The sequence below is a fragment of the Coloeus monedula genome (assembly GCF_965178545.1).
Source record: "Coloeus monedula genome assembly, chromosome: 4".
NCBI classification, from domain to species: domain Eukaryota; kingdom Metazoa; phylum Chordata; class Aves; order Passeriformes; family Corvidae; genus Coloeus; species Coloeus monedula.
The window spans coordinates 31,990,247-32,061,041 of record NC_138784.1 but is presented as its reverse complement, the minus strand read 5'-3'; positions in this window follow the sequence as shown (position 1 = coordinate 32,061,041).

Here is a 70,795-nt window from a genome sequence, read left to right as displayed (position 1 = left end):
GGGAGCGTGGCACTGGCCAAACCTTGCAGCCTTCATGTTTTCCTGACTTGAACTCCCCTCAGCCCAATGCAGTTTCTCTGACTGTGCCTAGGTGTAGGGTTAGGCTTAGGGGAAGGTTCGGGTGGAGGTATTTTCAGCCCCTGGGAGCTTGCAGAAGGATGGTTTCACCTCTCGCGTGCCAACACAAAGAAGCCCGGATGTCAACGCTGAAACCCCTCTGGAAGGCAGCCCTCAGTGCCCAGCATTCAGTGAAAACTGGTTAGAGCTCCTCACCCAAAGGGGCTGTATCTTCCTGTCACCATTATGCAGGCACGCAGGCCAAGGGAAAGAAGTAAAGGGAGGAGGGGACTCTCTGTATGTGTTCCACGCAGGTTTAGTCCCGTGAAAAGACAGGACGAAGAGGCCAATTGCTGGGAGGGTCCAGGGATCTTATACTGGGTATGGAGTAGGTGGGGAAAGGGATCTCAGCCAATGGTATAGACACAAGCAGGTGGGATTGACGGGAAGGGAACCACTGGGAACAACACATAGGAGGGACTCAGGGAAGGATCCAATGGGGCGTCGAGGAACAAGGAACTTTCTAGAGCTAATACATATTAAAGAAGGAAAATGAATCTACATCATTTCATACAAAAAACAAGGAGACAAAATATTAACTAATCAGGGGAAAACATGCAAAAGGCAAAACAAGGGAATCATAGGTTCACACCATGACTGCAAAGTCACATGCTTAACTTGGGTTGCTAACCACCACAGCTGCTTGCCTGAGTTCTCCTCAGGACAAAGAGTAGCTGCAGCCACCTGAGCCGCTACATTAGGGCTCAGAAATCCACAAAGCAATGAGCTCCAGGGACACTGACAATGCGAGAGGCATGCCAAGGGGAGCGCAGAACTGGAACAACCTTGCAGCTTCCCTCTTTTCCTGACTGGAGCTGGCCTCAGCCCACTGCTCTTTCTTAGGCTGCGCCTGGAGCTAGGGTTAGGGTTAGGGTTATGCCTAGGGTTGGGGTTTAGGAAACCACAAAGCCCAGAGCTCCAGGGACACTGACAAAGCGAGAGGCATGCCAAGGGGAGCGCGGCACTGCCCCAAATTGCAGCCTTCATGTTTTCCTGACTGGAAGTCCCCTCAGCCCCATGCAATTTCTTAGGCTGCGCCTAGGAGTAGGGTTAGGGTAAGGGTAACGCCTAGGGTTAGGGTTCAGAAAACCACAAAGCCCAGAGCTCCAGGGACACTGACAATGCGAGAGGCATGCCAAGGGGAGCGCAGAACTGGAACAACCTTGCAGCTTCCCACTTTTCTTGACTGGAGCTGGCCTCAGCCCACTGCTCTTTCTTAGGCTGTGCCTGGAGCTAGGGTTAGGGTTAGGGTTACGCCTAGGGTTAGGATTCAGAAAACCACAAAGCCCAGAGCTCCAGGGACACTGACAATGCGAGAGGCATGCCAAGGGGAGTGCAGAACTGGAACAACCTTACAGCTTCCCTCTTTTCCTGACTGGAGCTGGCCTCAGCCACTGCTGTTTCTTAGGCTGCGCCTGGAGCTAGGGTTAGGGTTAGGGTTACGCCCAGGGTTAGGATTCAGAAAACCACAAAGCCCAGAGCTCCAGGGACACTGACAATACGAAAGGCATGCCAAGGGGAGCGCGGCACTGCCCCAAATTGCAGCCTTCATGTTTTCCTGACTGGAACTCCCCTCAGCCCCATGCAATTTCTTAGGCTGCGCCTAGGAGTAGGGTTAGGGTAAGGGTAACGCCTAGGGTTAGGGTTCAGAAAACCACAAAGCCCAGAGCTCCAGGGACACTGACAATGCGGGAGGCATGCCAAGGGGAGCACAGAACTGGAACAACCTTGCAGCTTCCCACTTTTCTTGACTGGAGCTGGCCTCAGCCCACTGCTCTTTCTTAGGCTGCGCCTGGAGCTAGGGTTAGGGTTAGGGTTACGCCTAGGGTTAGGATTCAGAAAACCACAAAGCCCAGAGCTCCAGGGACACTGACAATGCGAGAGGCATGCCAAGGGGAGCGCAGAACTGGAACAACCTTACAGCTTCCCTCTTTTCCTGACTGGAGCTGGCCTCAGCCCACTGCTCTTTCTTAGGCTGCGCCTGGAGCTAGGGTTAGGGTTAGGGATATGCCTAGGGTTGGGGTTTAGGAAACCACAAAGCCCAGAGCTCCAGGGACACTGACAAAGCAAGAGGCATGCCAAGGGGAGCGTGGCACTGGCCAAACCTTGCAGCCTTCATGTTTTCCTGACTTGAACTCCCCTCAGCCCAATGCAGTTTCTCTGACTGTGCCTAGGTGTAGGGTTAGGCTTAGGGGAAGGTTCGGGTGGAGGTATTTTCAGCCCCTGGGAGCTTGCAGAAGGATGGTTTCACCTCTCGCGTGCCAACACAAAGAAGCCCGGATGTCAACGCTGAAACCCCTCTGGAAGGCAGCCCTCAGTGCCCAGCATTCAGTGAAAACTGGTTAGAGCTCCTTACCCAAAGGGGCTGTATCTTCCTGTCACCATTATGCAGGCACGCAGGCCAAGGGAAAGAAGTAAAGGGAGGAGGGGACTCTCTGTATGTGTTCCACGCAGGTTTAGTCCCGTGAAAAGACAGGACGAAGAGGCCAATTGCTGGGAGGGTCCAGGGATCTTATACTGGGTATGGAGTAGGTGGGGAAAGGGATCTCAGCCAATGGTATAGACACAAGCAGGTGGGATTGACGGGAAGGGAACCACTGGGAACAACACATAGGAGGGACTCAGGGAAGGATCCAATGGGGCGTCGAGGAACAAGGAACTTTCTAGAGCTAATACATATTAAAGAAGGAAAATGAATCTACATCATTTCATACAAAAAACAAGGAGACAAAATATTAACTAATCAGGGGAAAACATGCAAAAGGCAAAACAAGGGAATCATAGGTTCACACCATGACTGCAAAGTCACATGCTTAACTTGGGTTGCTAACCACCACAGCTGCTTGCCTGAGTTCTCCTCAGGACAAAGAGTAGCTGCAGCCACCTGAGCCGCTACATTAGGGCTCAGAAAACCACAAAGCAATGAGCTCCAGGGACACTGACAATGCGAGAGGCATGCCAAGGGGAGCGCCGAACTGGAACAACCTTGCAGCTTCCCTCTTTTCCTGACTGGAGCTGGCCTCAGCCACTGCTGTTTCTTAGGCTGCGCCTGGAGCTAGGGTTAGGGTTAGGGTTACGCCCAGGGTTAGGATTCAGAAAACCACAAAGCCCAGAGCTCCAGGGACACTGACAATACGAAAGGCATGCCAAGGGGAGCGCGGCACTGCCCCAAATTGCAGCCTTCATGTTTTCCTGACTGGAACTCCCCTCAGCCCCATGCAATTTCTTAGGCTGCGCCTAGGAGTAGGGTTAGGGTAAGGGTAACGCCTAGGGTTAGGGTTCAGAAAACCACAAAGCCCAGAGCTCCAGGGACACTGACAATGCGGGAGGCATGCCAAGGGGAGCGCAGAACTGGAACAACCTTGCAGCTTCCCACTTTTCTTGACTGGAGCTGGCCTCAGCCCACTGCTCTTTCTTAGGCTGCGCCTGGAGCTAGGGTTAGGGTTAGGGTTACGCCTAGGGTTAGGATTCAGAAAACCACAAAGCCCAGAGCTCCAGGGACACTGACAATGCGAGAGGCATGCCAAGGGGAGTGCAGAACTGGAACAACCTTACAGCTTCCCTCTTTTCCTGACTGGAGCTGGCCTCAGCCACTGCTGTTTCTTAGGCTGCGCCTGGAGCTAGGGTTAGGGTTAGGGTTACGCCCAGGGTTAGGATTCAGAAAACCACAAAGCCCAGAGCTCCAGGGACACTGACAATACGAAAGGCATGCCAAGGGGAGCGTGGCACTGCCCCAAATTGCAGCCTTCATGTTTTCCTGACTGGAACTCCCCTCAGCCCCATGCAATTTCTTAGGCTGCGCCTAGGAGTAGGGTTAGGGTAAGGGTAACGCCTAGGGTTAGGGTTCAGAAAACCACAAAGCCCAGAGCTCCAGGGACACTGACAATGCGAGAGGCATGCCAAGGGGAGCGCAGAACTGGAACAACCTTACAGCTTCCCTCTTTTCCTGACTGGAGCTGGCCTCAGCCCACTGCTCTTTCTTAGGCTGCGCCTGGAGCTAGGGTTAGGGTTAGGGATATGCCTAGGGTTGGGGTTTAGGAAACCACAAAGCCCAGAGCTCCAGGGACACTGACAAAGCAAGAGGCATGCCAAGGGGAGCGTGGCACTGGCCAAACCTTGCAGCCTTCATGTTTTCCTGACTTGAACTCCCCTCAGCCCAATGCAGTTTCTCTGACTGTGCCTAGGTGTAGGGTTAGGCTTAGGGGAAGGTTCGGGTGGAGGTATTTTCAGCCCCTGGGAGCTTGCAGAAGGATGGTTTCACCTCTCGCGTGCCAACACAAAGAAGCCCGGATGTCAACGCTGAAACCCCTCTGGAAGGCAGCCCTCAGTGCCCAGCATTCAGTGAAAACTGGTTAGAGCTCCTTACCCAAAGGGGCTGTATCTTCCTGTCACCATTATGCAGGCACGCAGGCCAAGGGAAAGAAGTAAAGGGAGGAGGGGACTCTCTGTATGTGTTCCACGCAGGTTTAGTCCCGTGAAAAGACAGGACGAAGAGGCCAATTGCTGGGAGGGTCCAGGGATCTTATACTGGGTATGGAGTAGGTGGGGAAAGGGATCTCAGCCAATGGTATAGACACAAGCAGGTGGGATTGACGGGAAGGGAACCACTGGGAACAACACATAGGAGGGACTCAGGGAAGGATCCAATGGGGCGTCGAGGAACAAGGAACTTTCTAGAGCTAATACATATTAAAGAAGGAAAATGAATCTACATCATTTCATACAAAAAACAAGGAGACAAAATATTAACTAATCAGGGGAAAACATGCAAAAGGCAAAACAAGGGAATCATAGGTTCACACCATGACTGCAAAGTCACATGCTTAACTTGGGTTGCTAACCACCACAGCTGCTTGCCTGAGTTCTCCTCAGGACAAAGAGTAGCTGCAGCCACCTGAGCCGCTACATTAGGGCTCAGAAAACCACAAAGCAATGAGCTCCAGGGACACTGACAATGCGAGAGGCATGCCAAGGGGAGCGCAGAACTGGAACAACCTTGCAGCTTCCCACTTTTCTTGACTGGAGCTGGCCTCAGCCCACTGCTCTTTCTTAGGCTGTGCCTGGAGCTAGGGTTAGGGTTAGGGTTACGCCTAGTGTTAGGATTCAGAAAACCACAAAGCCCAGAGCTCCAGGGACACTGACAATGCGAGAGGCATGCCAAGGGGAGTGCAGAACTGGAACAACCTTACAGCTTCCCTCTTTTCCTGACTGGAGCTGGCCTCAGCCACTGCTGTTTCTTAGGCTGCACCTGGAGCTAGGGTTAGGGTTAGGGTTATGCCCAGGGTTAGGATTCAGAAAACCACAAAGCCCAGAGCTCCAGGGACACTGACAATACGAAAGGCATGCCAAGGGGAGCGTGGCACTGCCCCAAATTGCAGCCTTCATGTTTTCCTGACTGGAACTCCCCTCAGCCCCATGCAATTTCTTAGGCTGCGCCTAGGAGTAGGGTTAGGGTAAGGGTAACGCCTAGGGTTAGGGTTCAGAAAACCACAAAGCCCAGAGCTCCAGGGACACTGACAATGCGGGAGGCATGCCAAGGGGAGCGCAGAACTGGAACAACCTTGCAGCTTCCCACTTTTCTTGACTGGAGCTGGCCTCAGCCCACTGCTCTTTCTTAGGCTGCGCCTGGAGCTAGGGTTAGGGTTAGGGTTACGCCCAGGGTTAGGATTCAGAAAACCACAAAGCCCAGAGCTCCAGGGACACTGACAATACGAAAGGCATGCCAAGGGGAGCGCGGCACTGCCCCAAATTGCAGCCTTCATGTTTTCCTGACTGGAACTCCCCTCAGCCCCATGCAATGTCTTAGGCTGCGCCTAGGAGTAGGGTTAGGGTAAGGGTAACGCCAAGGGTTAGGGTTCAGAAAACCACAAAGCCCAGAGCTCCAGGGACACTGACAATGCGGGAGGCATGCCAAGGGGAGCGCAGAACTGGAACAACCTTGCAGCTTCCCACTTTTCTTGACTGGAGCTGGCCTCAGCCCACTGCTCTTTCTTAGGCTGCGCCTGGAGCTAGGGTTAGGGTTAGGGTTACGCCTAGGGTTAGGATTCAGAAAACCACAAAGCCCAGAGCTCCAGGGACACTGACAATGCGAGAGGCATGCCAAGGGGAGCGCAGAACTGGAACAACCTTACAGCTTCCCTCTTTTCCTGACTGGAGCTGGCCTCAGCCCACTGCTCTTTCTTAGGCTGCGCCTGGAGCTAGGGTTAGGGTTAGGGATATGCCTAGGGTTGGGGTTTAGGAAACCACAAAGCCCAGAGCTGCAGGGACACTGACAAAGCGAGAGGCATGCCAAGGGGAGCGCGGCACTGCCCCAAATTGCAGCCTTCATGTTTTCCTGACTGGAACTCCCCTCAGCCCCATGCAATTTCTTAGGCTGCGCCTAGGAGTAGGGTTAGGGTAAGGGTAACGCCTAGGGTTAGGGTTCAGAAAACCACAAAGCCCAGAGCTCCAGGGACACTGACAATGCGGGAGGCATGCCAAGGGGAGCGCAGAACTGGAACAACCTTGCAGCTTCCCACTTTTCTTGACTGGAGCTGGCCTCAGCCCACTGCTCTTCCTTAGGCTGTGCCTGGAGCTAGGGTTAGGGTTAGGGTTACGCCTAGGGTTAGGATTCAGAAAACCACAAAGCCCAGAGCTCCAGGGACACTGACAATGCGAGAGGCATGCCAAGGGGAGTGCAGAACTGGAACAACCTTACAGCTTCCCTCTTTTCCTGACTGGAGCTGGCCTCAGCCACTGCTGTTTCTTAGGCTGCGCCTGGAGCTAGGGTTAGGGTTAGGGTTACGCCCAGGGTTAGGATTCAGAAAACCACAAAGCCCAGAGCTCCAGGGACACTGACAATACGAAAGGCATGCCAAGGGGAGCGCGGCACTGCCCCAAATTGCAGCCTTCATGTTTTCCTGACTGGAACTCCCCTCAGCCCCATGCAATTTCTTAGGCTGCGCCTAGGAGTAGGGTTAGGGTAAGGGTAACGCCTAGGGTTAGGGTTCAGAAAACCACAAAGCCCAGAGCTCCAGGGACACTGACAATGCGAGAGGCATGCCAAGGGGAGCGCAGAACTGGAACAACCTTACAGCTTCCCTCTTTTCCTGACTGGAGCCGGCCTCAGCCCACTGCTCTTTCTTAGGCTGCGCCTGGAGCTAGGGTTAGGGTTAGGGATATGCCTAGGGTTGGGGTTTAGGAAACCACAAAGCCCAGAGCTCCAGGGACACTGACAAAGCAAGAGGCATGCCAAGGGGAGCGTGGCACTGGCCAAACCTTGCAGCCTTCATGTTTTCCTGACTTGAACTCCCCTCAGCCCAATGCAGTTTCTCTGACTGTGCCTAGGTGTAGGGTTAGGCTTAGGGGAAGGTTCGGGTGGAGGTATTTTCAGCCCCTGGGAGCTTGCAGAAGGATGGTTTCACCTCTCGCGTGCCAACACAAAGAAGCCCGGATGTCAACGCTGAAACCCCTCTGGAAGGCAGCCCTCAGTGCCCAGCATTCAGTGAAAACTGGTTAGAGCTCCTCACCCAAAGGGGCTGTATCTTCCTGTCACCATTATGCAGGCACGCAGGCCAAGGGAAAGAAGTAAAGGGAGGAGGGGACTCTCTGTATGTGTTCCACGCAGGTTTAGTCCCGTGAAAAGACAGGACGAAGAGGCCAATTGCTGGGAGGGTCCAGGGATCTTATACTGGGTATGGAGTAGGTGGGGAAAGGGATCTCAGCCAATGGTATAGACACAAGCAGGTGGGATTGACGGGAAGGGAACCACTGGGAACAACACATAGGAGGGACTCAGGGAAGGATCCAATGGGGCGTCGAGGAACAAGGAACTTTCTAGAGCTAATACATATTAAAGAAGGAAAATGAATCTACATCATTTCATACAAAAAACAAGGAGACAAAATATTAACTAATCAGGGGAAAACATGCAAAAGGCAAAACAAGGGAATCATAGGTTCACACCATGACTGCAAAGTCACATGCTTAACTTGGGTTGCTAACCACCACAGCTGCTTGCCTGAGTTCTCCTCAGGACAAAGAGTAGCTGCAGCCACCTGAGCCGCTACATTAGGGCTCAGAAAACCACAAAGCCCAGAGCTCCAGGGACACTGACAATGCGAGAGGCATGCCAAGGGGAGCGCAGAACTGGAACAACCTTGCAGCTTCCCTCTTTTCCTGACTGGAGCTGGCCTCAGCCCACTGCTCTTTCTTAGGCTGCGCCTGGAGCTAGGGTTGGGGTTAGGGATATGCCTAGGGTTGGGGTTTAGGAAACCACAAAGCCCAGAGCTCCAGGGACACTGACAAAGCGAGAGGCATGCCAAGGGGAGCGCGGCACTGCCCCAAATTGCAGCCTTCATGTTTTCCTGACTTGAACTCCCCTCAGCCCCATGCAATTTCTTAGGCTGCGCCTAGGAGTAGGGTTAGGGTAAGGGTAACGCCTAGGGTTAGGGTTCAGAAAACCACAAAGCCCAGAGCTCCAGGGACACTGACAATGCGGGAGGCATGCCAAGGGGAGCGCAGAACTGGAACAACCTTACAGCTTCCCTCTTTTCCTGACTGGAGCTGGCCTCAGCCACTGCTGTTTCTTAGGCTGCGCCTGGAGCTAGGGTTAGGGTTAGGGTTACGCCCAGGGTTAGGATTCAGAAAACCACAAAGCCCAGAGCTCCAGGGACACTGACAATACGAAAGGCATGCCAAGGGGAGCGCGGCACTGCCCCAAATTGCAGCCTTCATGTTTTCCTGACTGGAACTCCCCTCAGCCCCATGCAATTTCTTAGGCTGCGCCTAGGAGTAGGGTTAGGGTAAGGGTAACGCCTAGGGTTAGGGTTCAGAAAACCACAAAGCCCAGAGCTCCAGGGACACTGACAATGCGAGAGGCATGCCAAGGGGAGTGCAGAACTGGAACAACCTTACAGCTTCCCTCTTTTCCTGACTGGAGCTGGCCTCAGCCACTGCTGTTTCTTAGGCTGCGCCTGGAGCTAGGGTTAGGGTTAGGGTTACGCCCAGGGTTAGGATTCAGAAAACCACAAAGCCCAGAGCTCCAGGGACACTGACAATACGAAAGGCATGCCAAGGGGAGCGCGGCACTGCCCCAAATTGCAGCCTTCATGTTTTCCTGACTGGAACTCCCCTCAGCCCCATGCAATTTCTTAGGCTGCGCCTAGGAGTAGGGTTAGGGTAAGGGTAACGCCTAGGGTTAGGGTTCAGAAAACCACAAAGCCCAGAGCTCCAGGGACACTGACAATGCGGGAGGCATGCCAAGGGGAGCGCAGAACTGGAACAACCTTGCAGCTTCCCACTTTTCTTGACTGGAGCTGGCCTCAGCCCACTGCTCTTTCTTAGGCTGCGCCTGGAGCTAGGGTTAGGGTTAGGGTTACGCCTAGGGTTAGGATTCAGAAAACCACAAAGCCCAGAGCTCCAGGGACACTGACAATGCGAGAGGCATGCCAAGGGGAGCGCAGAACTGGAACAACCTTACAGCTTCCCTCTTTTCCTGACTGGAGCTGGCCTCAGCCCACTGCTCTTTCTTAGGCTGCGCCTGGAGCTAGGGTTAGGGTTAGGGATATGCCTAGGGTTGGGGTTTAGGAAACCACAAAGCCCAGAGCTCCAGGGACACTGACAAAGCAAGAGGCATGCCAAGGGGAGCGTGGCACTGGCCAAACCTTGCAGCCTTCATGTTTTCCTGACTTGAACTCCCCTCAGCCCAATGCAGTTTCTCTGACTGTGCCTAGGTGTAGGGTTAGGCTTAGGGGAAGGTTCGGGTGGAGGTATTTTCAGCCCCTGGGAGCTTGCAGAAGGATGGTTTCACCTCTCGCGTGCCAACACAAAGAAGCCCGGATGTCAACGCTGAAACCCCTCTGGAAGGCAGCCCTCAGTGCCCAGCATTCAGTGAAAACTGGTTAGAGCTCCTCACCCAAAGGGGCTGTATCTTCCTGTCACCATTATGCAGGCACGCAGGCCAAGGGAAAGAAGTAAAGGGAGGAGGGGACTCTCTGTATGTGTTCCACGCAGGTTTAGTCCCGTGAAAAGACAGGACGAAGAGGCCAATTGCTGGGAGGGTCCAGGGATCTTATACTGGGTATGGAGTAGGTGGGGAAAGGGATCTCAGCCAATGGTATAGACACAAGCAGGTGGGATTGACGGGAAGGGAACCACTGGGAACAACACATAGGAGGGACTCAGGGAAGGATCCAATGGGGCATCGAGGAACAAGGAACTTTCTAGAGCTAATACATATTAAAGAAGGAAAATGAATCTACATCATTTCATACAAAAAACAAGGAGACAAAATATTAACTAATCAGGGGAAAACATGCAAAAGGCAAAACAAGGGAATCATAGGTTCACACCATGACTGCAAAGTCACATGCTTAACTTGGGTTGCTAACCACCACAGCTGCTTGCCTGAGTTCTCCTCAGGACAAAGAGTAGCTGCAGCCACCTGAGCCGCTACATTAGGGCTCAGAAAACCACAAAGCCCAGAGCTCCAGGGACACTGACAATGCGAGAGGCATGCCAAGGGGAGCGCCGAACTGGAACAACCTTGCAGCTTCCCTCTTTTCCTGACTGGAGCTGGCCTCAGCCACTGCTGTTTCTTAGGCTGCGCCTGGAGCTAGGGTTAGGGTTAGGGTTACGCCCAGGGTTAGGATTCAGAAAACCACAAAGCCCAGAGCTCCAGGGACACTGACAATACGAAAGGCATGCCAAGGGGAGCGCGGCACTGCCCCAAATTGCAGCCTTCATGTTTTCCTGACTGGAACTCCCCTCAGCCCCATGCAATTTCTTAGGCTGCGCCTAGGAGTAGGGTTAGGGTAAGGGGAACGCCTAGGGTTAGGGTTCAGAAAACCACAAAGCCCAGAGCTCCAGGGACACTGACAATGCGGGAGGCATGCCAAGGGGAGCGCAGAACTGGAACAACCTTGCAGCTTCCCACTTTTCTTGACTGGAGCTGGCCTCAGCCCACTGCTCTTTCTTAGGCTGTGCCTGGAGCTAGGGTTAGGGTTAGGGTTACGCCTAGGGTTAGGATTCAGAAAACCACAAAGCCCAGAGCTCCAGGGACACTGACAATGCGAGAGGCATGCCAAGGGGAGTGCAGAACTGGAACAACCTTACAGCTTCCCTCTTTTCCTGACTGGAGCTGGCCTCAGCCACTGCTGTTTCTTAGGCTGCACCTGGAGCTAGGGTTAGGGTTAGGGTTACGCCCAGGGTTAGGATTCAGAAAACCACAAAGCCCAGAGCTCCAGGGACACTGACAAAGCGAGAGGCATGCCAAGGGGAGCGCGGCACTGCCCCAAATTGCAGCCTTCATGTTTTCCTGACTGGAACTCCCCTCAGCCCCATGCAATTTCTTAGGCTGCGCCTAGGAGTAGGGTTAGGGTAAGGGTAACGCCTAGGGTTAGGGTTCAGAAAACCACAAAGCCCAGAGCTCCAGGGACACTGACAATGCGGGAGGCATGCCAAGGGGAGCGCAGAACTGGAACAACCTTGCAGCTTCCCACTTTTCTTGACTGGAGCTGGCCTCAGCCCACTGCTCTTTCTTAGGCTGTGCCTGGAGCTAGGGTTAGGGTTAGGGTTACGCCTAGGGTTAGGATTCAGAAAACCACAAAGCCCAGAGCTCCAGGGACACTGACAATGCGAGAGGCATGCCAAGGGGAGTGCAGAACTGGAACAACCTTACAGCTTCCCTCTTTTCCTGACTGGAGCTGGCCTCAGCCACTGCTGTTTCTTAGGCTGCGCCTGGAGCTAGGGTTAGGGTTAGGGTTACGCCCAGGGTTAGGATTCAGAAAACCACAAAGCCCAGAGCTCCAGGGACACTGACAATACGAAAGGCATGCCAAGGGGAGCGCGGCACTGCCCCAAATTGCAGCCTTCATGTTTTCCTGACTGGAACTCCCCTCAGCCCCATGCAATTTCTTAGGCTGCGCCTAGGAGTAGGGTTAGGGTAAGGGTAACGCCTAGGGTTAGGGTTCAGAAAACCACAAAGCCCAGAGCTCCAGGGACACTGACAATGCGGGAGGCATGCCAAGGGGAGCGCAGAACTGGAACAACCTTGCAGCTTCCCACTTTTCTTGACTGGAGCTGGCCTCAGCCCACTGCTCTTTCTTAGGCTGCGCCTGGAGCTAGGGTTAGGGTTAGGGTTACGCCTAGGGTTAGGATTCAGAAAACCACAAAGCCCAGAGCTCCAGGGACACTGACAATGCGAGAGGCATGCCAAGGGGAGCGCAGAACTGGAACAACCTTACAGCTTCCCTCTTTTCCTGACTGGAGCTGGCCTCAGCCCACTGCTCTTTCTTAGGCTGCGCCTGGAGCTAGGGTTAGGGTTAGGGATATGCCTAGGGTTGGGGTTTAGGAAACCACAAAGCCCAGAGCTCCAGGGACACTGACAAAGCAAGAGGCATGCCAAGGGGAGCGTGGCACTGGCCAAACCTTGCAGCCTTCATGTTTTCCTGACTTGAACTCCCCTCAGCCCAATGCAGTTTCTCTGACTGTGCCTAGGTGTAGGGTTAGGCTTAGGGGAAGGTTCGGGTGGAGGTATTTTCAGCCCCTGGGAGCTTGCAGAAGGATGGTTTCACCTCTCGCGTGCCAACACAAAGAAGCCCGGATGTCAACGCTGAAACCCCTCTGGAAGGCAGCCCTCAGTGCCCAGCATTCAGTGAAAACTGGTTAGAGCTCCTCACCCAAAGGGGCTGTATCTTCCTGTCACCATTATGCAGGCACGCAGGCCAAGGGAAAGAAGTAAAGGGAGGAGGGGACTCTCTGTATGTGTTCCACGCAGGTTTAGTCCCGTGAAAAGACAGGACGAAGAGGCCAATTGCTGGGAGGGTCCAGGGATCTTATACTGGGTATGGAGTAGGTGGGGAAAGGGATCTCAGCCAATGGTATAGACACAAGCAGGTGGGATTGACGGGAAGGGAACCACTGGGAACAACACATAGGAGGGACTCAGGGAAGGATCCAATGGGGCGTCGAGGAACAAGGAACTTTCTAGAGCTAATACATATTAAAGAAGGAAAATGAATCTACATCATTTCATACAAAAAACAAGGAGACAAAATATTAACTAATCAGGGGAAAACATGCAAAAGGCAAAACAAGGGAATCATAGGTTCACACCATGACTGCAAAGTCACATGCTTAACTTGGGTTGCTAACCACCACAGCTGCTTGCCTGAGTTCTCCTCAGGACAAAGAGTAGCTGCAGCCACCTGAGCCGCTACATTAGGGCTCAGAAATCCACAAAGCAATGAGCTCCAGGGACACTGACAATGCGAGAGGCATGCCAAGGGGAGCGCAGAACTGGAACAACCTTGCAGCTTCCCTCTTTTCCTGACTGGAGCTGGCCTCAGCCCACTGCTCTTTCTTAGGCTGCGCCTGGAGCTAGGGTTAGGGTTAGGGTTATGCCTAGGGTTGGGGTTTAGGAAACCACAAAGCCCAGAGCTGCAGGGACACTGACAAAGCGAGAGGCATGCCAAGGGGAGCGCGGCACTGCCCCAAATTGCAGCCTTCATGTTTTCCTGACTGGAACTCCCCTCAGCCCCATGCAATTTCTTAGGCTGCGCCTAGGAGTAGGGTTAGGGTAAGGGTAACGCCTAGGGTTAGGGTTCAGAAAACCACAAAGCCCAGAGCTCCAGGGACACTGACAATGCGAGAGGCATGCCAAGGGGAGCGCAGAACTGGAACAACCTTGCAGCTTCCCACTTTTCTTGACTGGAGCTGGCCTCAGCCCACTGCTCTTTCTTAGGCTGTGCCTGGAGCTAGGGTTAGGGTTAGGGTTACGCCTAGGGTTAGGATTCAGAAAACCACAAAGCCCAGAGCTCCAGGGACACTGACAATGCGAGAGGCATGCCAAGGGGAGTGCAGAACTGGAACAACCTTACAGCTTCCCTCTTTTCCTGACTGGAGCTGGCCTCAGCCACTGCTGTTTCTTAGGCTGCGCCTGGAGCTAGGGTTAGGGTTAGGGTTACGCCCAGGGTTAGGATTCAGAAAACCACAAAGCCCAGAGCTCCAGGGACACTGACAATACGAAAGGCATGCCAAGGGGAGCGCGGCACTGCCCCAAATTGCAGCCTTCATGTTTTCCTGACTGGAACTCCCCTCAGCCCCATGCAATTTCTTAGGCTGCGCCTAGGAGTAGGGTTAGGGTTAGGGTAACGCCTAGGGTTAGGGTTCAGAAAACCACAAAGCCCAGAGCTCCAGGGACACTGACAATGCGAGAGGCATGCCAAGGGGAGCGCAGAACTGGAACAACCTTGCAGCTTCCCACTTTTCTTGACTGGAGCTGGCCTCAGCCCACTGCTCTTTCTTAGGCTGTGCCTGGAGCTAGGGTTAGGGTTAGGGTTACGCCTAGGGTTAGGATTCAGAAAACCACAAAGCCCAGAGCTCCAGGGACACTGACAATGCGAGAGGCATGCCAAGGGGAGTGCAGAACTGGAACAACCTTACAGCTTCCCTCTTTTCCTGACTGGAGCTGGCCTCAGCCACTGCTCTTTCTTAGGCTGCGCCTGGAGCTAGGGTTAGGGTTAGGGATATGCCTAGGGTTGGGGTTTAGGAAACCACAAAGCCCAGAGCTCCAGGGACACTGACAAAGCAAGAGGCATGCCAAGGGGAGCGTGGCACTGGCCAAACCTTGCAGCCTTCATGTTTTCCTGACTTGAACTCCCCTCAGCCCAATGCAGTTTCTCTGACTGTGCCTAGGTGTAGGGTTAGGCTTAGGGGAAGGTTCGGGTGGAGGTATTTTCAGCCCCTGGGAGCTTGCAGAAGGATGGTTTCACCTCTCGCGTGCCAACACAAAGAAGCCCGGATGTCAACGCTGAAACCCCTCTGGAAGGCAGCCCTCAGTGCCCAGCATTCAGTGAAAACTGGTTAGAGCTCCTCACCCAAAGGGGCTGTATCTTCCTGTCACCATTATGCAGGCACGCAGGCCAAGGGAAAGAAGTAAAGGGAGGAGGGGACTCTCTGTATGTGTTCCACGCAGGTTTAGTCCCGTGAAAAGACAGGACGAAGAGGCCAATTGCTGGGAGGGTCCAGGGATCTTATACTGGGTATGGAGTAGGTGGGGAAAGGGATCTCAGCCAATGGTATAGACACAAGCAGGTGGGATTGACGGGAAGGGAACCACTGGGAACAACACATAGGAGGGACTCAGGGAAGGATCCAATGGGGCATCGAGGAACAAGGAACTTTCTAGAGCTAATACATATTAAAGAAGGAAAATGAATCTACATCATTTCATACAAAAAACAAGGAGACAAAATATTAACTAATCAGGGGAAAACATGCAAAAGGCAAAACAAGGGAATCATAGGTTCACACCATGACTGCAAAGTCACATGCTTAACTTGGGTTGCTAACCACCACAGCTGCTTGCCTGAGTTCTCCTCAGGACAAAGAGTAGCTGCAGCCACCTGAGCCGCTACATTAGGGCTCAGAAAACCACAAAGCCCAGAGCTCCAGGGACACTGACAATGCGAGAGGCATGCCAAGGGGAGCGCCGAACTGGAACAACCTTGCAGCTTCCCTCTTTTCCTGACTGGAGCTGGCCTCAGCCACTGCTGTTTCTTAGGCTGCGCCTGGAGCTAGGGTTAGGGTTAGGGTTACGCCCAGGGTTAGGATTCAGAAAACCACAAAGCCCAGAGCTCCAGGGACACTGACAATACGAAAGGCATGCCAAGGGGAGCGCGGCACTGCCCCAAATTGCAGCCTTCATGTTTTCCTGACTGGAACTCCCCTCAGCCCCATGCAATTTCTTAGGCTGCGCCTAGGAGTAGGGTTAGGGTAAGGGGAACACCTAGGGTTAGGGTTCAGAAAACCACAAAGCCCAGAGCTCCAGGGACACTGACAATGCGAGAGGCATGCCAAGGGGAGCGCAGAACTGGAACAACCTTGCAGCTTCCCACTTTTCTTGACTGGAGCTGGCCTCAGCCCACTGCTCTTTCTTAGGCTGTGCCTGGAGCTAGGGTTAGGGTTAGGGTTACGCCTAGGGTTAGGATTCAGAAAACCACAAAGCCCAGAGCTCCAGGGACACTGACAATGCGAGAGGCATGCCAAGGGGAGTGCAGAACTGGAACAACCTTACAGCTTCCCTCTTTTCCTGACTGGAGCTGGCCTCAGCCACTGCTGTTTCTTAGGCTGCACCTGGAGCTAGGGTTAGGGTTAGGGTTACGCCCAGGGTTAGGATTCAGAAAACCACAAAGCCCAGAGCTCCAGGGACACTGACAAAGCAAGAGGCATGCCAAGGGGAGCGCGGCACTGCCCCAAATTGCAGCCTTCATGTTTTCCTGACTGGAACTCCCCTCAGCCCCATGCAATTTCTTAGGCTGCGCCTAGGAGTAGGGTTAGGGTAAGGGTAACGCCTAGGGTTAGGGTTCAGAAAACCACAAAGCCCAGAGCTCCAGGGACACTGACAATGCGGGAGGCATGCCAAGGGGAGCGCAGAACTGGAACAACCTTGCAGCTTCCCACTTTTCTTGACTGGAGCTGGCCTCAGCCCACTGCTCTTTCTTAGGCTGTGCCTGGAGCTAGGGTTAGGGTTAGGGTTACGCCTAGGGTTAGGATTCAGAAAACCACAAAGCCCAGAGCTCCAGGGACACTGACAATGCGAGAGGCATGCCAAGGGGAGTGCAGAACTGGAACAACCTTACAGCTTCCCTCTTTTCCTGACTGGAGCTGGCCTCAGCCACTGCTGTTTCTTAGGCTGCGCCTGGAGCTAGGGTTAGGGTTAGGGTTACGCCCAGGGTTAGGATTCAGAAAACCACAAAGCCCAGAGCTCCAGGGACACTGACAATGCGAGAGGCATGCCAAGGGGAGCGCAGAACTGGAACAACCTTACAGCTTCCCTCTTTTCCTGACTGGAGCTGGCCTCAGCCCACTGCTCTTTCTTAGGCTGCGCCTGGAGCTAGGGTTAGGGTTAGGGATATGCCTAGGGTTGGGGTTTAGGAAACCACAAAGCCCAGAGCTCCAGGGACACTGACAAAGCAAGAGGCATGCCAAGGGGAGCGTGGCACTGGCCAAACCTTGCAGCCTTCATGTTTTCCTGACTTGAACTCCCCTCAGCCCAATGCAGTTTCTCTGACTGTGCCTAGGTGTAGGGTTAGGCTTAGGGGAAGGTTCGGGTGGAGGTATTTTCAGCCCCTGGGAGCTTGCAGAAGGATGGTTTCACCTCTCGCGTGCCAACACAAAGAAGCCCGGATGTCAACGCTGAAACCCCTCTGGAAGGCAGCCCTCAGTGCCCAGCATTCAGTGAAAACTGGTTAGAGCTCCTCACCCAAAGGGGCTGTATCTTCCTGTCACCATTATGCAGGCACGCAGGCCAAGGGAAAGAAGTAAAGGGAGGAGGGGACTCTCTGTATGTGTTCCACGCAGGTTTAGTCCCGTGAAAAGACAGGACGAAGAGGCCAATTGCTGGGAGGGTCCAGGGATCTTATACTGGGTATGGAGTAGGTGGGGAAAGGGATCTCAGCCAATGGTATAGACACAAGCAGGTGGGATTGACGGGAAGGGAACCACTGGGAACAACACATAGGAGGGACTCAGGGAAGGATCCAATGGGGCGTCGAGGAACAAGGAACTTTCTAGAGCTAATACATATTAAAGAAGGAAAATGAATCTACATCATTTCATACAAAAAACAAGGAGACAAAATATTAACTAATCAGGGGAAAACATGCAAAAGGCAAAACAAGGGAATCATAGGTTCACACCATGACTGCAAAGTCACATGCTTAACTTGGGTTGCTAACCACCACAGCTGCTTGCCTGAGTTCTCCTCAGGACAAAGAGTAGCTGCAGCCACCTGAGCCGCTACATTAGGGCTCAGAAATCCACAAAGCAATGAGCTCCAGGGACACTGACAATGCGAGAGGCATGCCAAGGGGAGCGCAGAACTGGAACAACCTTGCAGCTTCCCTCTTTTCCTGACTGGAGCTGGCCTCAGCCCACTGCTCTTTCTTAGGCTGCGCCTGGAGCTAGGGTTAGGGTTAGGGTTATGCCTAGGGTTGGGGTTTAGGAAACCACAAAGCCCAGAGCTCCAGGGACACTGACAAAGCGAGAGGCATGCCAAGGGGAGCGCGGCACTGCCCCAAATTGCAGCCTTCATGTTTTCCTGACTGGAACTCCCCTCAGCCCCATGCAATTTCTTAGGCTGCGCCTAGGAGTAGGGTTAGGGTAAGGGTAACGCCTAGGGTTAGGGTTCAGAAAACCACAAAGCCCAGAGCTCCAGGGACACTGACAATGCGAGAGGCATGCCAAGGGGAGCGCAGAACTGGAACAACCTTGCAGCTTCCCACTTTTCTTGACTGGAGCTGGCCTCAGCCCACTGCTCTTTCTTAGGCTGTGCCTGGAGCTAGGGTTAGGGTTAGGGTTACGCCTAGGGTTAGGATTCAGAAAACCACAAAGCCCAGAGCTCCAGGGACACTGACAATGCGAGAGGCATGCCAAGGGGAGTGCAGAACTGGAACAACCTTACAGCTTCCCTCTTTTCCTGACTGGAGCTGGCCTCAGCCACTGCTGTTTCTTAGGCTGCGCCTGGAGCTAGGGTTAGGGTTAGGGTTACGCCCAGGGTTAGGATTCAGAAAACCACAAAGCCCAGAGCTCCAGGGACACTGACAATACGAAAGGCATGCCAAGGGGAGCGCGGCACTGCCCCAAATTGCAGCCTTCATGTTTTCCTGACTGGAACTCCCCTCAGCCCCATGCAATTTCTTAGGCTGCGCCTAGGAGTAGGGTTAGAGTAAGGGTAACGCCTAGGGTTAGGGTTCAGAAAACCACAAAGCCCAGAGCTCCAGGGACACTGACAATGCGGGAGGCATGCCAAGGGGAGCACAGAACTGGAACAACCTTGCAGCTTCCCACTTTTCTTGACTGGAGCTGGCCTCAGCCCACTGCTCTTTCTTAGGCTGCGCCTGGAGCTAGGGTTAGGGTTAGGGTTACGCCTAGGGTTAGGATTCAGAAAACCACAAAGCCCAGAGCTCCAGGGACACTGACAATGCGAGAGGCATGCCAAGGGGAGCGCAGAACTGGAACAACCTTACAGCTTCCCTCTTTTCCTGACTGGAGCTGGCCTCAGCCCACTGCTCTTTCTTAGGCTGCGCCTGGAGCTAGGGTTAGGGTTAGGGATATGCCTAGGGTTGGGGTTTAGGAAACCACAAAGCCCAGAGCTCCAGGGACACTGACAAAGCAAGAGGCATGCCAAGGGGAGCGTGGCACTGGCCAAACCTTGCAGCCTTCATGTTTTCCTGACTTGAACTCCCCTCAGCCCAATGCAGTTTCTCTGACTGTGCCTAGGTGTAGGGTTAGGCTTAGGGGAAGGTTCGGGTGGAGGTATTTTCAGCCCCTGGGAGCTTGCAGAAGGATGGTTTCACCTCTCGCGTGCCAACACAAAGAAGCCCGGATGTCAACGCTGAAACCCCTCTGGAAGGCAGCCCTCAGTGCCCAGCATTCAGTGAAAACTGGTTAGAGCTCCTCACCCAAAGGGGCTGTATCTTCCTGTCACCATTATGCAGGCACGCAGGCCAAGGGAAAGAAGTAAAGGGAGGAGGGGACTCTCTGTATGTGTTCCACGCAGGTTTAGTCCCGTGAAAAGACAGGACGAAGAGGCCAATTGCTGGGAGGGTCCAGGGATCTTATACTGGGTATGGAGTAGGTGGGGAAAGGGATCTCAGCCAATGGTATAGACACAAGCAGGTGGGATTGACGGGAAGGGAACCACTGGGAACAACACATAGGAGGGACTCAGGGAAGGATCCAATGGGGCATCGAGGAACAAGGAACTTTCTAGAGCTAATACATATTAAAGAAGGAAAATGAATCTACATCATTTCATACAAAAAACAAGGAGACAAAATATTAACTAATCAGGGGAAAACATGCAAAAGGCAAAACAAGGGAATCATAGGTTCACACCATGACTGCAAAGTCACATGCTTAACTTGGGTTGCTAACCACCACAGCTGCTTGCCTGAGTTCTCCTCAGGACAAAGAGTAGCTGCAGCCACCTGAGCCGCTACATTAGGGCTCAGAAAACCACAAAGCCCAGAGCTCCAGGGACACTGACAATGCGAGAGGCATGCCAAGGGGAGCGCCGAACTGGAACAACCTTGCAGCTTCCCTCTTTTCCTGACTGGAGCTGGCCTCAGCCACTGCTGTTTCTTAGGCTGCGCCTGGAGCTAGGGTTAGGGTTAGGGTTACGCCCAGGGTTAGGATTCAGAAAACCACAAAGCCCAGAGCTCCAGGGACACTGACAATGCGAGAGGCATGCCAAGGGGAGTGCAGAACTGGAACAACCTTACAGCTTCCCTCTTTTCCTGACTGGAGCTGGCCTCAGCCACTGCTGTTTCTTAGGCTGCGCCTGGAGCTAGGGTTAGGGTTAGGGTTACGCCCAGGGTTAGGATTCAGAAAACCACAAAGCCCAGAGCTCCAGGGACACTGACAATACGAAAGGCATGCCAAGGGGAGCGCGGCACTGCCCCAAATTGCAGCCTTCATGTTTTCCTGACTGGAACTCCCCTCAGCCCCATGCAATTTCTTAGGCTGCGCCTAGGAGTAGGGTTAGGGTAAGGGTAACGCCTAGGGTTAGGGTTCAGAAAACCACAAAGCCCAGAGCTCCAGGGACACTGACAATGCGGGAGGCATGCCAAGGGGAGCGCAGAACTGGAACAACCTTGCAGCTTCCCACTTTTCTTGACTGGAGCTGGCCTCAGCCCACTGCTCTTTCTTAGGCTGCGCCTGGAGCTAGGGTTAGGGTTAGGGTTACGCCTAGGGTTAGGATTCAGAAAACCACAAAGCCCAGAGCTCCAGGGACACTGACAATGCGAGAGGCATGCCAAGGGGAGCGCAGAACTGGAACAACCTTACAGCTTCCCTCTTTTCCTGACTGGAGCTGGCCTCAGCCCACTGCTCTTTCTTAGGCTGCGCCTGGAGCTAGGGTTAGGGTTAGGGATATGCCTAGGGTTGGGGTTTAGGAAACCACAAAGCCCAGAGCTCCAGGGACACTGACAAAGCAAGAGGCATGCCAAGGGGAGCGTGGCACTGGCCAAACCTTGCAGCCTTCATGTTTTCCTGACTTGAACTCCCCTCAGCCCAATGCAGTTTCTCTGACTGTGCCTAGGTGTAGGGTTAGGCTTAGGGGAAGGTTCGGGTGGAGGTATTTTCAGCCCCTGGGAGCTTGCAGAAGGATGGTTTCACCTCTCGCGTGCCAACACAAAGAAGCCCGGATGTCAACGCTGAAACCCCTCTGGAAGGCAGCCCTCAGTGCCCAGCATTCAGTGAAAACTGGTTAGAGCTCCTCACCCAAAGGGGCTGTATCTTCCTGTCACCATTATGCAGGCACGCAGGCCAAGGGAAAGAAGTAAAGGGAGGAGGGGACTCTCTGTATGTGTTCCACGCAGGTTTAGTCCCGTGAAAAGACAGGACGAAGAGGCCAATTGCTGGGAGGGTCCAGGGATCTTATACTGGGTATGGAGTAGGTGGGGAAAGGGATCTCAGCCAATGGTATAGACACAAGCAGGTGGGATTGACGGGAAGGGAACCACTGGGAACAACACATAGGAGGGACTCAGGGAAGGATCCAATGGGGCGTCGAGGAACAAGGAACTTTCTAGAGCTAATACATATTAAAGAAGGAAAATGAATCTACATCATTTCATACAAAAAACAAGGAGACAAAATATTAACTAATCAGGGGAAAACATGCAAAAGGCAAAACAAGGGAATCATAGGTTCACACCATGACTGCAAAGTCACATGCTTAACTTGGGTTGCTAACCACCACAGCTGCTTGCCTGAGTTCTCCTCAGGACAAAGAGTAGCTGCAGCCACCTGAGCCGCTACATTAGGGCTCAGAAAACCACAAAGCCCAGAGCTCCAGGGACACTGACAATGCGAGAGGCATGCCAAGGGGAGTGCAGAACTGGAACAACCTTACAGCTTCCCTCTTTTCCTGACTGGAGCTGGCCTCAGCCACTGCTGTTTCTTAGGCTGCGCCTGGAGCTAGGGTTAGGGTTAGGGTTACGCCCAGGGTTAGGATTCAGAAAACCACAAAGCCCAGAGCTCCAGGGACACTGACAATACGAAAGGCATGCCAAGGGGAGCGCGGCACTGCCCCAAATTGCAGCCTTCATGTTTTCCTGACTGGAACTCCCCTCAGCCCCATGCAATTTCTTAGGCTGCGCCTAGGAGTAGGGTTAGGGTAAGGGTAACGCCTAGGGTTAGGATTCAGAAAACCACAAAGCCCAGAGCTCCAGGGACACTGACAATGCGGGAGGCATGCCAAGGGGAGCGCAGAACTGGAACAACCTTGCAGCTTCCCACTTTTCTTGACTGGAGCTGGCCTCAGCCCACTGCTCTTTCTTAGGCTGCGCCTGGAGCTAGGGTTAGGGTTAGGGTTACGCCTAGGGTTAGGATTCAGAAAACCACAAAGCCCAGAGCTCCAGGGACACTGACAATGCGAGAGGCATGCCAAGGGGAGCGCAGAACTGGAACAACCTTACAGCTTCCCTCTTTTCCTGACTGGAGCCGGCCTCAGCCCACTGCTCTTTCTTAGGCTGCGCCTGGAGCTAGGGTTAGGGTTAGGGATATGCCTAGGGTTGGGGTTTAGGAAACCACAAAGCCCAGAGCTCCAGGGACACTGACAAAGCAAGAGGCATGCCAAGGGGAGCGTGGCACTGGCCAAACCTTGCAGCCTTCATGTTTTCCTGACTTGAACTCCCCTCAGCCCAATGCAGTTTCTCTGACTGTGCCTAGGTGTAGGGTTAGGCTTAGGGGAAGGTTCGGGTGGAGGTATTTTCAGCCCCTGGGAGCTTGCAGAAGGATGGTTTCACCTCTCGCGTGCCAACACAAAGAAGCCCGGATGTCAACGCTGAAACCCCTCTGGAAGGCAGCCCTCAGTGCCCAGCATTCAGTGAAAACTGGTTAGAGCTCCTTACCCAAAGGGGCTGTATCTTCCTGTCACCATTATGCAGGCACGCAGGCCAAGGGAAAGAAGTAAAGGGAGGAGGGGACTCTCTGTATGTGTTCCACGCAGGTTTAGTCCCGTGAAAAGACAGGACGAAGAGGCCAATTGCTGGGAGGGTCCAGGGATCTTATACTGGGTATGGAGTAGGTGGGGAAAGGGATCTCAGCCAATGGTATAGACACAAGCAGGTGGGATTGACGGGAAGGGAACCACTGGGAACAACACATAGGAGGGACTCAGGGAAGGATCCAATGGGGCGTCGAGGAACAAGGAACTTTCTAGAGCTAATACATATTAAAGAAGGAAAATGAATCTACATCATTTCATACAAAAAACAAGGAGACAAAATATTAACTAATCAGGGGAAAACATGCAAAAGGCAAAACAAGGGAATCATAGGTTCACACCATGACTGCAAAGTCACATGCTTAACTTGGGTTGCTAACCACCACAGCTGCTTGCCTGAGTTCTCCTCAGGACAAAGAGTAGCTGCAGCCACCTGAGCCGCTACATTAGGGCTCAGAAATCCACAAAGCAATGAGCTCCAGGGACACTGACAATGCGAGAGGCATGCCAAGGGGAGCGCAGAACTGGAACAACCTTGCAGCTTCCCTCTTTTCCTGACTGGAGCTGGCCTCAGCCACTGCTGTTTCTTAGGCTGCGCCTGGAGCTAGGGTTAGGGTTAGGGTTACGCCCAGGGTTAGGATTCAGAAAACCACAAAGCCCAGAGCTCCAGGGACACTGACAATACGAAAGGCATGCCAAGGGGAGCGCGGCACTGCCCCAAATTGCAGCCTTCATGTTTTCCTGACTGGAACTCCCCTCAGCCCCATGCAATTTCTTAGGCTGCGCCTAGGAGTAGGGTTAGGGTAAGGGTAACGCCTAGGGTTAGGGTTCAGAAAACCACAAAGCCCAGAGCTCCAGGGACACTGACAATGCGGGAGGCATGCCAAGGGGAGCGCAGAACTGGAACAACCTTGCAGCTTCCCACTTTTCTTGACTGGAGCTGGCCTCAGCCCACTGCTCTTTCTTAGGCTGTGCCTGGAGCTAGGGTTAGGGTTAGGGTTACGCCTAGGGTTAGGATTCAGAAAACCACAAAGCCCAGAGCTCCAGGGACACTGACAATGCGAGAGGCATGCCAAGGGGAGTGCAGAACTGGAACAACCTTACAGCTTCCCTCTTTTCCTGACTGGAGCTGGCCTCAGCCACTGCTGTTTCTTAGGCTGCGCCTGGAGCTAGGGTTAGGGTTAGGGTTACGCCCAGGGTTAGGATTCAGAAAACCACAAAGCCCAGAGCTCCAGGGACACTGACAATACGAAAGGCATGCCAAGGGGAGCGCGGCACTGCCCCAAATTGCAGCCTTCATGTTTTCCTGACTGGAACTCCCCTCAGCCCCATGCAATTTCTTAGGCTGCGCCTAGGAGTAGGGTTAGGGTAAGGGTAACGCCTAGGGTTAGGGTTCAGAAAACCACAAAGCCCAGAGCTCCAGGGACACTGACAATGCGGGAGGCATGCCAAGGGGAGCGCAGAACTGGAACAACCTTGCAGCTTCCCACTTTTCTTGACTGGAGCTGGCCTCAGCCCACTGCTCTTTCTTAGGCTGCGCCTGGAGCTAGGGTTAGGGTTAGGGTTACGCCTAGGGTTAGGATTCAGAAAACCACAAAGCCCAGAGCTCCAGGGACACTGACAATGCGAGAGGCATGCCAAGGGGAGCGCAGAACTGGAACAACCTTACAGCTTCCCTCTTTTCCTGACTGGAGCTGGCCTCAGCCCACTGCTCTTTCTTAGGCTGCGCCTGGAGCTAGGGTTAGGGTTAGGGATATGCCTAGGGTTGGGGTTTAGGAAACCACAAAGCCCAGAGCTCCAGGGACACTGACAAAGCAAGAGGCATGCCAAGGGGAGCGTGGCACTGGCCAAACCTTGCAGCCTTCATGTTTTCCTGACTTGAACTCCCCTCAGCCCAATGCAGTTTCTCTGACTGTGCCTAGGTGTAGGGTTAGGCTTAGGGGAAGGTTCGGGTGGAGGTATTTTCAGCCCCTGGGAGCTTGCAGAAGGATGGTTTCACCTCTCGCGTGCCAACACAAAGAAGCCCGGATGTCAACGCTGAAACCCCTCTGGAAGGCAGCCCTCAGTGCCCAGCATTCAGTGAAAACTGGTTAGAGCTCCTCACCCAAAGGGGCTGTATCTTCCTGTCACCATTATGCAGGCACGCAGGCCAAGGGAAAGAAGTAAAGGGAGGAGGGGACTCTCTGTATGTGTTCCACGCAGGTTTAGTCCCGTGAAAAGACAGGACGAAGAGGCCAATTGCTGGGAGGGTCCAGGGATCTTATACTGGGTATGGAGTAGGTGGGGAAAGGGATCTCAGCCAATGGTATAGACACAAGCAGGTGGGATTGACGGGAAGGGAACCACTGGGAACAACACATAGGAGGGACTCAGGGAAGGATCCAATGGGGCGTCGAGGAACAAGGAACTTTCTAGAGCTAATACATATTAAAGAAGGAAAATGAATCTACATCATTTCATACAAAAAACAAGGAGACAAAATATTAACTAATCAGGGGAAAACATGCAAAAGGCAAAACAAGGGAATCATAGGTTCACACCATGACTGCAAAGTCACATGCTTAACTTGGGTTGCTAACCACCACAGCTGCTTGCCTGAGTTCTCCTCAGGACAAAGAGTAGCTGCAGCCACCTGAGCCGCTACATTAGGGCTCAGAAAACCACAAAGCCCAGAGCTCCAGGGACACTGACAATGTGAGAGGCATGCCAAGGGGAGCGCAGAACTGGAACAACCTTACAGCTTCCCTCTTTTCCTGACTGGAGCTGGCCTCAGCCACTGCTGTTTCTTAGGCTGCGCCTGGAGCTAGGGTTAGGGTTAGGGTTACGCCCAGGGTTAGGATTCAGAAAACCACAAAGCCCAGAGCTCCAGGGACACTGACAATACGAAAGGCATGCCAAGGGGAGCGCGGCACTGCCCCAAATTGCAGCCTTCATGTTTTCCTGACTGGAACTCCCCTCAGCCCCATGCAATTTCTTAGGCTGCGCCTAGGAGTAGGGTTAGGGTAAGGGTAACGCCTAGGGTTAGGGTTCAGAAAACCACAAAGCCCAGAGCTCCAGGGACACTGACAATGCGGGAGGCATGCCAAGGGGAGCGCAGAACTGGAACAACCTTGCAGCTTCCCACTTTTCTTGACTGGAGCTGGCCTCAGCCCACTGCTCTTTCTTAGGCTGTGCCTGGAGCTAGGGTTAGGGTTAGGGTTACGCCTAGGGCTAGGATTCAGAAAACCACAAAGCCCAGAGCTCCAGGGACACTGACAATGTGAGAGGCATGCCAAGGGGAGCGCAGAACTGGAACAACCTTACAGCTTCCCTCTTTTCCTGACTGGAGCTGGCCTCAGCCACTGCTGTTTCTTCGGCTGCGCCTGGAGCTAGGGTTAGGGTTAGGGTTACGCCCAGGGTTAGGATTCAGAAAACCACAAAGCCCAGAGCTCCAGGGACACTGACAATGCGGGAGGCATGCCAAGGGGAGCGCAGAACTGGAACAACCTTGCAGCTTCCCACTTTTCTTGACTGGAGCTGGCCTCAGCCCACTGCTCTTTCTTAGGCTGCGCCTGGAGCTAGGGTTAGGGTTAGGGATATGCCTAGGGTTGGGGTTTAGGAAACCACAAAGCCCAGAGCTCCAGGGACACTGACAAAGCAAGAGGCATGCCAAGGGGAGCGTGGCACTGGCCAAACCTTGCAGCCTTCATGTTTTCCTGACTTGAACTCCCCTCAGCCCAATGCAGTTTCTCTGACTGTGCCTAGGTGTAGGGTTAGGCTTAGGGGAAGGTTCGGGTGGAGGTATTTTCAGCCCCTGGGAGCTTGCAGAAGGATGGTTTCACCTCTCGCGTGCCAACACAAAGAAGCCCGGATGTCAACGCTGAAACCCCTCTGGAAGGCAGCCCTCAGTGCCCAGCATTCAGTGAAAACTGGTTAGAGCTCCTTACCCAAAGGGGCTGTATCTTCCTGTCACCATTATGCAGGCACGCAGGCCAAGGGAAAGAAGTAAAGGGAGGAGGGGACTCTCTGTATGTGTTCCACGCAGGTTTAGTCCCGTGAAAAGACAGGACGAAGAGGCCAATTGCTGGGAGGGTCCAGGGATCTTATACTGGGTATGGAGTAGGTGGGGAAAGGGATCTCAGCCAATGGTATAGACACAAGCAGGTGGGATTGACGGGAAGGGAACCACTGGGAACAACACATAGGAGGGACTCAGGGAAGGATCCAATGGGGCGTCGAGGAACAAGGAACTTTCTAGAGCTAATACATATTAAAGAAGGAAAATGAATCTACATCATTTCATACAAAAAACAAGGAGACAAAATATTAACTAATCAGGGGAAAACATGCAAAAGGCAAAACAAGGGAATCATAGGTTCACACCATGACTGCAAAGTCACATGCTTAACTTGGGTTGCTAACCACCACAGCTGCTTGCCTGAGTTCTCCTCAGGACAAAGAGTAGCTGCAGCCACCTGAGCCGCTACATTAGGGCTCAGAAAACCACAAAGCAATGAGCTCCAGGGACACTGACAATGCGAGAGGCATGCCAAGGGGAGCGCCGAACTGGAACAACCTTGCAGCTTCCCTCTTTTCCTGACTGGAGCTGGCCTCAGCCACTGCTGTTTCTTAGGCTGCGCCTGGAGCTAGGGTTAGGGTTAGGGTTACGCCCAGGGTTAGGATTCAGAAAACCACAAAGCCCAGAGCTCCAGGGACACTGACAATACGAAAGGCATGCCAAGGGGAGCGCGGCACTGCCCCAAATTGCAGCCTTCATGTTTTCCTGACTGGAACTCCCCTCAGCCCCATGCAATTTCTTAGGCTGCGCCTAGGAGTAGGGTTAGGGTAAGGGTAACGCCTAGGGTTAGGGTTCAGAAAACCACAAAGCCCAGAGCTCCAGGGACACTGACAATGCGGGAGGCATGCCAAGGGGAGCGCAGAACTGGAACAACCTTGCAGCTTCCCACTTTTCTTGACTGGAGCTGGCCTCAGCCCACTGCTCTTTCTTAGGCTGTGCCTGGAGCTAGGGTTAGGGTTAGGGTTACGCCTAGGGTTAGGATTCAGAAAACCACAAAGCCCAGAGCTCCAGGGACACTGACAATGCGAGAGGCATGCCAAGGGGAGTGCAGAACTGGAACAACCTTACAGCTTCCCTCTTTTCCTGACTGGAGCTGGCCTCAGCCACTGCTGTTTCTTAGGCTGCGCCTGGAGCTAGGGTTAGGGTTAGGGTTACGCCCAGGGTTAGGATTCAGAAAACCACAAAGCCCAGAGCTCCAGGGACACTGACAATACGAAAGGCATGCCAAGGGGAGCGCGGCACTGCCCCAAATTGCAGCCTTCATGTTTTCCTGACTGGAACTCCCCTCAGCCCCATGCAATTTCTTAGGCTGCGCCTAGGAGTAGGGTTAGGGTAAGGGTAACGCCTAGGGTTAGGGTTCAGAAAACCACAAAGCCCAGAGCTCCAGGGACACTGACAATGCGGGAGGCATGCCAAGGGGAGCGCAGAACTGGAACAACCTTGCAGCTTCCCACTTTTCTTGACTGGAGCTGGCCTCAGCCCACTGCTCTTTCTTAGGCTGCGCCTGGAGCTAGGGTTAGGGTTAGGGTTACGCCTAGGGTTAGGATTCAGAAAACCACAAAGCCCAGAGCTCCAGGGACACTGACAATGCGAGAGGCATGCCAAGGGGAGCGCAGAACTGGAACAACCTTACAGCTTCCCTCTTTTCCTGACTGGAGCTGGCCTCAGCCCACTGCTCTTTCTTAGGCTGCGCCTGGAGCTAGGGTTAGGGTTAGGGATATGCCTAGGGTTGGGGTTTAGGAAACCACAAAGCCCAGAGCTCCAGGGACACTGACAAAGCAAGAGGCATGCCAAGGGGAGCGTGGCACTGGCCAAACCTTGCAGCCTTCATGTTTTCCTGACTTGAACTCCCCTCAGCCCAATGCAGTTTCTCTGACTGTGCCTAGGTGTAGGGTTAGGCTTAGGGGAAGGTTCGGGTGGAGGTATTTTCAGCCCCTGGGAGCTTGCAGAAGGATGGTTTCACCTCTCGCGTGCCAACACAAAGAAGCCCGGATGTCAACGCTGAAACCCCTCTGGAAGGCAGCCCTCAGTGCCCAGCATTCAGTGAAAACTGGTTAGAGCTCCTCACCCAAAGGGGCTGTATCTTCCTGTCACCATTATGCAGGCACGCAGGCCAAGGGAAAGAAGTAAAGGGAGGAGGGGACTCTCTGTATGTGTTCCACGCAGGTTTAGTCCCGTGAAAAGACAGGACGAAGAGGCCAATTGCTGGGAGGGTCCAGGGATCTTATACTGGGTATGGAGTAGGTGGGGAAAGGGATCTCAGCCAATGGTATAGACACAAGCAGGTGGGATTGACGGGAAGGGAACCACTGGGAACAACACATAGGAGGGACTCAGGGAAGGATCCAATGGGGCGTCGAGGAACAAGGAACTTTCTAGAGCTAATACATATTAAAGAAGGAAAATGAATCTACATCATTTCATACAAAAAACAAGGAGACAAAATATTAACTAATCAGGGGAAAACATGCAAAAGGCAAAACAAGGGAATCATAGGTTCACACCATGACTGCAAAGTCACATGCTTAACTTGGGTTGCTAACCACCACAGCTGCTTGCCTGAGTTCTCCTCAGGACAAAGAGTAGCTGCAGCCACCTGAGCCGCTACATTAGGGCTCAGAAAACCACAAAGCCCAGAGCTCCAGGGACACTGACAATGTGAGAGGCATGCCAAGGGGAGCGCAGAACTGGAACAACCTTACAGCTTCCCTCTTTTCCTGACTGGAGCTGGCCTCAGCCACTGCTGTTTCTTAGGCTGCGCCTGGAGCTAGGGTTAGGGTTAGGGTTACGCCCAGGGTTAGGATTCAGAAAACCACAAAGCCCAGAGCTCCAGGGACACTGACAATACGAAAGGCATGCCAAGGGGAGCGCGGCACTGCCCCAAATTGCAGCCTTCATGTTTTCCTGACTGGAACTCCCCTCAGCCCCATGCAATTTCTTAGGCTGCGCCTAGGAGTAGGGTTAGGGTAAGGGTAACGCCTAGGGTTAGGGTTCAGAAAACCACAAAGCCCAGAGCTCCAGGGACACTGACAATGCGGGAGGCATGCCAAGGGGAGCGCAGAACTGGAACAACCTTGCAGCTTCCCACTTTTCTTGACTGGAGCTGGCCTCAGCCCACTGCTCTTTCTTAGGCTGTGCCTGGAGCTAGGGTTAGGGTTAGGGTTACGCCTAGGGCTAGGATTCAGAAAACCACAAAGCCCAGAGCTCCAGGGACACTGACAATGTGAGAGGCATGCCAAGGGGAGCGCAGAACTGGAACAACCTTACAGCTTCCCTCTTTTCCTGACTGGAGCTGGCCTCAGCCACTGCTGTTTCTTCGGCTGCGCCTGGAGCTAGGGTTAGGGTTAGGGTTACGCCCAGGGTTAGGATTCAGAAAACCACAAAGCCCAGAGCTCCAGGGACACTGACAATACGAAAGGCATGCCAAGGGGAGCGCGGCACTGCCCCAAATTGCAGCCTTCATGTTTTCCTGACTGGAACTCCCCTCAGCCCCATGCAATTTCTTAGGCTGCGCCTAGGAGTAGGGTTAGGGTAAGGGTAACGCCTAGGGTTAGGGTTCAGAAAACCACAAAGCCCAGAGCTCCAGGGACACTGACAATGCGAGAGGCATGCCAAGGGGAGTGCAGAACTGGAACAACCTTACAGCTTCCCTCTTTTCCTGACTGGAGCTGGCCTCAGCCACTGCTGTTTCTTAGGCTGCGCCTGGAGCTAGGGTTAGGGTTAGGGTTACGCCCAGGGTTAGGATTCAGAAAACCACAAAGCCCAGAGCTCCAGGGACACTGACAATACGAAAGGCATGCCAAGGGGAGCGCGGCACTGCCCCAAATTGCAGCCTTCATGTTTTCCTGACTGGAACTCCCCTCAGCCCCATGCAATTTCTTAGGCTGCGCCTAGGAGTAGGGTTAGGGTAAGGGTAACGCCTAGGGTTAGGGTTCAGAAAACCACAAAGCCCAGAGCTCCAGGGACACTGACAATGCGGGAGGCATGCCAAGGGGAGCGCAGAACTGGAACAACCTTGCAGCTTCCCACTTTTCTTGACTGGAGCTGGCCTCAGCCCACTGCTCTTTCTTAGGCTGCGCCTGGAGCTGGGGTTAGGGTTAGGGTTACGCCTAGGGTTAGGATTCAGAAAACCACAAAGCCCAGAGCTCCAGGGACACTGACAATGCGAGAGGCATGCCAAGGGGAGCGCAGAACTGGAACAACCTTACAGCTTCCCTCTTTTCCTGACTGGAGCTGGCCTCAGCCCACTGCTCTTTCTTAGGCTGCGCCTGGAGCTAGGGTTAGGGTTAGGGATATGCCTAGGGTTGGGGTTTAGGAAACCACAAAGCCCAGAGCTCCAGGGACACTGACAAAGCAAGAGGCATGCCAAGGGGAGCGTGGCACTGGCCAAACCTTGCAGCCTTCATGTTTTCCTGACTTGAACTCCCCTCAGCCCAATGCAGTTTCTCTGACTGTGCCTAGGTGTAGGGTTAGGCTTAGGGGAAGGTTCGGGTGGAGGTATTTTCAGCCCCTGGGAGCTTGCAGAAGGATGGTTTCACCTCTCGCGTGCCAACACAAAGAAGCCCGGATGTCAACGCTGAAACCCCTCTGGAAGGCAGCCCTCAGTGCCCAGCATTCAGTGAAAACTGGTTAGAGCTCCTCACCCAAAGGGGCTGTATCTTCCTGTCACCATTATGCAGGCACGCAGGCCAAGGGAAAGAAGTAAAGGGAGGAGGGGACTCTCTGTATGTGTTCCACGCAGGTTTAGTCCCGTGAAAAGACAGGACGAAGAGGCCAATTGCTGGGAGGGTCCAGGGATCTTATACTGGGTATGGAGTAGGTGGGGAAAGGGATCTCAGCCAATGGTATAGACACAAGCAGGTGGGATTGACGGGAAGGGAACCACTGGGAACAACACATAGGAGGGACTCAGGGAAGGATCCAATGGGGCGTCGAGGAACAAGGAACTTTCTAGAGCTAATACATATTAAAGAAGGAAAATGAATCTACATCATTTCATACAAAAAACAAGGAGACAAAATATTAACTAATCAGGGGAAAACATGCAAAAGGCAAAACAAGGGAATCATAGGTTCACACCATGACTGCAAAGTCACATGCTTAACTTGGGTTGCTAACCACCACAGCTGCTTGCCTGAGTTCTCCTCAGGACAAAGAGTAGCTGCAGCCACCTGAGCCGCTACATTAGGGCTCAGAAATCCACAAAGCAATGAGCTCCAGGGACACTGACAATGCGAGAGGCATGCCAAGGGGAGCGCAGAACTGGAACAACCTTGCAGCTTCCCTCTTTTCCTGACAGGAGCTGGCCTCAGCCCACTGCTCTTTCTCAGGCTGCGCCTGGAGCTAGGGTTGGGGTTAGGGATATGCCTAGGGTTGGGGTTTAGGAAACCACAAAGCCCAGAGCTCCAGGGACACTGACAAAGCGAGAGGCATGCCAAGGGGAGCGCGGCACTGCCCCAAATTGCAGCCTTCATGTTTTCCTGACTTGAACTCCCCTCAGCCCCATGCAATTTCTTAGGCTGCGCCTAGGAGTAGGGTTAGGGTAAGGGTAACGCCTAGGGTTAGGGTTCAGAAAACCACAAAGCCCAGAGCTCCAGGGACACTGACAATGCGGGAGGCATGCCAAGGGGAGCGCAGAACTGGAACAACCTTACAGCTTCCCTCTTTTCCTGACTGGAGCTGGCCTCAGCCACTGCTGTTTCTTAGGCTGCGCCTGGAGCTAGGGTTAGGGTTAGGGTTACGCCCAGGGTTAGGATTCAGAAAACCACAAAGCCCAGAGCTCCAGGGACACTGACAAAGCGAGAGGCATGCCAAGGGGAGCGCGGCACTGCCCCAAATTGCAGCCTTCATGTTTTCCTGACTGGAACTCCCCTCAGCCCCATGCAATTTCTTAGGCTGCGCCTAGGAGTAGGGTTAGGGTAAGGGTAACGCCTAGGGTTAGGGTTCAGAAAACCACAAAGCCCAGAGCTCCAGGGACACTGACAATGCGAGAGGCATGCCAAGGGGAGCGCAGAACTGGAACAACCTTGCAGCTTCCCACTTTTCTTGACTGGAGCTGGCCTCAGCCCACTGCTCTTTCTTAGGCTGTGCCTGGAGCTAGGGTTAGGGTTAGGGTTACGCCTAGGGTTAGGATTCAGAAAACCACAAAGCCCAGAGCTCCAGGGACACTGACAATGCGAGAGGCATGCCAAGGGGAGTGCAGAACTGGAACAACCTTACAGCTTCCCTCTTTTCCTGACTGGAGCTGGCCTCAGCCACTGCTGTTTCTTAGGCTGCGCCTGGAGCTAGGGTTAGGGTTAGGGTTACGCCCAGGGTTAGGATTCAGAAAACCACAAAGCCCAGAGCTCCAGGGACACTGACAATACGAAAGGCATGCCAAGGGGAGCGCGGCACTGCCCCAAATTGCAGCCTTCATGTTTTCCTGACTGGAACTCCCCTCAGCCCCATGCAATTTCTTAGGCTGCGCCTAGGAGTAGGGTTAGGGTAAGGGTAACGCCTAGGGTTAGGGTTCAGAAAACCACAAAGCCCAGAGCTCCAGGGACACTGACAATGCGGGAGGCATGCCAAGGGGAGCGCAGAACTGGAACAACCTTGCAGCTTCCCACTTTTCTTGACTGGAGCTGGCCTCAGCCCACTGCTCTTTCTTAGGCTGCGCCTGGAGCTAGGGTTAGGGTTAGGGTTACGCCTAGGGTTAGGATTCAGAAAACCACAAAGCCCAGAGCTCCAGGGACACTGACAATGCGAGAGGCATGCCAAGGGGAGCGCAGAACTGGAACAACCTTACAGCTTCCCTCTTTTCCTGACTGGAGCTGGCCTCAGCCCACTGCTCTTTCTTAGGCTGCGCCTGGAGCTAGGGTTAGGGTTAGGGATATGCCTAGGGTTGGGGTTTAGGAAACCACAAAGCCCAGAGCTCCAGGGACACTGACAAAGCAAGAGGCATGCCAAGGGGAGCGTGGCACTGGCCAAACCTTGCAGCCTTCATGTTTTCCTGACTTGAACTCCCCTCAGCCCAATGCAGTTTCTCTGACTGTGCCTAGGTGTAGGGTTAGGCTTAGGGGAAGGTTCGGGTGGAGGTATTTTCAGCCCCTGGGAGCTTGCAGAAGGATGGTTTCACCTCTCGCGTGCCAACACAAAGAAGCCCGGATGTCAACGCTGAAACCCCTCTGGAAGGCAGCCCTCAGTGCCCAGCATTCAGTGAAAACTGGTTAGAGCTCCTCACCCAAAGGGGCTGTATCTTCCTGTCACCATTATGCAGGCACGCAGGCCAAGGGAAAGAAGTAAAGGGAGGAGGGGACTCTCTGTATGTGTTCCACGCAGGTTTAGTCCCGTGAAAAGACAGGACGAAGAGGCCAATTGCTGGGAGGGTCCAGGGATCTTATACTGGGTATGGAGTAGGTGGGGAAAGGGATCTCAGCCAATGGTATAGACACAAGCAGGTGGGATTGACGGGAAGGGAACCACTGGGAACAACACATAGGAGGGACTCAGGGAAGGATCCAATGGGGCATCGAGGAACAAGGAACTTTCTAGAGCTAATACATATTAAAGAAGGAAAATGAATCTACATCATTTCATACAAAAAACAAGGAGACAAAATATTAACTAATCAGGGGAAAACATGCAAAAGGCAAAACAAGGGAATCATAGGTTCACACCATGACTGCAAAGTCACATGCTTAACTTGGGTTGCTAACCACCACAGCTGCTTGCCTGAGTTCTCCTCAGGACAAAGAGTAGCTGCAGCCACCTGAGCCGCTACATTAGGGCTCAGAAAACCACAAAGCCCAGAGCTCCAGGGACACTGACAATGCGAGAGGCATGCCAAGGGGAGTGCAGAACTGGAACAACCTTGCAGCTTCCCTCTTTTCCTGACAGGAGCTGGCCTCAGCCCACTGCTCTTTCTCAGGCTGCGCCTGGAGCTAGGGTTGGGGTTAGGGATATGCCTAGGGTTGGGGTTTAGGAAACCACAAAGCCCAGAGCTCCAGGGACACTGACAAAGCGAGAGGCATGCCAAGGGGAGCGCGGCACTGCCCCAAATTGCAGCCTTCATGTTTTCCTGACTTGAACTCCCCTCAGCCCCATGCAATTTCTTAGGCTGCGCCTAGGAGTAGGGTTAGGGTAAGGGTAACGCCTAGGGTTAGGGTTCAGAAAACCACAAAGCCCAGAGCTCCAGGGACACTGACAATGCGGGAGGCATGCCAAGGGGAGCGCAGAACTGGAACAACCTTACAGCTTCCCTCTTTTCCTGACTGGAGCTGGCCTCAGCCACTGCTGTTTCTTAGGCTGCGCCTGGAGCTAGGGTTAGGGTTAGGGTTACGCCCAGGGTTAGGATTCAGAAAACCACAAAGCCCAGAGCTCCAGGGACACTGACAAAGCGAGAGGCATGCCAAGGGGAGCGCGGCACTGCCCCAAATTGCAGCCTTCATGTTTTCCTGACTGGAACTCCCCTCAGCCCCATGCAATTTCTTAGGCTGCGCCTAGGAGTAGGGTTAGGGTAAGGGTAACGCCTAGGGTTAGGGTTCAGAAAACCACAAAGCCCAGAGCTCCAGGGACACTGACAATGCGAGAGGCATGCCAAGGGGAGCGCAGAACTGGAACAACCTTGCAGCTTCCCACTTTTCTTGACTGGAGCTGGCCTCAGCCCACTGCTCTTTCTTAGGCTGTGCCTGGAGCTAGGGTTAGGGTTAGGGTTACGCCTAGGGTTAGGATTCAGAAAACCACAAAGCCCAGAGCTCCAGGGACACTGACAATGCGAGAGGCATGCCAAGGGGAGTGCAGAACTGGAACAACCTTACAGCTTCCCTCTTTTCCTGACTGGAGCTGGCCTCAGCCACTGCTGTTTCTTAGGCTGCGCCTGGAGCTAGGGTTAGGGTTAGGGTTACGCCCAGGGTTAGGATTCAGAAAACCACAAAGCCCAGAGCTCCAGGGACACTGACAATACGAAAGGCATGCCAAGGGGAGCGCGGCACTGCCCCAAATTGCAGCCTTCATGTTTTCCTGACTGGAACTCCCCTCAGCCCCATGCAATTTCTTAGGCTGCGCCTAGGAGTAGGGTTAGGGTAAGGGTAACGCCTAGGGTTAGGGTTCAGAAAACCACAAAGCCCAGAGCTCCAGGGACACTGACAATGCGGGAGGCATGCCAAGGGGAGCGCAGAACTGGAACAACCTTGCAGCTTCCCACTTTTCTTGACTGGAGCTGGCCTCAGCCCACTGCTCTTTCTTAGGCTGCGCCTGGAGCTAGGGTTAGGGTTAGGGTTACGCCTAGGGTTAGGATTCAGAAAACCACAAAGCCCAGAGCTCCAGGGACACTGACAATGCGAGAGGCATGCCAAGGGGAGCGCAGAACTGGAACAACCTTACAGCTTCCCTCTTTTCCTGACTGGAGCTGGCCTCAGCCCACTGCTCTTTCTTAGGCTGCGCCTGGAGCTAGGGTTAGGGTTAGGGATATGCCTAGGGTTGGGGTTTAGGAAACCACAAAGCCCAGAGCTCCAGGGACACTGACAAAGCAAGAGGCATGCCAAGGGGAGCGTGGCACTGGCCAAACCTTGCAGCCTTCATGTTTTCCTGACTTGAACTCCCCTCAGCCCAATGCAGTTTCTCTGACTGTGCCTAGGTGTAGGGTTAGGCTTAGGGGAAGGTTCGGGTGGAGGTATTTTCAGCCCCTGGGAGCTTGCAGAAGGATGGTTTCACCTCTCGCGTGCCAACACAAAGAAGCCCGGATGTCAACGCTGAAACCCCTCTGGAAGGCAGCCCTCAGTGCCCAGCATTCAGTGAAAACTGGTTAGAGCTCCTCACCCAAAGGGGCTGTATCTTCCTGTCACCATTATGCAGGCACGCAGGCCAAGGGAAAGAAGTAAAGGGAGGAGGGGACTCTCTGTATGTGTTCCACGCAGGTTTAGTCCCGTGAAAAGACAGGACGAAGAGGCCAATTGCTGGGAGGGTCCAGGGATCTTATACTGGGTATGGAGTAGGTGGGGAAAGGGATCTCAGCCAATGGTATAGACACAAGCAGGTGGGATTGACGGGAAGGGAACCACTGGGAACAACACATAGGAGGGACTCAGGGAAGGATCCAATGGGGCATCGAGGAACAAGGAACTTTCTAGAGCTAATACATATTAAAGAAGGAAAATGAATCTACATCATTTCATACAAAAAACAAGGAGACAAAATATTAACTAATCAGGGGAAAACATGCAAAAGGCAAAACAAGGGAATCATAGGTTCACACCATGACTGCAAAGTCACATGCTTAACTTGGGTTGCTAACCACCACAGCTGCTTGCCTGAGTTCTCCTCAGGACAAAGAGTAGCTGCAGCCACCTGAGCCGCTACATTAGGGCTCAGAAAACCACAAAGCCCAGAGCTCCAGGGACACTGACAATGCGAGAGGCATGCCAAGGGGAGTGCAGAACTGGAACAACCTTACAGCTTCCCTCTTTTCCTGACTGGAGCTGGCCTCAGCCACTGCTGTTTCTTAGGCTGCGCCTGGAGCTAGGGTTAGGGTTAGGGTTACGCCCAGGGTTAGGATTCAGAAAACCACAAAGCCCAGAGCTCCAGGGACACTGACAATACGAAAGGCATGCCAAGGGGAGCGCGGCACTGCCCCAAATTGCAGCCTTCATGTTTTCCTGACTGGAACTCCCCTCAGCCCCATGCAATTTCTTAGGCTGCGCCTAGGAGTAGGGTTAGGGTAAGGGTAACGCCTAGGGTTAGGATTCAGAAAACCACAAAGCCCAGAGCTCCAGGGACACTGACAATGCGGGAGGCATGCCAAGGGGAGCGCAGAACTGGAACAACCTTGCAGCTTCCCACTTTTCTTGACTGGAGCTGGCCTCAGCCCACTGCTCTTTCTTAGGCTGCGCCTGGAGCTAGGGTTAGGGTTAGGGTTACGCCTAGGGTTAGGATTCAGAAAACCACAAAGCCCAGAGCTCCAGGGACACTGACAATGCGAGAGGCATGCCAAGGGGAGCGCAGAACTGGAACAACCTTACAGCTTCCCTCTTTTCCTGACTGGAGCCGGCCTCAGCCCACTGCTCTTTCTTAGGCTGCGCCTGGAGCTAGGGTTAGGGTTAGGGATATGCCTAGGGTTGGGGTTTAGGAAACCACAAAGCCCAGAGCTCCAGGGACACTGACAAAGCAAGAGGCATGCCAAGGGGAGCGTGGCACTGGCCAAACCTTGCAGCCTTCATGTTTTCCTGACTTGAACTCCCCTCAGCCCAATGCAGTTTCTCTGACTGTGCCTAGGTGTAGGGTTAGGCTTAGGGGAAGGTTCGGGTGGAGGTATTTTCAGCCCCTGGGAGCTTGCAGAAGGATGGTTTCACCTCTCGCGTGCCAACACAAAGAAGCCCGGATGTCAACGCTGAAACCCCTCTGGAAGGCAGCCCTCAGTGCCCAGCATTCAGTGAAAACTGGTTAGAGCTCCTTACCCAAAGGGGCTGTATCTTCCTGTCACCATTATGCAGGCACGCAGGCCAAGGGAAAGAAGTAAAGGGAGGAGGGGACTCTCTGTATGTGTTCCACGCAGGTTTAGTCCCGTGAAAAGACAGGACGAAGAGGCCAATTGCTGGGAGGGTCCAGGGATCTTATACTGGGTATGGAGTAGGTGGGGAAAGGGATCTCAGCCAATGGTATAGACACAAGCAGGTGGGATTGACGGGAAGGGAACCACTGGGAACAACACATAGGAGGGACTCAGGGAAGGATCCAATGGGGCGTCGAGGAACAAGGAACTTTCTAGAGCTAATACATATTAAAGAAGGAAAATGAATCTACATCATTTCATACAAAAAACAAGGAGACAAAATATTAACTAATCAGGGGAAAACATGCAAAAGGCAAAACAAGGGAATCATAGGTTCACACCATGACTGCAAAGTCACATGCTTAACTTGGGTTGCTAACCACCACAGCTGCTTGCCTGAGTTCTCCTCAGGACAAAGAGTAGCTGCAGCCACCTGAGCCGCTACATTAGGGCTCAGAAAACCACAAAGCAATGAGCTCCAGGGACACTGACAATGCGAGAGGCATGCCAAGGGGAGCGCCGAACTGGAACAACCTTGCAGCTTCCCTCTTTTCCTGACTGGAGCTGGCCTCAGCCACTGCTGTTTCTTAGGCTGCGCCTGGAGCTAGGGTTAGGGTTAGGGTTACGCCCAGGGTTAGGATTCAGAAAACCACAAAGCCCAGAGCTCCAGGGACACTGACAATACGAAAGGCATGCCAAGGGGAGCGCGGCACTGCCCCAAATTGCAGCCTTCATGTTTTCCTGACTGGAACTCCCCTCAGCCCCATGCAATTTCTTAGGCTGCGCCTAGGAGTAGGGTTAGGGTAAGGGTAACGCCTAGGGTTAGGGTTCAGAAAACCACAAAGCCCAGAGCTCCAGGGACACTGACAATGCGGGAGGCATGCCAAGGGGAGCGCAGAACTGGAACAACCTTGCAGCTTCCCACTTTTCTTGACTGGAGCTGGCCTCAGCCCACTGCTCTTTCTTAGGCTGTGCCTGGAGCTAGGGTTAGGGTTAGGGTTACGCCTAGGGTTAGGATTCAGAAAACCACAAAGCCCAGAGCTCCAGGGACACTGACAATGCGAGAGGCATGCCAAGGGGAGTGCAGAACTGGAACAACCTTACAGCTTCCCTCTTTTCCTGACTGGAGCTGGCCTCAGCCACTGCTGTTTCTTAGGCTGCGCCTGGAGCTAGGGTTAGGGTTAGGGTTACGCCCAGGGTTAGGATTCAGAAAACCACAAAGCCCAGAGCTCCAGGGACACTGACAATACGAAAGGCATGCCAAGGGGAGCGCGGCACTGCCCCAAATTGCAGCCTTCATGTTTTCCTGACTGGAACTCCCCTCAGCCCCATGCAATTTCTTAGGCTGCGCCTAGGAGTAGGGTTAGGGTAAGGGTAACGCCTAGGGTTAGGGTTCAGAAAACCACAAAGCCCAGAGCTCCAGGGACACTGACAATGCGGGAGGCATGCCAAGGGGAGCGCAGAACTGGAACAACCTTGCAGCTTCCCACTTTTCTTGACTGGAGCTGGCCTCAGCCCACTGCTCTTTCTTAGGCTGCGCCTGGAGCTAGGGTTAGGGTTAGGGTTACGCCTAGGGTTAGGATTCAGAAAACCACAAAGCCCAGAGCTCCAGGGACACTGACAATGCGAGAGGCATGCCAAGGGGAGCGCAGAACTGGAACAACCTTACAGCTTCCCTCTTTTCCTGACTGGAGCTGGCCTCAGCCCACTGCTCTTTCTTAGGCTGTGCCTGGAGCTAGGGTTAGGGTTAGGGATATGCCTAGGGTTGGGGTTTAGGAAACCACAAAGCCCAGAGCTGCAGGGACACTGACAAAGCGAGAGGCATGCCAAGGAGAGCGCGGCACTGCCCCAAATTGCAGCCTTCATGTTTTCCTGACTGGAACTCCCCTCAGCCCCATGCAATTTCTTAGGCTGCGCCTAGGAGTAGGGTTAGGGTAAGGGTAACGCCTAGGGTTAGGGTTCAGAAAACCACAAAGCCCAGAGCTCCAGGGACACTGACAATGCGGGAGGCATGCCAAGGGGAGCGCAGAACTGGAACAACCTTGCAGCTTCCCACTTTTCTTGACTGGAGCTGGCCTCAGCCCACTGCTCTTTCTTAGGCTGCGCCTGGAGCTAGGGTTAGGGTTAGGGTTACGCCTAGGGTTAGGATTCAGAAAACCACAAAGCCCAGAGCTCCAGGGACACTGACAATGCGAGAGGCATGCCAAGGGGAGTGCAGAACTGGAACAACCTTACAGCTTCCCTCTTTTCCTGACTGGAGCTGGCCTCAGCCACTGCTGTTTCTTAGGCTGCGCCTGGAGCTAGGGTTAGGGTTAGGGTTACGCCCAGGGTTAGGATTCAGAAAACCACAAAGCCCAGAGCTCCAGGGACACTGACAATACGAAAGGCATGCCAAGGGGAGCGTGGCACTGCCCCAAATTGCAGCCTTCATGTTTTCCTGACTGGAACTCCCCTCAGCCCCATGCAATTTCTTAGGCTGCGCCTAGGAGTAGGGTTAGGGTAAGGGTAACGCCTAGGGTTAGGGTTCAGAAAACCACAAAGCCCAGAGCTCCAGGGACACTGACAATGCGAGAGGCATGCCAAGGGGAGCGCAGAACTGGAACAACCTTACAGCTTCCCTCTTTTCCTGACTGGAGCTGGCCTCAGCCCACTGCTCTTTCTTAGGCTGCGCCTGGAGCTAGGGTTAGGGTTAGGGATATGCCTAGGGTTGGGGTTTAGGAAACCACAAAGCCCAGAGCTCCAGGGACACTGACAAAGCAAGAGGCATGCCAAGGGGAGCGTGGCACTGGCCAAACCTTGCAGCCTTCATGTTTTCCTGACTTGAACTCCCCTCAGCCCAATGCAGTTTCTCTGACTGTGCCTAGGTGTAGGGTTAGGCTTAGGGGAAGGTTCGGGTGGAGGTATTTTCAGCCCCTGGGAGCTTGCAGAAGGATGGTTTCACCTCTCGCGTGCCAACACAAAGAAGCCCGGATGTCAACGCTGAAACCCCTCTGGAAGGCAGCCCTCAGTGCCCAGCATTCAGTGAAAACTGGTTAGAGCTCCTTACCCAAAGGGGCTGTATCTTCCTGTCACCATTATGCAGGCACGCAGGCCAAGGGAAAGAAGTAAAGGGAGGAGGGGACTCTCTGTATGTGTTCCACGCAGGTTTAGTCCCGTGAAAAGACAGGACGAAGAGGCCAATTGCTGGGAGGGTCCAGGGATCTTATACTGGGTATGGAGTAGGTGGGGAAAGGGATCTCAGCCAATGGTATAGACACAAGCAGGTGGGATTGACGGGAAGGGAACCACTGGGAACAACACATAGGAGGGACTCAGGGAAGGATCCAATGGGGCGTCGAGGAACAAGGAACTTTCTAGAGCTAATACATATTAAAGAAGGAAAATGAATCTACATCATTTCATACAAAAAACAAGGAGACAAAATATTAACTAATCAGGGGAAAACATGCAAAAGGCAAAACAAGGGAATCATAGGTTCACACCATGACTGCAAAGTCACATGCTTAACTTGGGTTGCTAACCACCACAGCTGCTTGCCTGAGTTCTCCTCAGGACAAAGAGTAGCTGCAGCCACCTGAGCCGCTACATTAGGGCTCAGAAAACCACAAAGCCCAGAGCTCCAGGGACACTGACAATGCGAGAGGCATGCCAAGGGGAGCGCAGAACTGGAACAACCTTGCAGCTTCCCTCTTTTCCTGACTGGAGCTGGCCTCAGCCCACTGCTCTTTCTCAGGCTGCGCCTGGAGCTAGGGTTAGGGTTAGGGATATGCCTAGGGTTGGGGTTTAGGAAACCACAAAGCCCAGAGCTGCAGGGACACTGACAAAGCGAGAGGCATGCCAAGGGGAGCGCGGCACTGCCCCAAATTGCAGCCTTCATGTTTTCCTGACTTGACTCCCCTCAGCCCCATGCAATTTCTTAGGCTGCGCCTAGGAGTAGGGTTAGGGTAAGGGTAACGCCTAGGGTTAGGGTTCAGAAAACCACAAAGCCCAGAGCTCCAGGGACACTGACAATGCGGGAGGCATGCCAAGGGGAGCGCAGAACTGGAACAACCTTGCAGCTTCCCACTTTTCTTGACTGGAGCTGGCCTCAGCCCACTGCTCTTTCTTAGGCTGTGCCTGGAGCTAGGGTTAGGGTTAGGGTTACGCCTAGGGTTAGGATTCAGAAAACCACAAAGCCCAGAGCTCCAGGGACACTGACAATGCGAGAGGCATGCCAAGGGGAGCGCCGAACTGGAACAACCTTGCAGCTTCCCTCTTTTCCTGACTGGAGCTGGCCTCAGCCACTGCTGTTTCTTAGGCTGCGCCTGGAGCTAGGGTTAGGGTTAGGGTTACGCCCAGGGTTAGGATTCAGAAAACCACAAAGCCCAGAGCTCCAGGGACACTGACAATGTGAGAGGCATGCCAAGGGGAGCGCAGAACTGGAACAACCTTACAGCTTCCCTCTTTTCCTGACTGGAGCTGGCCTCAGCCACTGCTGTTTCTTAGGCTGCGCCTGGAGCTAGGGTTAGGGTTAGGGTTACGCCCAGGGTTAGGATTCAGAAAACCACAAAGCCCAGAGCTCCAGGGACACTGACAATACGAAAGGCATGCCAAGGGGAGCGCGGCACTGCCCCAAATTGCAGCCTTCATGTTTTCCTGACTGGAACTCCCCTCAGCCCCATGCAATTTCTTAGGCTGCGCCTAGGAGTAGGGTTAGGGTAAGGGTAACGCCTAGGGTTAGGGTTCAGAAAACCACAAAGCCCAGAGCTCCAGGGACACTGACAATGCGGGAGGCATGCCAAGGGGAGCGCAGAACTGGAACAACCTTGCAGCTTCCCACTTTTCTTGACTGGAGCTGGCCTCAGCCCACTGCTCTTTCTTAGGCTGTGCCTGGAGCTAGGGTTAGGGTTAGGGTTACGCCTAGGGCTAGGATTCAGAAAACCACAAAGCCCAGAGCTCCAGGGACACTGACAATGTGAGAGGCATGCCAAGGGGAGCGCAGAACTGGAACAACCTTACAGCTTCCCTCTTTTCCTGACTGGAGCTGGCCTCAGCCACTGCTGTTTCTTAGGCTGCGCCTGGAGCTAGCGTTAGGGTTAGGGTTACGCCCAGGGTTAGGATTCAGAAAACCACAAAGCCCAGAGCTCCAGGGACACTGACAATACGAAAGGCATGCCAAGGGGAGCGCGGCACTGCCCCAAATTGCAGCCTTCATGTTTTCCTGACTGGAACTCCCCTCAGCCCCATGCAATTTCTTAGGCTGCGCCTAGGAGTAGGGTTAGGGTAAGGGTAACGCCTAGGGTTAGGGTTCAGAAAACCACAAAGCCCAGAGCTCCAGGGACACTGACAATGCGAGAGGCATGCCAAGGGGAGTGCAGAACTGGAACAACCTTACAGCTTCCCTCTTTTCCTGACTGGAGCTGGCCTCAGCCACTGCTGTTTCTTAGGCTGCGCCTGGAGCTAGGGTTAGGGTTAGGGTTACGCCCAGGGTTAGGATTCAGAAAACCACAAAGCCCAGAGCTCCAGGGACACTGACAATACGAAAGGCATGCCAAGGGGAGCGCGGCACTGCCCCAAATTGCAGCCTTCATGTTTTCCTGACTGGAACTCCCCTCAGCCCCATGCAATTTCTTAGGCTGCGCCTAGGAGTAGGGTTAGGGTAAGGGTAACGCCTAGGGTTAGGGTTCAGAAAACCACAAAGCCCAGAGCTCCAGGGACACTGACAATGCGGGAGGCATGCCAAGGGGAGCGCAGAACTGGAACAACCTTGCAGCTTCCCACTTTTCTTGACTGGAGCTGGCCTCAGCCCACTGCTCTTTCTTAGGCTGCGCCTAGGAGTAGGGTTAGGGTAAGGGTAACGCCTAGGGTTAGGGTTCAGAAAACCACAAAGCCCAGAGCTCCAGGGACACTGACAATGCGAGAGGCATGCCAAGGGGAGCGCAGAACTGGAACAACCTTACAGCTTCCCTCTTTTCCTGACTGGAGCTGGCCTCAGCCCACTGCTCTTTCTTAGGCTGCGCCTGGAGCTAGGGTTAGGGTTAGGGATATGCCTAGGGTTGGGGTTTAGGAAACCACAAAGCCCAGAGCTCCAGGGACACTGACAAAGCAAGAGGCATGCCAAGGGGAGCGTGGCACTGGCCAAACCTTGCAGCCTTCATGTTTTCCTGACTTGAACTCCCCTCAGCCCAATGCAGTTTCTCTGACTGTGCCTAGGTGTAGGGTTAGGCTTAGGGGAAGGTTCGGGTGGAGGTATTTTCAGCCCCTGGGAGCTTGCAGAAGGATGGTTTCACCTCTCGCGTGCCAACACAAAGAAGCCCGGATGTCAACGCTGAAACCCCTCTGGAAGGCAGCCCTCAGTGCCCAGCATTCAGTGAAAACTGGTTAGAGCTCCTCACCCAAAGGGGCTGTATCTTCCTGTCACCATTATGCAGGCACGCAGGCCAAGGGAAAGAAGTAAAGGGAGGAGGGGACTCTCTGTATGTGTTCCACGCAGGTTTAGTCCCGTGAAAAGACAGGACGAAGAGGCCAATTGCTGGGAGGGTCCAGGGATCTTATACTGGGTATGGAGTAGGTGGGGAAAGGGATCTCAGCCAATGGTATAGACACAAGCAGGTGGGATTGACGGGAAGGGAACCACTGGGAACAACACATAGGAGGGACTCAGGGAAGGATCCAATGGGGCGTCGAGGAACAAGGAACTTTCTAGAGCTAATACATATTAAAGAAGGAAAATGAATCTACATCATTTCATACAAAAAACAAGGAGACAAAATATTAACTAATCAGGGGAAAACATGCAAAAGGCAAAACAAGGGAATCATAGGTTCACACCATGACTGCAAAGTCACATGCTTAACTTGGGTTGCTAACCACCACAGCTGCTTGCCTGAGTTCTCCTCAGGACAAAGAGTAGCTGCAGCCACCTGAGCCGCTACATTAGGGCTCAGAAATCCACAAAGCAATGAGCTCCAGGGACACTGACAATGCGAGAGGCATGCCAAGGGGAGCGCAGAACTGGAACAACCTTGCAGCTTCCCTCTTTTCCTGACTGGAGCTGGCCTCAGCCCACTGCTCTTTCTCAGGCTGCGCCTGGAGCTAGGGTTGGGGTTAGGGATATGCCTAGGGTTGGGGTTTAGGAAACCACAAAGCCCAGAGCTCCAGGGACACTGACAAAGCGAGAGGCATGCCAAGGGGAGCGCGGCACTGCCCCAAATTGCAGCCTTCATGTTTTCCTGACTTGAACTCCCCTCAGCCCCATGCAATTTCTTAGGCTGCGCCTAGGAGTAGGGTTAGGGTAAGGGTAACGCCTAGGGTTAGGGTTCAGAAAACCACAAAGCCCAGAGCTCCAGGGACACTGACAATGCGGGAGGCATGCCAAGGGGAGCGCAGAACTGGAACAACCTTACAGCTTCCCTCTTTTCCTGACTGGAGCTGGCCTCAGCCACTGCTGTTTCTTAGGCTGCGCCTGGAGCTAGGGTTAGGGTTAGGGTTACGCCCAGGGTTAGGATTCAGAAAACCACAAAGCCCAGAGCTCCAGGGACACTGACAAAGCGAGAGGCATGCCAAGGGGAGCGCGGCACTGCCCCAAATTGCAGCCTTCATGTTTTCCTGACTGGAACTCCCCTCAGCCCCATGCAATTTCTTAGGCTGCGCCTAGGAGTAGGGTTAGGGTAAGGGTAACGCCTAGGGTTAGGGTTCAGAAAACCACAAAGCCCAGAGCTCCAGGGACACTGACAATGCGAGAGGCATGCCAAGGGGAGCGCAGAACTGGAACAACCTTGCAGCTTCCCACTTTTCTTGACTGGAGCTGGCCTCAGCCCACTGCTCTTTCTTAGGCTGTGCCTGGAGCTAGGGTTAGGGTTAGGGTTACGCCTAGGGTTAGGATTCAGAAAACCACAAAGCCCAGAGCTCCAGGGACACTGACAATGCGAGAGGCATGCCAAGGGGAGTGCAGAACTGGAACAACCTTACAGCTTCCCTCTTTTCCTGACTGGAGCTGGCCTCAGCCACTGCTGTTTCTTAGGCTGCGCCTGGAGCTAGGGTTAGGGTTAGGGTTACGCCCAGGGTTAGGATTCAGAAAACCACAAAGCCCAGAGCTCCAGGGACACTGACAATACGAAAGGCATGCCAAGGGGAGCGCGGCACTGCCCCAAATTGCAGCCTTCATGTTTTCCTGACTGGAACTCCCCTCAGCCCCATGCAATTTCTTAGGCTGCGCCTAGGAGTAGGGTTAGGGTAAGGGTAACGCCTAGGGTTAGGGTTCAGAAAACCACAAAGCCCAGAGCTCCAGGGACACTGACAATGCGGGAGGCATGCCAAGGGGAGCGCAGAACTGGAACAACCTTGCAGCTTCCCACTTTTCTTGACTGGAGCTGGCCTCAGCCCACTGCTCTTTCTTAGGCTGCGCCTGGAGCTAGGGTTAGGGTTAGGGTTACGCCTAGGGTTAGGATTCAGAAAACCACAAAGCCCAGAGCTCCAGGGACACTGACAATGCGAGAGGCATGCCAAGGGGAGCGCAGAACTGGAACAACCTTACAGCTTCCCTCTTTTCCTGACTGGAGCTGGCCTCAGCCCACTGCTCTTTCTTAGGCTGCGCCTGGAGCTAGGGTTAGGGTTAGGGATATGCCTAGGGTTGGGGTTTAGGAAACCACAAAGCCCAGAGCTCCAGGGACACTGACAAAGCAAGAGGCATGCCAAGGGGAGCGTGGCACTGGCCAAACCTTGCAGCCTTCATGTTTTCCTGACTTGAACTCCCCTCAGCCCAATGCAGTTTCTCTGACTGTGCCTAGGTGTAGGGTTAGGCTTAGGGGAAGGTTCGGGTGGAGGTATTTTCAGCCCCTGGGAGCTTGCAGAAGGATGGTTTCACCTCTCGCGTGCCAACACAAAGAAGCCCGGATGTCAACGCTGAAACCCCTCTGGAAGGCAGCCCTCAGTGCCCAGCATTCAGTGAAAACTGGTTAGAGCTCCTCACCCAAAGGGGCTGTATCTTCCTGTCACCATTATGCAGGCACGCAGGCCAAGGGAAAGAAGTAAAGGGAGGAGGGGACTCTCTGTATGTGTTCCACGCAGGTTTAGTCCCGTGAAAAGACAGGACGAAGAGGCCAATTGCTGGGAGGGTCCAGGGATCTTATACTGGGTATGGAGTAGGTGGGGAAAGGGATCTCAGCCAATGGTATAGACACAAGCAGGTGGGATTGACGGGAAGGGAACCACTGGGAACAACACATAGGAGGGACTCAGGGAAGGATCCAATGGGGCATCGAGGAACAAGGAACTTTCTAGAGCTAATACATATTAAAGAAGGAAAATGAATCTACATCATTTCATACAAAAAACAAGGAGACAAAATATTAACTAATCAGGGGAAAACATGCAAAAGGCAAAACAAGGGAATCATAGGTTCACACCATGACTGCAAAGTCACATGCTTAACTTGGGTTGCTAACCACCACAGCTGCTTGCCTGAGTTCTCCTCAGGACAAAGAGTAGCTGCAGCCACCTGAGCCGCTACATTAGGGCTCAGAAAACCACAAAGCCCAGAGCTCCAGGGACACTGACAATGCGAGAGGCATGCCAAGGGGAGCGCAGAACTGGAACAACCTTGCAGCTTCCCTCTTTTCCTGACTGGAGCTGGCCTCAGCCCACTGCTCTTTCTCAGGCTGCGCCTGGAGCTAGGGTTGGGGTTAGGGATATGCCTAGGGTTGGGGTTTAGGAAACCACAAAGCCCAGAGCTCCAGGGACACTGACAAAGCGAGAGGCATGCCAAGGGGAGCGCGGCACTGCCCCAAATTGCAGCCTTCATGTTTTCCTGACTTGAACTCCCCTCAGCCCCATGCAATTTCTTAGGCTGCGCCTAGGAGTAGGGTTAGGGTAAGGGTAACGCCTAGGGTTAGGGTTCAGAAAACCACAAAGCCCAGAGCTCCAGGGACACTGACAATGCGGGAGGCATGCCAAGGGGAGCGCAGAACTGGAACAACCTTGCAGCTTCCCACTTTTCTTGACTGGAGCTGGCCTCAGCCCACTGCTCTTTCTTAGGCTGTGCCTGGAGCTAGGGTTAGGGTTAGGGTTACGCCTAGGGTTAGGATTCAGAAAACCACAAAGCCCAGAGCTCCAGGGACACTGACAATGCGAGAGGCATGCCAAGGGGAGTGCAGAACTGGAACAACCTTACAGCTTCCCTCTTTTCCTGACTGGAGCTGGCCTCAGCCCACTGCTCTTTCTTAGGCTGCGCCTGGAGCTAGGGTTAGGGTTAGGGATATGCCTAGGGTTGGGGTTTAGGAAACCACAAAGCCCAGAGCTCCAGGGACACTGACAAAGCAAGAGGCATGCCAAGGGGAGCGTGGCACTGGCCAAACCTTGCAGCCTTCATGTTTTCCTGACTTGAACTCCCCTCAGCCCAATGCAGTTTCTCTGACTGTGCCTAGGTGTAGGGTTAGGCTTAGGGGAAGGTTCGGGTGGAGGTATTTTCAGCCCCTGGGAGCTTGCAGAAGGATGGTTTCACCTCTCGCGTGCCAACACAAAGAAGCCCGGATGTCAACGCTGAAACCCCTCTGGAAGGCAGCCCTCAGTGCCCAGCATTCAGTGAAAACTGGTTAGAGCTCCTCACCCAAAGGGGCTGTATCTTCCTGTCACCATTATGCAGGCACGCAGGCCAAGGGAAAGAAGTAAAGGGAGGAGGGGACTCTCTGTATGTGTTCCACGCAGGTTTAGTCCCGTGAAAAGACAGGACGAAGAGGCCAATTGCTGGGAGGGTCCAGGGATCTTATACTGGGTATGGAGTAGGTGGGGAAAGGGATCTCAGCCAATGGTATAGACACAAGCAGGTGGGATTGACGGGAAGGGAACCACTGGGAACAACACATAGGAGGGACTCAGGGAAGGATCCAATGGGGCGTCGAGGAACAAGGAACTTTCTAGAGCTAATACATATTAAAGAAGGAAAATGAATCTACATCATTTCATACAAAAAACAAGGAGACAAAATATTAACTAATCAGGGGAAAACATGCAAAAGGCAAAACAAGGGAATCATAGGTTCACACCATGACTGCAAAGTCACATGCTTAACTTGGGTTGCTAACCACCACAGCTGCTTGCCTGAGTTCTCCTCAGGACAAAGAGTAGCTGCAGCCACCTGAGCCGCTACATTAGGGCTCAGAAATCCACAAAGCAATGAGCTCCAGGGACACTGACAATGCGAGAGGCATGCCAAGGGGAGCGCAGAACTGGAACAACCTTGCAGCTTCCCTCTTTTCCTGACTGGAGCTGGCCTCAGCCCACTGCTCTTTCTTAGGCTGCGCCTGGAGCTAGGGTTAGGGTTAGGGTTATGCCTAGGGTTGGGGTTTAGGAAACCACAAAGCCCAGAGCTGCAGGGACACTGACAAAGCGAGAGGCATGCCAAGGGGAGCGCGGCACTGCCCCAAATTGCAGCCTTCATGTTTTCCTGACTGGAAGTCCCCTCAGCCCCATGCAATTTCTTAGGCTGCGCCTAGGAGTAGGGTTAGGGTAAGGGTAACGCCTAGGGTTAGGGTTCAGAAAACCACAAAGCCCAGAGCTCCAGGGACACTGACAATGCGAGAGGCATGCCAAGGGGAGCGCAGAACTGGAACAACCTTGCAGCTTCCCACTTTTCTTGACTGGAGCTGGCCTCAGCCCACTGCTCTTTCTTAGGCTGTGCCTGGAGCTAGGGTTAGGGTTAGGGTTACGCCTAGGGTTAGGATTCAGAAAACCACAAAGCCCAGAGCTCCAGGGACACTGACAATGCGAGAGGCATGCCAAGGGGAGCGCCGAACTGGAACAACCTTGCAGCTTCCCTCTTTTCCTGACTGGAGCTGGCCTCAGCCACTGCTGTTTCTTAGGCTGCGCCTGGAGCTAGGGTTAGGGTTAGGGTTACGCCCAGGGTTAGGATTCAGAAAACCACAAAGCCCAGAGCTCCAGGGACACTGACAATACGAAAGGCATGCCAAGGGGAGCGCGGCACTGCCCCAAATTGCAGCCTTCATGTTTTCCTGACTGGAACTCCCCTCAGCCCCATGCAATTTCTTAGGCTGCGCCTAGGAGTAGGGTTAGGGTAAGGGTAACGCCTAGGGTTAGGGTTCAGAAAACCACAAAGCCCAGAGCTCCAGGGACACTGACAATGCGGGAGGCATGCCAAGGGGAGCGCAGAACTGGAACAACCTTGCAGCTTCCCACTTTTCTTGACTGGAGCTGGCCTCAGCCCACTGCTCTTTCTTAGGCTGCGCCTGGAGCTAGGGTTAGGGTTAGGGTTACGCCTAGGGTTAGGATTCAGAAAACCACAAAGCCCAGAGCTCCAGGGACACTGACAATGCGAGAGGCATGCCAAGGGGAGCGCAGAACTGGAACAACCTTACAGCTTCCCTCTTTTCCTGACTGGAGCTGGCCTCAGCCCACTGCTCTTTCTTAGGCTGCGCCTGGAGCTAGGGTTAGGGTTAGGGATATGCCTAGGGTTGGGGTTTAGGAAACCACAAAGCCCAGAGCTCCAGGGACACTGACAAAGCAAGAGGCATGCCAAGGGGAGCGTGGCACTGGCCAAACCTTGCAGCCTTCATGTTTTCCTGACTTGAACTCCCCTCAGCCCAATGCAGTTTCTCTGACTGTGCCTAGGTGTAGGGTTAGGCTTAGGGGAAGGTTCGGGTGGAGGTATTTTCAGCCCCTGGGAGCTTGCAGAAGGATGGTTTCACCTCTCGCGTGCCAACACAAAGAAGCCCGGATGTCAACGCTGAAACCCCTCTGGAAGGCAGCCCTCAGTGCCCAGCATTCAGTGAAAACTGGTTAGAGCTCCTCACCCAAAGGGGCTGTATCTTCCTGTCACCATTATGCAGGCACGCAGGCCAAGGGAAAGAAGTAAAGGGAGGAGGGGACTCTCTGTATGTGTTCCACGCAGGTTTAGTCCCGTGAAAAGACAGGACGAAGAGGCCAATTGCTGGGAGGGTCCAGGGATCTTATACTGGGTATGGAGTAGGTGGGGAAAGGGATCTCAGCCAATGGTATAGACACAAGCAGGTGGGATTGACGGGAAGGGAACCACTGGGAACAACACATAGGAGGGACTCAGGGAAGGATCCAATGGGGCATCGAGGAACAAGGAACTTTCTAGAGCTAATACATATTAAAGAAGGAAAATGAATCTACATCATTTCATACAAAAAACAAGGAGACAAAATATTAACTAATCAGGGGAAAACATGCAAAAGGCAAAACAAGGGAATCATAGGTTCACACCATGACTGCAAAGTCACATGCTTAACTTGGGTTGCTAACCACCACAGCTGCTTGCCTGAGTTCTCCTCAGGACAAAGAGTAGCTGCAGCCACCTGAGCCGCTACATTAGGGCTCAGAAAACCACAAAGCCCAGAGCTCCAGGGACACTGACAATGCGAGAGGCATGCCAAGGGGAGCGCCGAACTGGAACAACCTTGCAGCTTCCCTCTTTTCCTGACTGGAGCTGGCCTCAGCCACTGCTGTTTCTTAGGCTGCGCCTGGAGCTAGGGTTAGGGTTAGGGTTACGCCCAGGGTTAGGATTCAGAAAACCACAAAGCCCAGAGCTCCAGGGACACTGACAATACGAAAGGCATGCCAAGGGGAGCGCGGCACTGCCCCAAATTGCAGCCTTCATGTTTTCCTGACTGGAACTCCCCTCAGCCCCATGCAATTTCTTAGGCTGCGCCTAGGAGTAGGGTTAGGGTAAGGGGAACACCTAGGGTTAGGGTTCAGAAAACCACAAAGCCCAGAGCTCCAGGGACACTGACAATGCGAGAGGCATGCCAAGGGGAGCGCAGAACTGGAACAACCTTGCAGCTTCCCACTTTTCTTGACTGGAGCTGGCCTCAGCCCACTGCTCTTTCTTAGGCTGTGCCTGGAGCTAGGGTTAGGGTTAGGGTTACGCCTAGGGTTAGGATTCAGAAAACCACAAAGCCCAGAGCTCCAGGGACACTGACAATGCGAGAGGCATGCCAAGGGGAGTGCAGAACTGGAACAACCTTACAGCTTCCCTCTTTTCCTGACTGGAGCTGGCCTCAGCCACTGCTGTTTCTTAGGCTGCACCTGGAGCTAGGGTTAGGGTTAGGGTTACGCCCAGGGTTAGGATTCAGAAAACCACAAAGCCCAGAGCTCCAGGGACACTGACAAAGCAAGAGGCATGCCAAGGGGAGCGCGGCACTGCCCCAAATTGCAGCCTTCATGTTTTCCTGACTGGAACTCCCCTCAGCCCCATGCAATTTCTTAGGCTGCGCCTAGGAGTAGGGTTAGGGTAAGGGTAACGCCTAGGGTTAGGGTTCAGAAAACCACAAAGCCCAGAGCTCCAGGGACACTGACAATGCGGGAGGCATGCCAAGGGGAGCGCAGAACTGGAACAACCTTGCAGCTTCCCACTTTTCTTGACTGGAGCTGGCCTCAGCCCACTGCTCTTTCTTAGGCTGTGCCTGGAGCTAGGGTTAGGGTTAGGGTTACGCCTAGGGTTAGGATTCAGAAAACCACAAAGCCCAGAGCTCCAGGGACACTGACAATGCGAGAGGCATGCCAAGGGGAGCGCAGAACTGGAACAACCTTACAGCTTCCCTCTTTTCCTGACTGGAGCTGGCCTCAGCCCACTGCTCTTTCTTAGGCTGCGCCTGGAGCTAGGGTTAGGGTTAGGGATATGCCTAGGGTTGGGGTTTAGGAAACCACAAAGCCCAGAGCTCCAGGGACACTGACAAAGCAAGAGGCATGCCAAGGGGAGCGTGGCACTGGCCAAACCTTGCAGCCTTCATGTTTTCCTGACTTGAACTCCCCTCAGCCCAATGCAGTTTCTCTGACTGTGCCTAGGTGTAGGGTTAGGCTTAGGGGAAGGTTCGGGTGGAGGTATTTTCAGCCCCTGGGAGCTTGCAGAAGGATGGTTTCACCTCTCGCGTGCCAACACAAAGAAGCCCGGATGTCAACGCTGAAACCCCTCTGGAAGGCAGCCCTCAGTGCCCAGCATTCAGTGAAAACTGGTTAGAGCTCCTCACCCAAAGGGGCTGTATCTTCCTGTCACCATTATGCAGGCACGCAGGCCAAGGGAAAGAAGTAAAGGGAGGAGGGGACTCTCTGTATGTGTTCCACGCAGGTTTAGTCCCGTGAAAAGACAGGACGAAGAGGCCAATTGCTGGGAGGGTCCAGGGATCTTATACTGGGTATGGAGTAGGTGGGGAAAGGGATCTCAGCCAATGGTATAGACACAAGCAGGTGGGATTGACGGGAAGGGAACCACTGGGAACAACACATAGGAGGGACTCAGGGAAGGATCCAATGGGGCGTCGAGGAACAAGGAACTTTCTAGAGCTAATACATATTAAAGAAGGAAAATGAATCTACATCATTTCATACAAAAAACAAGGAGACAAAATATTAACTAATCAGGGGAAAACATGCAAAAGGCAAAACAAGGGAATCATAGGTTCACACCATGACTGCAAAGTCACATGCTTAACTTGGGTTGCTAACCACCACAGCTGCTTGCCTGAGTTCTCCTCAGGACAAAGAGTAGCTGCAGCCACCTGAGCCGCTACATTAGGGCTCAGAAATCCACAAAGCAATGAGCTCCAGGGACACTGACAATGCGAGAGGCATGCCAAGGGGAGCGCAGAACTGGAACAACCTTGCAGCTTCCCTCTTTTCCTGACTGGAGCTGGCCTCAGCCCACTGCTCTTTCTTAGGCTGCGCCTGGAGCTAGGGTTAGGGTTAGGGTTATGCCTAGGGTTGGGGTTTAGGAAACCACAAAGCCCAGAGCTCCAGGGACACTGACAAAGCGAGAGGCATGCCAAGGGGAGCGCGGCACTGCCCCAAATTGCAGCCTTCATGTTTTCCTGACTGGAACTCCCCTCAGCCCCATGCAATTTCTTAGGCTGCGCCTAGGAGTAGGGTTAGGGTAAGGGTAACGCCTAGGGTTAGGGTTCAGAAAACCACAAAGCCCAGAGCTCCAGGGACACTGACAATGCGAGAGGCATGCCAAGGGGAGCGCAGAACTGGAACAACCTTGCAGCTTCCCACTTTTCTTGACTGGAGCTGGCCTCAGCCCACTGCTCTTTCTTAGGCTGTGCCTGGAGCTAGGGTTAGGGTTAGGGTTACGCCTAGGGTTAGGATTCAGAAAACCACAAAGCCCAGAGCTCCAGGGACACTGACAATGCGAGAGGCATGCCAAGGGGAGTGCAGAACTGGAACAACCTTACAGCTTCCCTCTTTTCCTGACTGGAGCTGGCCTCAGCCACTGCTGTTTCTTAGGCTGCGCCTGGAGCTAGGGTTAGGGTTAGGGTTACGCCCAGGGTTAGGATTCAGAAAACCACAAAGCCCAGAGCTCCAGGGACACTGACAATACGAAAGGCATGCCAAGGGGAGCGCGGCACTGCCCCAAATTGCAGCCTTCATGTTTTCCTGACTGGAACTCCCCTCAGCCCCATGCAATTTCTTAGGCTGCGCCTAGGAGTAGGGTTAGGGTAAGGGTAACGCCTAGGGTTAGGGTTCAGAAAACCACAAAGCCCAGAGCTCCAGGGACACTGACAATGCGGGAGGCATGCCAAGGGGAGCACAGAACTGGAACAACCTTGCAGCTTCCCACTTTTCTTGACTGGAGCTGGCCTCAGCCCACTGCTCTTTCTTAGGCTGCGCCTGGAGCTAGGGTTAGGGTTAGGGTTACGCCTAGGGTTAGGATTCAGAAAACCACAAAGCCCAGAGCTCCAGGGACACTGACAATGCGAGAGGCATGCCAAGGGGAGCGCAGAACTGGAACAACCTTACAGCTTCCCTCTTTTCCTGACTGGAGCTGGCCTCAGCCCACTGCTCTTTCTTAGGCTGCGCCTGGAGCTAGGGTTAGGGTTAGGGATATGCCTAGGGTTGGGGTTTAGGAAACCACAAAGCCCAGAGCTCCAGGGACACTGACAAAGCAAGAGGCATGCCAAGGGGAGCGTGGCACTGGCCAAACCTTGCAGCCTTCATGTTTTCCTGACTTGAACTCCCCTCAGCCCAATGCAGTTTCTCTGACTGTGCCTAGGTGTAGGGTTAGGCTTAGGGGAAGGTTCGGGTGGAGGTATTTTCAGCCCCTGGGAGCTTGCAGAAGGATGGTTTCACCTCTCGCGTGCCAACACAAAGAAGCCCGGATGTCAACGCTGAAACCCCTCTGGAAGGCAGCCCTCAGTGCCCAGCATTCAGTGAAAACTGGTTAGAGCTCCTTACCCAAAGGGGCTGTATCTTCCTGTCACCATTATGCAGGCACGCAGGCCAAGGGAAAGAAGTAAAGGGAGGAGGGGACTCTCTGTATGTGTTCCACGCAGGTTTAGTCCCGTGAAAAGACAGGACGAAGAGGCCAATTGCTGGGAGGGTCCAGGGATCTTATACTGGGTATGGAGTAGGTGGGGAAAGGGATCTCAGCCAATGGTATAGACACAAGCAGGTGGGATTGACGGGAAGGGAACCACTGGGAACAACACATAGGAGGGACTCAGGGAAGGATCCAATGGGGCGTCGAGGAACAAGGAACTTTCTAGAGCTAATACATATTAAAGAAGGAAAATGAATCTACATCATTTCATACAAAAAACAAGGAGACAAAATATTAACTAATCAGGGGAAAACATGCAAAAGGCAAAACAAGGGAATCATAGGTTCACACCATGACTGCAAAGTCACATGCTTAACTTGGGTTGCTAACCACCACAGCTGCTTGCCTGAGTTCTCCTCAGGACAAAGAGTAGCTGCAGCCACCTGAGCCGCTACATTAGGGCTCAGAAAACCACAAAGCAATGAGCTCCAGGGACACTGACAATGCGAGAGGCATGCCAAGGGGAGCGCCGAACTGGAACAACCTTGCAGCTTCCCTCTTTTCCTGACTGGAGCTGGCCTCAGCCACTGCTGTTTCTTAGGCTGCGCCTGGAGCTAGGGTTAGGGTTAGGGTTACGCCCAGGGTTAGGATTCAGAAAACCACAAAGCCCAGAGCTCCAGGGACACTGACAATACGAAAGGCATGCCAAGGGGAGCGCGGCACTGCCCCAAATTGCAGCCTTCATGTTTTCCTGACTGGAACTCCCCTCAGCCCCATGCAATTTCTTAGGCTGCGCCTAGGAGTAGGGTTAGGGTAAGGGTAACGCCTAGGGTTAGGGTTCAGAAAACCACAAAGCCCAGAGCTCCAGGGACACTGACAATGCGGGAGGCATGCCAAGGGGAGCGCAGAACTGGAACAACCTTGCAGCTTCCCACTTTTCTTGACTGGAGCTGGCCTCAGCCCACTGCTCTTTCTTAGGCTGCGCCTGGAGCTAGGGTTAGGGTTAGGGTTACGCCTAGGGTTAGGATTCAGAAAACCACAAAGCCCAGAGCTCCAGGGACACTGACAATGCGAGAGGCATGCCAAGGGGAGTGCAGAACTGGAACAACCTTACAGCTTCCCTCTTTTCCTGACTGGAGCTGGCCTCAGCCACTGCTGTTTCTTAGGCTGCGCCTGGAGCTAGGGTTAGGGTTAGGGTTACGCCCAGGGTTAGGATTCAGAAAACCACAAAGCCCAGAGCTCCAGGGACACTGACAATACGAAAGGCATGCCAAGGGGAGCGTGGCACTGCCCCAAATTGCAGCCTTCATGTTTTCCTGACTGGAACTCCCCTCAGCCCCATGCAATTTCTTAGGCTGCGCCTAGGAGTAGGGTTAGGGTAAGGGTAACGCCTAGGGTTAGGGTTCAGAAAACCACAAAGCCCAGAGCTCCAGGGACACTGACAATGCGAGAGGCATGCCAAGGGGAGCGCAGAACTGGAACAACCTTACAGCTTCCCTCTTTTCCTGACTGGAGCTGGCCTCAGCCCACTGCTCTTTCTTAGGCTGCGCCTGGAGCTAGGGTTAGGGTTAGGGATATGCCTAGGGTTGGGGTTTAGGAAACCACAAAGCCCAGAGCTCCAGGGACACTGACAAAGCAAGAGGCATGCCAAGGGGAGCGTGGCACTGGCCAAACCTTGCAGCCTTCATGTTTTCCTGACTTGAACTCCCCTCAGCCCAATGCAGTTTCTCTGACTGTGCCTAGGTGTAGGGTTAGGCTTAGGGGAAGGTTCGGGTGGAGGTATTTTCAGCCCCTGGGAGCTTGCAGAAGGATGGTTTCACCTCTCGCGTGCCAACACAAAGAAGCCCGGATGTCAACGCTGAAACCCCTCTGGAAGGCAGCCCTCAGTGCCCAGCATTCAGTGAAAACTGGTTAGAGCTCCTTACCCAAAGGGGCTGTATCTTCCTGTCACCATTATGCAGGCACGCAGGCCAAGGGAAAGAAGTAAAGGGAGGAGGGGACTCTCTGTATGTGTTCCACGCAGGTTTAGTCCCGTGAAAAGACAGGACGAAGAGGCCAATTGCTGGGAGGGTCCAGGGATCTTATACTGGGTATGGAGTAGGTGGGGAAAGGGATCTCAGCCAATGGTATAGACACAAGCAGGTGGGATTGACGGGAAGGGAACCACTGGGAACAACACATAGGAGGGACTCAGGGAAGGATCCAATGGGGCGTCGAGGAACAAGGAACTTTCTAGAGCTAATACATATTAAAGAAGGAAAATGAATCTACATCATTTCATACAAAAAACAAGGAGACAAAATATTAACTAATCAGGGGAAAACATGCAAAAGGCAAAACAAGGGAATCATAGGTTCACACCATGACTGCAAAGTCACATGCTTAACTTGGGTTGCTAACCACCACAGCTGCTTGCCTGAGTTCTCCTCAGGACAAAGAGTAGCTGCAGCCACCTGAGCCGCTACATTAGGGCTCAGAAAACCACAAAGCCCAGAGCTCCAGGGACACTGACAATGCGAGAGGCATGCCAAGGGGAGCGCAGAACTGGAACAACCTTGCAGCTTCCCTCTTTTCCTGACTGGAGCTGGCCTCAGCCCACTGCTCTTTCTCAGGCTGCGCCTGGAGCTAGGGTTAGGGTTAGGGATATGCCTAGGGTTGGGGTTTAGGAAACCACAAAGCCCAGAGCTGCAGGGACACTGACAAAGCGAGAGGCATGCCAAGGGGAGCGCGGCACTGCCCCAAATTGCAGCCTTCATGTTTTCCTGACTGGAACTCCCCTCAGCCCCATGCAATTTCTTAGGCTGCGCCTAGGAGTAGGGTTAGGGTAAGGGTAACGCCTAGGGTTAGGGTTCAGAAAACCACAAAGCCCAGAGCTCCAGGGACACTGACAATGCGAGAGGCATGCCAAGGGGAGCGCAGAACTGGAACAACCTTGCAGCTTCCCACTTTTCTTGACTGGAGCTGGCCTCAGCCCACTGCTCTTTCTTAGGCTGTGCCTGGAGCTAGGGTTAGGGTTAGGGTTACGCCTAGGGTTAGGATTCAGAAAACCACAAAGCCCAGAGCTCCAGGGACACTGACAATGCGAGAGGCATGCCAAGGGGAGCGCCGAACTGGAACAACCTTGCAGCTTCCCTCTTTTCCTGACTGGAGCTGGCCTCAGCCACTGCTGTTTCTTAGGCTGCGCCTGGAGCTAGGGTTAGGGTTAGGGTTACGCCCAGGGTTAGGATTCAGAAAACCACAAAGCCCAGAGCTCCAGGGACACTGACAATGTGAGAGGCATGCCAAGGGGAGCGCAGAACTGGAACAACCTTACAGCTTCCCTCTTTTCCTGACTGGAGCTGGCCTCAGCCACTGCTGTTTCTTAGGCTGCGCCTGGAGCTAGGGTTAGGGTTAGGGTTACGCCCAGGGTTAGGATTCAGAAAACCACAAAGCCCAGAGCTCCAGGGACACTGACAATACGAAAGGCATGCCAAGGGGAGCGCGGCACTGCCCCAAATTGCAGCCTTCATGTTTTCCTGACTGGAACTCCCCTCAGCCCCATGCAATTTCTTAGGCTGCGCCTAGGAGTAGGGTTAGGGTAAGGGTAACGCCTAGGGTTAGGGTTCAGAAAACCACAAAGCCCAGAGCTCCAGGGACACTGACAATGCGGGAGGCATGCCAAGGGGAGCGCAGAACTGGAACAACCTTGCAGCTTCCCACTTTTCTTGACTGGAGCTGGCCTCAGCCCACTGCTCTTTCTTAGGCTGTGCCTGGAGCTAGGGTTAGGGTTAGGGTTACGCCTAGGGCTAGGATTCAGAAAACCACAAAGCCCAGAGCTCCAGGGACACTGACAATGTGAGAGGCATGCCAAGGGGAGCGCAGAACTGGAACAACCTTACAGCTTCCCTCTTTTCCTGACTGGAGCTGGCCTCAGCCACTGCTGTTTCTTAGGCTGCGCCTGGAGCTAGGGTTAGGGTTAGGGTTACGCCCAGGGTTAGGATTCAGAAAACCACAAAGCCCAGAGCTCCAGGGACACTGACAATACGAAAGGCATGCCAAGGGGAGCGCGGCACTGCCCCAAATTGCAGCCTTCATGTTTTCCTGACTGGAACTCCCCTCAGCCCCATGCAATTTCTTAGGCTGCGCCTAGGAGTAGGGTTAGGGTAAGGGTAACGCCTAGGGTTAGGGTTCAGAAAACCACAAAGCCCAGAGCTCCAGGGACACTGACAATGCGAGAGGCATGCCAAGGGGAGTGCAGAACTGGAACAACCTTACAGCTTCCCTCTTTTCCTGACTGGAGCTGGCCTCAGCCACTGCTGTTTCTTAGGCTGCGCCTGGAGCTAGGGTTAGGGTTAGGGTTACGCCCAGGGTTAGGATTCAGAAAACCACAAAGCCCAGAGCTCCAGGGACACTGACAAAGCGAGAGGCATGCCAAGGGGAGCGCGGCACTGCCCCAAATTGCAGCCTTCATGTTTTCCTGACTTGAACTCCCCTCAGCCCCATGCAATTTCTTAGGCTGCGCCTAGGAGTAGGGTTAGGGTAAGGGTAACGCCTAGGGTTAGGGTTCAGAAAACCACAAAGCCCAGAGCTCCAGGGACACTGACAATGCGGGAGGCATGCCAAGGGGAGCGCAGAACTGGAACAACCTTGCAGCTTCCCACTTTTCTTGACTGGAGCTGGCCTCAGCCCACTGCTCTTTCTTAGGCTGTGCCTGGAGCTAGGGTTAGGGTTAGGGTTACGCCTAGGGTTAGGATTCAGAAAACCACAAAGCCCAGAGCTCCAGGGACACTGACAATGCGAGAGGCATGCCAAGGGGAGTGCAGAACTGGAACAACCTTACAGCTTCCCTCTTTTCCTGACTGGAGCTGGCCTCAGCCACTGCTGTTTCTTAGGCTGCGCCTGGAGCTAGGGTTAGGGTTAGGGTTACGCCCAGGGTTAGGATTCAGAAAACCACAAAGCCCAGAGCTCCAGGGACACTGACAATACGAAAGGCATGCCAAGGGGAGCGCGGCACTGCCCCAAATTGCAGCCTTCATGTTTTCCTGACTGGAACTCCCCTCAGCCCCATGCAATTTCTTAGGCTGCGCCTAGGAGTAGGGTTAGGGTAAGGGTAACGCCTAGGGTTAGGGTTCAGAAAACCACAAAGCCCAGAGCTCCAGGGACACTGACAATGCGGGAGGCATGCCAAGGGGAGCGCAGAACTGGAACAACCTTGCAGCTTCCCACTTTTCTTGACTGGAGCTGGCCTCAGCCCACTGCTCTTTCTTAGGCTGCGCCTGGAGCTAGGGTTAGGGTTAGGGTTACGCCTAGGGTTAGGATTCAGAAAACCACAAAGCCCAGAGCTCCAGGGACACTGACAATGCGAGAGGCATGCCAAGGGGAGCGCAGAACTGGAACAACCTTACAGCTTCCCTCTTTTCCTGACTGGAGCTGGCCTCAGCCCACTGCTCTTTCTTAGGCTGCGCCTGGAGCTAGGGTTAGGGTTAGGGATATGCCTAGGGTTGGGGTTTAGGAAACCACAAAGCCCAGAGCTCCAGGGACACTGACAAAGCAAGAGGCATGCCAAGGGGAGCGTGGCACTGGCCAAACCTTGCAGCCTTCATGTTTTCCTGACTTGAACTCCCCTCAGCCCAATGCAGTTTCTCTGACTGTGCCTAGGTGTAGGGTTAGGCTTAGGGGAAGGTTCGGGTGGAGGTATTTTCAGCCCCTGGGAGCTTGCAGAAGGATGGTTTCACCTCTCGCGTGCCAACACAAAGAAGCCCGGATGTCAACGCTGAAACCCCTCTGGAAGGCAGCCCTCAGTGCCCAGCATTCAGTGAAAACTGGTTAGAGCTCCTCACCCAAAGGGGCTGTATCTTCCTGTCACCATTATGCAGGCACGCAGGCCAAGGGAAAGAAGTAAAGGGAGGAGGGGACTCTCTGTATGTGTTCCACGCAGGTTTAGTCCCGTGAAAAGACAGGACGAAGAGGCCAATTGCTGGGAGGGTCCAGGGATCTTATACTGGGTATGGAGTAGGTGGGGAAAGGGATCTCAGCCAATGGTATAGACACAAGCAGGTGGGATTGACGGGAAGGGAACCACTGGGAACAACACATAGGAGGGACTCAGGGAAGGATCCAATGGGGCGTCGAGGAACAAGGAACTTTCTAGAGCTAATACATATTAAAGAAGGAAAATGAATCTACATCATTTCATACAAAAAACAAGGAGACAAAATATTAACTAATCAGGGGAAAACATGCAAAAGGCAAAACAAGGGAATCATAGGTTCACACCATGACTGCAAAGTCACATGCTTAACTTGGGTTGCTAACCACCACAGCTGCTTGCCTGAGTTCTCCTCAGGACAAAGAGTAGCTGCAGCCACCTGAGCCGCTACATTAGGGCTCAGAAAACCACAAAGCAATGAGCTCCAGGGACACTGACAATGCGAGAGGCATGCCAAGGGGAGCGCCGAACTGGAACAACCTTGCAGCTTCCCTCTTTTCCTGACTGGAGCTGGCCTCAGCCACTGCTGTTTCTTAGGCTGCGCCTGGAGCTAGGGTTAGGGTTAGGGTTACGCCCAGGGTTAGGATTCAGAAAACCACAAAGCCCAGAGCTCCAGGGACACTGACAATACGAAAGGCATGCCAAGGGGAGCGCGGCACTGCCCCAAATTGCAGCCTTCATGTTTTCCTGACTGGAACTCCCCTCAGCCCCATGCAATTTCTTAGGCTGCGCCTAGGAGTAGGGTTAGGGTAAGGGTAACGCCTAGGGTTAGGGTTCAGAAAACCACAAAGCCCAGAGCTCCAGGGACACTGACAATGCGGGAGGCATGCCAAGGGGAGCGCAGAACTGGAACAACCTTGCAGCTTCCCACTTTTCTTGACTGGAGCTGGCCTCAGCCCACTGCTCTTTCTTAGGCTGTGCCTGGAGCTAGGGTTAGGGTTAGGGTTACGCCTAGGGTTAGGATTCAGAAAACCACAAAGCCCAGAGCTCCAGGGACACTGACAATGCGAGAGGCATGCCAAGGGGAGTGCAGAACTGGAACAACCTTACAGCTTCCCTCTTTTCCTGACTGGAGCTGGCCTCAGCCACTGCTGTTTCTTAGGCTGCGCCTGGAGCTAGGGTTAGGGTTAGGGTTACGCCCAGGGTTAGGATTCAGAAAACCACAAAGCCCAGAGCTCCAGGGACACTGACAATACGAAAGGCATGCCAAGGGGAGCGCGGCACTGCCCCAAATTGCAGCCTTCATGTTTTCCTGACTGGAACTCCCCTCAGCCCCATGCAATTTCTTAGGCTGCGCCTAGGAGTAGGGTTAGGGTAAGGGTAACGCCTAGGGTTAGGGTTCAGAAAACCACAAAGCCCAGAGCTCCAGGGACACTGACAATGCGGGAGGCATGCCAAGGGGAGCGCAGAACTGGAACAACCTTGCAGCTTCCCACTTTTCTTGACTGGAGCTGGCCTCAGCCCACTGCTCTTTCTTAGGCTGCGCCTGGAGCTAGGGTTAGGGTTAGGGTTACGCCTAGGGTTAGGATTCAGAAAACCACAAAGCCCAGAGCTCCAGGGACACTGACAATGCGAGAGGCATGCCAAGGGGAGCGCAGAACTGGAACAACCTTACAGCTTCCCTCTTTTCCTGACTGGAGCTGGCCTCAGCCCACTGCTCTTTCTTAGGCTGTGCCTGGAGCTAGGGTTAGGGTTAGGGATATGCCTAGGGTTGGGGTTTAGGAAACCACAAAGCCCAGAGCTGCAGGGACACTGACAAAGCGAGAGGCATGCCAAGGAGAGCGCGGCACTGCCCCAAATTGCAGCCTTCATGTTTTCCTGACTGGAACTCCCCTCAGCCCCATGCAATTTCTTAGGCTGCGCCTAGGAGTAGGGTTAGGGTAAGGGTAACGCCTAGGGTTAGGGTTCAGAAAACCACAAAGCCCAGAGCTCCAGGGACACTGACAATGCGGGAGGCATGCCAAGGGGAGCGCAGAACTGGAACAACCTTGCAGCTTCCCACTTTTCTTGACTGGAGCTGGCCTCAGCCCACTGCTCTTTCTTAGGCTGCGCCTGGAGCTAGGGTTAGGGTTAGGGTTACGCCTAGGGTTAGGATTCAGAAAACCACAAAGCCCAGAGCTCCAGGGACACTGACAATGCGAGAGGCATGCCAAGGGGAGTGCAGAACTGGAACAACCTTACAGCTTCCCTCTTTTCCTGACTGGAGCTGGCCTCAGCCACTGCTGTTTCTTAGGCTGCGCCTGGAGCTAGGGTTAGGGTTAGGGTTACGCCCAGGGTTAGGATTCAGAAAACCACAAAGCCCAGAGCTCCAGGGACACTGACAATACGAAAGGCATGCCAAGGGGAGCGTGGCACTGCCCCAAATTGCAGCCTTCATGTTTTCCTGACTGGAACTCCCCTCAGCCCCATGCAATTTCTTAGGCTGCGCCTAGGAGTAGGGTTAGGGTAAGGGTAACGCCTAGGGTTAGGGTTCAGAAAACCACAAAGCCCAGAGCTCCAGGGACACTGACAATGCGAGAGGCATGCCAAGGGGAGCGCAGAACTGGAACAACCTTACAGCTTCCCTCTTTTCCTGACTGGAGCTGGCCTCAGCCCACTGCTCTTTCTTAGGCTGCGCCTGGAGCTAGGGTTAGGGTTAGGGATATGCCTAGGGTTGGGGTTTAGGAAACCACAAAGCCCAGAGCTCCAGGGACACTGACAAAGCAAGAGGCATGCCAAGGGGAGCGTGGCACTGGCCAAACCTTGCAGCCTTCATGTTTTCCTGACTTGAACTCCCCTCAGCCCAATGCAGTTTCTCTGACTGTGCCTAGGTGTAGGGTTAGGCTTAGGGGAAGGTTCGGGTGGAGGTATTTTCAGCCCCTGGGAGCTTGCAGAAGGATGGTTTCACCTCTCGCGTGCCAACACAAAGAAGCCCGGATGTCAACGCTGAAACCCCTCTGGAAGGCAGCCCTCAGTGCCCAGCATTCAGTGAAAACTGGTTAGAGCTCCTTACCCAAAGGGGCTGTATCTTCCTGTCACCATTATGCAGGCACGCAGGCCAAGGGAAAGAAGTAAAGGGAGGAGGGGACTCTCTGTATGTGTTCCACGCAGGTTTAGTCCCGTGAAAAGACAGGACGAAGAGGCCAATTGCTGGGAGGGTCCAGGGATCTTATACTGGGTATGGAGTAGGTGGGGAAAGGGATCTCAGCCAATGGTATAGACACAAGCAGGTGGGATTGACGGGAAGGGAACCACTGGGAACAACACATAGGAGGGACTCAGGGAAGGATCCAATGGGGCGTCGAGGAACAAGGAACTTTCTAGAGCTAATACATATTAAAGAAGGAAAATGAATCTACATCATTTCATACAAAAAACAAGGAGACAAAATATTAACTAATCAGGGGAAAACATGCAAAAGGCAAAACAAGGGAATCATAGGTTCACACCATGACTGCAAAGTCACATGCTTAACTTGGGTTGCTAACCACCACAGCTGCTTGCCTGAGTTCTCCTCAGGACAAAGAGTAGCTGCAGCCACCTGAGCCGCTACATTAGGGCTCAGAAAACCACAAAGCCCAGAGCTCCAGGGACACTGACAATGCGAGAGGCATGCCAAGGGGAGCGCAGAACTGGAACAACCTTGCAGCTTCCCTCTTTTCCTGACTGGAGCTGGCCTCAGCCCACTGCTCTTTCTCAGGCTGCGCCTGGAGCTAGGGTTAGGGTTAGGGATATGCCTAGGGTTGGGGTTTAGGAAACCACAAAGCCCAGAGCTGCAGGGACACTGACAAAGCGAGAGGCATGCCAAGGGGAGCGCGGCACTGCCCCAAATTTCAGCCTTCATGTTTTCCTGACTTGACTCCCCTCAGCCCCATGCAATTTCTTAGGCTGCGCCTAGGAGTAGGGTTAGGGTAAGGGTAACGCCTAGGGTTAGGGTTCAGAAAACCACAAAGCCCAGAGCTCCAGGGACACTGACAATGCGGGAGGCATGCCAAGGGGAGCGCAGAACTGGAACAACCTTGCAGCTTCCCACTTTTCTTGACTGGAGCTGGCCTCAGCCCACTGCTCTTTCTTAGGCTGTGCCTGGAGCTAGGGTTAGGGTTAGGGTTACGCCTAGGGTTAGGATTCAGAAAACCACAAAGCCCAGAGCTCCAGGGACACTGACAATGCGAGAGGCATGCCAAGGGGAGCGCCGAACTGGAACAACCTTGCAGCTTCCCTCTTTTCCTGACTGGAGCTGGCCTCAGCCACTGCTGTTTCTTAGGCTGCGCCTGGAGCTAGGGTTAGGGTTAGGGTTACGCCCAGGGTTAGGATTCAGAAAACCACAAAGCCCAGAGCTCCAGGGACACTGACAATGTGAGAGGCATGCCAAGGGGAGCGCAGAACTGGAACAACCTTACAGCTTCCCTCTTTTCCTGACTGGAGCTGGCCTCAGCCACTGCTGTTTCTTAGGCTGCGCCTGGAGCTAGGGTTAGGGTTAGGGTTACGCCCAGGGTTAGGATTCAGAAAACCACAAAGCCCAGAGCTCCAGGGACACTGACAATACGAAAGGCATGCCAAGGGGAGCGCGGCACTGCCCCAAATTGCAGCCTTCATGTTTTCCTGACTGGAACTCCCCTCAGCCCCATGCAATTTCTTAGGCTGCGCCTAGGAGTAGGGTTAGGGTAAGGGTAACGCCTAGGGTTAGGGTTCAGAAAACCACAAAGCCCAGAGCTCCAGGGACACTGACAATGCGGGAGGCATGCCAAGGGGAGCGCAGAACTGGAACAACCTTGCAGCTTCCCACTTTTCTTGACTGGAGCTGGCCTCAGCCCACTGCTCTTTCTTAGGCTGTGCCTGGAGCTAGGGTTAGGGTTAGGGTTACGCCTAGGGCTAGGATTCAGAAAACCACAAAGCCCAGAGCTCCAGGGACACTGACAATGTGAGAGGCATGCCAAGGGGAGCGCAGAACTGGAACAACCTTACAGCTTCCCTCTTTTCCTGACTGGAGCTGGCCTCAGCCACTGCTGTTTCTTAGGCTGCGCCTGGAGCTAGCGTTAGGGTTAGGGTTACGCCCAGGGTTAGGATTCAGAAAACCACAAAGCCCAGAGCTCCAGGGACACTGACAATGCGAGAGGCATGCCAAGGGGAGTGCAGAACTGGAACAACCTTACAGCTTCCCTCTTTTCCTGACTGGAGCTGGCCTCAGCCACTGCTGTTTCTTAGGCTGCGCCTGGAGCTAGGGTTAGGGTTAGGGTTACGCCCAGGGTTAGGATTCAGAAAACCACAAAGCCCAGAGCTCCAGGGACACTGACAATACGAAAGGCATGCCAAGGGGAGCGCGGCACTGCCCCAAATTGCAGCCTTCATGTTTTCCTGACTGGAACTCCCCTCAGCCCCATGCAATTTCTTAGGCTGCGCCTAGGAGTAGGGTTAGGGTAAGGGTAACGCCTAGGGTTAGGGTTCAGAAAACCACAAAGCCCAGAGCTCCAGGGACACTGACAATGCGGGAGGCATGCCAAGGGGAGCGCAGAACTGGAACAACCTTGCAGCTTCCCACTTTTCTTGACTGGAGCTGGCCTCAGCCCACTGCTCTTTCTTAGGCTGCGCCTAGGAGTAGGGTTAGGGTAAGGGTAACGCCTAGGGTTAGGGTTCAGAAAACCACAAAGCCCAGAGCTCCAGGGACACTGACAATGCGGGAGGCATGCCAAGGGGAGCGCAGAACTGGAACAACCTTGCAGCTTCCCACTTTTCTTGACTGGAGCTGGCCTCAGCCCACTGCTCTTTCTTAGGCTGCGCCTGGAGCTGGGGTTAGGGTTAGGGTTACGCCTAGGGTTAGGATTCAGAAAACCACAAAGCCCAGAGCTCCAGGGACACTGACAATGCGAGAGGCATGCCAAGGGGAGCGCAGAACTGGAACAACCTTACAGCTTCCCTCTTTTCCTGACTGGAGCTGGCCTCAGCCCACTGCTCTTTCTTAGGCTGCGCCTGGAGCTAGGGTTAGGGTTAGGGATATGCCTAGGGTTGGGGTTTAGGAAACCACAAAGCCCAGAGCTCCAGGGACACTGACAAAGCAAGAGGCATGCCAAGGGGAGCGTGGCACTGGCCAAACCTTGCAGCCTTCATGTTTTCCTGACTTGAACTCCCCTCAGCCCAATGCAGTTTCTCTGACTGTGCCTAGGTGTAGGGTTAGGCTTAGGGGAAGGTTCGGGTGGAGGTATTTTCAGCCCCTGGGAGCTTGCAGAAGGATGGTTTCACCTCTCGCGTGCCAACACAAAGAAGCCCGGATGTCAACGCTGAAACCCCTCTGGAAGGCAGCCCTCAGTGCCCAGCATTCAGTGAAAACTGGTTAGAGCTCCTCACCCAAAGGGGCTGTATCTTCCTGTCACCATTATGCAGGCACGCAGGCCAAGGGAAAGAAGTAAAGGGAGGAGGGGACTCTCTGTATGTGTTCCACGCAGGTTTACTCCCGTGAAAAGACAGGACGAAGAGGCCAATTGCTGGGAGGGTCCAGGGATCTTATACTGGGTATGGAGTAGGTGGGGAAAGGGATCTCAGCCAATGGTATAGACACAAGCAGGTGGGATTGACGGGAAGGGAACCACTGGGAACAACACATAGGAGGGACTCAGGGAAGGATCCAATGGGGCGTCGAGGAACAAGGAACTTTCTAGAGCTAATACATATTAAAGAAGGAAAATGAATCTACATCATTTCATACAAAAAACAAGGAGACAAAATATTAACTAATCAGGGGAAAACATGCAAAAGGCAAAACAAGGGAATCATAGGTTCACACCATGACTGCAAAGTCACATGCTTAACTTGGGTTGCTAACCACCACAGCTGCTTGCCTGAGTTCTCCTCAGGACAAAGAGTAGCTGCAGCCACCTGAGCCGCTACATTAGGGCTCAGAAATCCACAAAGCAATGAGCTCCAGGGACACTGACAATGCGAGAGGCATGCCAAGGGGAGCGCAGAACTGGAACAACCTTGCAGCTTCCCTCTTTTCCTGACTGGAGCTGGCCTCAGCCCACTGCTCTTTCTCAGGCTGCGCCTGGAGCTAGGGTTGGGGTTAGGGATATGCCTAGGGTTGGGGTTTAGGAAACCACAAAGCCCAGAGCTCCAGGGACACTGACAAAGCGAGAGGCATGCCAAGGGGAGCGCGGCACTGCCCCAAATTGCAGCCTTCATGTTTTCCTGACTTGAACTCCCCTCAGCCCCATGCAATTTCTTAGGCTGCGCCTAGGAGTAGGGTTAGGGTAAGGGTAAAGCCTAGGGTTAGGGTTCAGAAAACCACAAAGCCCAGAGCTCCAGGGACACTGACAATGCGGGAGGCATGCCAAGGGGAGCGCAGAACTGGAACAACCTTACAGCTTCCCTCTTTTCCTGACTGGAGCTGGCCTCAGCCACTGCTGTTTCTTAGGCTGCGCCTGGAGCTAGGGTTAGGGTTAGGGTTACGCCCAGGGTTAGGATTCAGAAAACCACAAAGCCCAGAGCTCCAGGGACACTGACAAAGCGAGAGGCATGCCAAGGGGAGCGCGGCACTGCCCCAAATTGCAGCCTTCATGTTTTCCTGACTGGAACTCCCCTCAGCCCCATGCAATTTCTTAGGCTGCGCCTAGGAGTAGGGTTAGGGTAAGGGTAACGCCTAGGGTTAGGGTTCAGAAAACCACAAAGCCCAGAGCTCCAGGGACACTGACAATGCGAGAGGCATGCCAAGGGGAGCGCAGAACTGGAACAACCTTGCAGCTTCCCACTTTTCTTGACTGGAGCTGGCCTCAGCCCACTGCTCTTTCTTAGGCTGTGCCTGGAGCTAGGGTTAGGGTTAGGGTTACGCCTAGGGTTAGGATTCAGAAAACCACAAAGCCCAGAGCTCCAGGGACACTGACAATGCGAGAGGCATGCCAAGGGGAGTGCAGAACTGGAACAACCTTACAGCTTCCCTCTTTTCCTGACTGGAGCTGGCCTCAGCCACTGCTGTTTCTTAGGCTGCGCCTGGAGCTAGGGTTAGGGTTAGGGTTACGCCCAGGGTTAGGATTCAGAAAACCACAAAGCCCAGAGCTCCAGGGACACTGACAATACGAAAGGCATGCCAAGGGGAGCGCGGCACTGCCCCAAATTGCAGCCTTCATGTTTTCCTGACTGGAACTCCCCTCAGCCCCATGCAATTTCTTAGGCTGCGCCTAGGAGTAGGGTTAGGGTAAGGGTAACGCCTAGGGTTAGGGTTCAGAAAACCACAAAGCCCAGAGCTCCAGGGACACTGACAATGCGGGAGGCATGCCAAGGGGAGCGCAGAACTGGAACAACCTTGCAGCTTCCCACTTTTCTTGACTGGAGCTGGCCTCAGCCCACTGCTCTTTCTTAGGCTGCGCCTGGAGCTAGGGTTAGGGTTAGGGTTACGCCTAGGGTTAGGATTCAGAAAACCACAAAGCCCAGAGCTCCAGGGACACTGACAATGCGAGAGGCATGCCAAGGGGAGCGCAGAACTGGAACAACCTTACAGCTTCCCTCTTTTCCTGACTGGAGCTGGCCTCAGCCCACTGCTCTTTCTTAGGCTGCGCCTGGAGCTAGGGTTAGGGTTAGGGATATGCCTAGGGTTGGGGTTTAGGAAACCACAAAGCCCAGAGCTCCAGGGACACTGACAAAGCAAGAGGCATGCCAAGGGGAGCGTGGCACTGGCCAAACCTTGCAGCCTTCATGTTTTCCTGACTTGAACTCCCCTCAGCCCAATGCAGTTTCTCTGACTGTGCCTAGGTGTAGGGTTAGGCTTAGGGGAAGGTTCGGGTGGAGGTATTTTCAGCCCCTGGGAGCTTGCAGAAGGATGGTTTCACCTCTCGCGTGCCAACACAAAGAAGCCCGGATGTCAACGCTGAAACCCCTCTGGAAGGCAGCCCTCAGTGCCC